Source organism: Spinacia oleracea, chromosome 6, assembly GCF_020520425.1.
Source record: "Spinacia oleracea cultivar Varoflay chromosome 6, BTI_SOV_V1, whole genome shotgun sequence".
Taxonomy (NCBI): domain Eukaryota; kingdom Viridiplantae; phylum Streptophyta; class Magnoliopsida; order Caryophyllales; family Amaranthaceae; genus Spinacia; species Spinacia oleracea.
The window spans coordinates 78,069,549-78,141,637 of NC_079492.1; the positions used below are offsets into that span (position 1 = coordinate 78,069,549).

At 37.3% G+C, this 72,089-nt stretch overlaps 1 protein-coding gene and 1 long non-coding RNA gene across 2 annotated transcripts; one reads left to right on the forward strand and one right to left on the reverse strand.

Annotated features, from left to right (window-relative positions):
• The first annotated feature begins 35,982 nt into the window (after positions 1-35,982).
• LOC130462853 (uncharacterized) lies at positions 35,983-39,611 on the forward strand. Its single transcript, XR_008923684.1, has 3 exons — positions 35,983-36,269; positions 37,017-37,127; positions 39,525-39,611. It is a non-coding gene; the product is annotated as an uncharacterized lncRNA (long non-coding RNA).
• A 5,002-nt stretch (positions 39,612-44,613) lies between these two features.
• Positions 44,614-47,081, reverse strand: LOC110778273 (thaumatin-like protein 1). The gene is made up of 2 exons (XM_021982844.2): positions 46,155-47,081; positions 44,614-44,840 (listed from the first exon to the last, which is right to left on the reverse strand). Exons 1-2 carry the CDS (start codon positions 46,889-46,891, stop codon positions 44,633-44,635), a joined length of 945 nt encoding a protein of 314 aa, XP_021838536.1. The 5' UTR covers positions 46,892-47,081; the 3' UTR covers positions 44,614-44,632.
• Between the last annotated feature and the right edge of the window lie 25,008 nt (positions 47,082-72,089).

The window sequence follows — 72,089 nt, forward strand, 5'->3', positions numbered from 1 at the left end:
TACCAGCTCTCTAGTTTATAGGTCTGATCAGGCGAGAGAGAAAAAGAGAGAATCTTCACCCATTACATCAAACCTCTATACAAAAGAAAGTTAAAATTTGAAATCCATAGAATGGAGGAACAGGGAAACATAATTATTTAACGTCCAGTTAACAACCTAAAATCGCAGAATGAGTGACTGGGCTCTTCCACTGTAGGAGATTGCTTCTAAGTTATTAGACATAATATTGATTAAGAAGGCATGAAAGTATGCCCATGATGAAGGAAATATGTCCTTCACCCAAGGTGCATTAAGTCTAATACCAAGGTTCAGATTAATTGCGAACAATTAATTCAGTGAGATCAAGTGATCGGAACAGCTAGCTGGAGCAATGCTTCCGATCAGTGAGTTCTAATGGATATTGAACTCACAACTTACTCTTGACTGAACCTACAAGGTCACACCAATGACACGTAACAGATCACCGGATTAAATGAATCGGAAATTCATTTAATAGCTTTTCGGGAATTAGTTGGAAACGTATTATACGATACGACCTTTGTCGAAATCGTATATCGTATCGCGAATATTCGTAAGCTGGGCAACACGAATAAATCGTATCGTACGACGGTGATTCGTCGTATACGAAACGATAAATAATATATCGGAAATATATTAAATCGCGAATACGAAGGGCATCGGAGTTGCCGGCCCGTCGAGCCAAGCACATAAGCGTGCAAGGCCCAACGAGCCAGCAAGCTCGCGAGCAAAGGCGAGCAAGGCCAGCCCATTGGGCGCGAGCACGCAACAGCACGCAACAGTGCATCGCAGCGACGAGCGAGCAGGCCCACGACCCAGCTGCTCGGCGCGCGCGCTATGGGCTTCGGCCTGCAGTGTGTCGCTGAGCGCGGGCGTGCGGTCCGTGTGTGCTTGCGTGATGTGGCCGATCAAGGCCTTTGGTTCTTGGCCGGTTACATCATTAATACAATAGGCATATTGTATTTTCCAACAACACACAATTCATATTACTCAAACCCTAGAGACACAGAGAACCCTAATTCTCTCTGTGCCTCCAAAGTGAGTTCTTCCCAAAAGCAAAGTATCTTGATCAATTGTCTAAGCTACGATTATCAAGACGGATCTGATCGTGTCGGTGAACCAAGTAGAGGAACGACAAGTGGATATCTTTGTTCGTGTTCGTTGACAGATTATTGTGGAAAACACGCTTCGAATGTGAGTTTGCTTAATCTGTGCTTTATACATGTTTCATGGCTTTGAGGATTGTTCCGCACATGTTATTATGTTTAACTGTATTCCCCTACAGTGGTATCATGAGCCTTATGTATTCAAAGAACGAATTAGCATGATTATTATTGTTTTTGCATCTGTCGAAAATTTGGATTTTTTGTTGATTTTTCGGAATTTTTTACGAATTATTGGATGAATTGCGTATAATCAGGTCCGAAATAAAAAATATCGCTTTTTCGATTTTTTAAACCCTAATCTGATGGAAACCTATTTTCTAAGATCAACTCATGAGAATAGAATTGCGAAAACAGGCCTCGAAGTATCGTTTTTTGGGCGTTTTTGTTAATTTTTCACTAAAATTAAAAGTGTCGGACAGTAATTCAATTAAAAGGTCGACCTAAACTAATCGGAATTGCTTGACATTTTGACACAATGTTGCTGGGTACATGCTTGATCTATGGTAAAAATTTCAGATTTTTCCGATAAGTATAAACCCTAATTTTGCCTTTCCCCAATTCGTAAAATTTGAAACCCTAATTGAATTTTAATTAATTTTGGTTTAATAATTAGGTTAATTGGGAAAGAGGATATAATTTCATGGGTCAGTGGATAATTTTAAAAACTATTGGATTAAAAATTTGAATGGTTTCGTTAATTTTAATCGCACTTAAACCAAATTATTAAAAATCTGAAATTTAATTGTTTATGAACTATTTAAAGCTTCGGATTTTATTAATTTAAAGTTCAAACTTTAATGTTGATTCGATCGTTCTTAAAAGTTTGAATATTGTTAGCCCTTGATTTAATACTTTTACGAAATTGGATTGTCGTTAAAGTTTATTGAATCGTTAAAAATCGTTGTTTTTCAAAAATAAAATCGTAACTTTTTTTTTTGAAAAATAAAATTAATGCAAGTTCGTGAATTAAATTTAATTTTAATTAAGTTGGTCCGTATTACGAACCAAAGGCACGAACATGAGCATGGTGGAAGTAAGGCTCGTCGAGCCATACGAGGCCATCGTGCTTAGGCCGAGCCATGCGACACGGGCAGCAGCAGCTATGCTGCGTGCCTCGTGCGCGCTAAGCGAGGAAGGGGCAGGTGAGGGAGCTTGCGGGGCTGCGACGAAGCGAGGCGCAAGCCTTGCGACGTCCAGCACACACACGATGCACAACACGCAGCGCAGGGGCAGCATGGCTGCGGGGACGCGGTGCGCGCGCGCGATGGGGCTGGGGGTGTGCGAGCTTTGCTCGTGTGCTCTTGGGCCTCACGCAAGGCACGGGGCTGGGCGCAGGCCTAGCCCGACTAAGTAATTGGACCTTTTTTTGTTAAAAATCGTTTAATTCGTTGGGCTTCGTATATTTGCATTAATTTGGGCTAACGGGATATTTGATTTAATATTTTATTAGCTTGGGTCGGGCCGCGAGTTTTAATTTAATATTTCATAATTAATTATCCGGAATAATTATTGGTTTGAGTGGGAGCCACTAAATGAAATTAAAATGAAATAATTATTTTTTAATTATTTTCGTAGGTCGCATTATTTTAATTAAATTCAATTTTAATTAGAATAAAGTCTTAGGATTAATAATTTGGAAATTGATTAATCTTTTAGGACGCGTTTATGTGAACGTGAATTTTAATTAATTCACGTAAATACTTGCATATTAATATGGGCCATTCGTTTTAGCATACGAATGGGTGAATGCATAGAATATATATATTTTATGCAATGCAGGTACTCCAAGTGACTAGTATAGCCAATTTAGGATAGTTAAATACGGTCTGCGTACCGTTCTGTCTTTGAATGTAAAATTTTAAATATGGTCTGCGTACCATGGAAATTTTGATGTAATTTATTATTTTCAAGTATTTCTAAGTTTAGAACTTTAAGTTAGCATTTGAACGAAGATTCAAGACGATGCCAAGCTAACAAGGAGGTGATGAAGATTGGATGCTTCAAGACAAGATGTTTTGGGCCATACTAGATCACCATTTATTTATGCACTTATATATATATATATATATTATGCGTGAATGTATGAATGTATGTATGTGTGAGGGGGTCGAAAAAGCACGAGGCTAATGCGTGACCTTGTCCCTCGTGGGTGTGACGTTTCTTTTTGTCAAATCAAGTGTAATTGGATTTCCTGTGAGTTTACACCCAATTGACTAAAAATATAGGAGTCGCCATTCAGTTTTTAACGACAATGAGAAAAACTGACAAAACCCGGTTATCGTGACATAAAGGGAGTGCAATTATGTTTGACCACGACGGCCGTAGGTTCCCTTGTGATCCCTGGTGTGGGGATCTCTCAACATACACCCGCAAGGTAGAGATTGAGGGTTCGGGGGACTGTAACTACCGAGAGGAGTACTCGCCCTTCGATAACTCCAGAGGCAGGATATCCTTACTAGCTCAGCATAAATAATTGAAGGGACATGCGTTAACTTTTAAACTAATCTGAGTTGATTTTAACAATATGCAACATATAGTACTAGATCGAACGCGATTATCTGATTTAGATTGTTTTAAGGGACCTAGCATGATAATCCAATTTCCCAACATATTATCTTTATTAGGCGTGATAGAACAATCAGTTTTAATTAGTTTAACAGTTCATAAAAGGGCGAGGAAAGCAATTAAATCATTGAAAAGGGACATATTACGACGCACCCTTGAGAGGTGCGTCACGGTTCTCAAAAAACTAACCACTTTGACTTTGCTATTTCTCCTTTTATTTAACGAATCTCAAGTTATGGGACAGGATACGTTCTGTTCGATTTATGGATCGATTGCGACAGAACGTGTGATCAGTTTTGCTGTGTGAGGCTTAGGCTTTAGGGTTTAGAGTTAATACTCAGAATAATAATTGTGTGTTGTGTTTTTTTCACGTCGAACTTAGGGCCCTATTTATAGAAAAGAGTTCGTGGAAAGATAGAATTGTAGAACTCTAATCCACGAGGAATTAGGAAAGAATACGTCCCAGGTAATTTCAGCGCCCAGGGCTGGGCGTCAAAGATTTCGGCGCCCAGCTCTGGGCGTTGGAAATAGGATCCAGGCAATTTCAGCGCCCAAGGCTGGGCGTTGAAATTGATGTTTGGGCCGTTTCTTTGTCAGATTCGGACTCTTAGAATCCGGAGTGTATGAGACTTAATCGAGTCTTTTAGTGCGTATTAATTTTATGATGGAATGCATCTGGGCCCGTTACGAACTCTAGGCTAGTTAGGATTTTAATTAATACGTAACTCTTATTTTCGAATCGTATTAGGAATAGGATTCTCTCGCAATTTCTATCTCATTTGATTTATGTTGGAGTGCAACACCTAATTCTGACAGGTTTCTATCTTTTATGACTTGCCACTTTTAACAACTACCCATTACGGCAGTTACTATTTTTAGCAGGTTTCCATAAATAGCAGGTTTCTATAAATAGCAGGTTTCGGGTGAAATGAAAAGGGGAATTGAGATTCGTTATTTTATAGGAGATGCGTTGTCAAGTGGAGATTTATGTTCTTATCATCGAACCTTCCCTTTCGGGAATGGGGACAAAAGTAGGTGTCTACAGTATGCATTGCATGAACACGTTGTTTCCTATGAATCGATTAGTTTTAAGTTCACTTAATAATCAAACCAACATAGAAACAACTAGGTCCAAGTAATATTGAGTTTAAAAAATAGGCTTCCAAATCAACACTTACAAAAATCTAGGGATCTAAGATAGTAGGTTTACGCTAAAGCGAGGTGCTATTTTAGTTGACTTAGGTGGTAAGGCGTCCTAAAGGAGCACGTTGATTGTGGTTACAACTCAAACAACAATGGCATTAAGTTGTGGCAATGGGATAAATTATGGCATTAATTTATTAACCAAGAGTAATTTGGAGATTACTAGCAATAGGTTTTGCTTACCTAAAATCTTAAACTACTTAAGACAAGCTAAAGCAGCTTAAGGATTTAGGACTTTTGGGGTCTTGGAATCGTTTCATTCATTTTTGGACCATGTTTTTGCTTTTTGCATGAATGAAATGTTTTAATAGCTTTAATGATTGCATGTTTTGCTTTTATTTCAAAGTTATTGAATTGTAAGAATGGTTATTTATTGCAAATTCTTTTCGATTGTAGCAATCAAAATGGTCGCAAACATAACAACAATCATATCATCTGAAATTCTGGATGTCGAGTTAGACTTGACTAATTTTCTTGAATGGAAAGAGAAACTTGTCGAAGTTTTAAAAGTTAATGGCATACACTATGTCATTGAACAACCTTTCCCTAGCTATGATGCGCGAGGCATGACTCCTGAAAGGTACAGAAGTTGGGCACTTCACAAGTACCTTGTCACGGAATTCATCCTTAAGTCTATCCCTGAGAGTTGGAGAGGAAGGTTCATTACTTTTGAACCTCAAGCTCTCCTAAGTAGCCTCGAGGATAAGTGTGCGGGTTTTCGACCCTTGTGCCAAACTGGTGGCAATGGGGTTGACGAATTGGCTAATTCGATGAGCGATCTCAAGCTCGTAACCCCACGCAAGTCGTGCCTAGAAATCGAACTTCTAGAGGCACAAAGGCGCATTTACTCTGTCAAGATGGACAAAAACACATCAATTCGGTCTCATGTGGATATGATGTCTGGATTATTTTTCACAATTGTGAGACTTGGTGGTTCCATCAAAGAGTCGGTGGCTATTGCACTACTGCTGAATTCTCTTCATAAGGATTATGAGGGTTTTAAGATGCACTATCACTTTCATCAGAAAGAGAGCACATTCTGTGAACTTGTGGAATTACTCATGAAATGCGAGAAAATCCTTAAGTTCAATCAAGACCCTTTGAATGTGAGGTGCACTAAATTCAAGAAAGTAGGCAAGGGGAAGAAAAGCAAGGTTGCATCTTCGTCCACTCCCGGAGGGCATCTGGCGCCTTCCAAGAGCAAGATGAAGAGGAATTCTTCTCCTTCTACATCGCAATGCTTCAATTGTAATGAGATTGGTCATTACAAGCGAGATTGCCCCAAACTAAAGGAAGAGAAGAAGGACGGAAACGTTGCTTCTCCTTCAGGTATGTATGTTATACATTGTAATCTTGCTAATTCTACTTCTTGGGTATTAGATACTGGTTGTGGCTCACACTTATGTTCCAATTCACAGGGACTAAGGAGAAGTAGAAGGCTTGATAAAGGCGAGATGGATCTACGTGTGGGAAATGGAGCACGGATTGCTGCATTAGCCGTAGGATCTTATTTTATTTCTTTGCCTAGTGGGTTTGTTTTGGAACTAGAAAACTATTACTACGTTCCTAGTATCACCAGAAACATTATTTGCGTTTCAAGTTTGGATTCTAAAGGTTTTAGTTTTCAATTTAAAGACAATAGTTATTCTTTTTCTTTGAATGGAATGTTTTATGGTTCAGCACAACAAGAAAACGGTCTTTATGTGCTAGATACGAGCAAACACATTTATAACATAAATACCAAAAAGGCTAAAACTGGTGATTCGGATCTCACATTTCTGTGGCATTGTCGATTAGGCCATATAAACATAAAGCGCATGGAATTACTTCAACGGAAAGGAATTCTAGAATCATTCGACTTAGAGAAGATTGATCAATGCGAATCTTGTTTACTTGGCAAAATGACAAAGCAACCTTTCTCAAAGGTGGGAGAAAGAGCAAGCGAACTACTAGGGCTAATACATACGGACGTTTGGGGGCCTATGAGTACGAAAGCTAGAGGTGAGTTCAGCTATTTCATAACGTTTAGGGACGACTTCAGTAGATATGGCTATATTTACTTAATGAAGCACAAGTCTGAATCGTTTGAGAAATTCAGAGAATTTCAAAATGAAGTAGAGAATCAACATGGCAAGAAAATCAAAGCTCTAAGATCGGATCGAGGAGGTGAATATCTTAGCCACGAGTTTGATGACCATCTAAAAGAATGCGGTATTCTTTCTGAATTGATTGCTCCGGGGACACCTCAATGGAATGGAGTATCGGAACGGAGAAATAGGACCTTAGTCGATATGGTCAGGTCAATGATGGGTCAGGCCGAACTTTCTTTACAGTTCTGGGGACATGCGTTGCAAACTGCAGCACTCACACTGAATCGTGCTCCGTTAAAAGCTGTTGAAAAGACTCCATACGAATTATGGACTGGGAAACTTCCAAAGTTGTCTTTTCTGAAGATTTGGGGTTGCGAAGCATATGTCAAGCGATTAATTTCGGACAAGCTACAACCTAAATCTGACAAATGTTTCTTCGTTGGGTATCCAAAAGAAACTATGGGGTATTATTTCTACAACAAGTCAGACAACAAGGTATTCGTTGCTCGTGAATGTGTCTTTTTGAAAAGAAATCATATTTCCAAATTGACAAGTGGGAGAATAATAGACCTCGAAGAGATTCGAGACGAACAACGAACTCAGAACTCTTTAGAAGAAGTTCAGGTTGATGAACATCCAGGGTCTTTAAAAGAGCCAGTGGGAGTAGTTCCTCGAAACGTTGTTGCCCCTCGTAGGTCAAATAGAACTATTTTTCAGCCGGACAGATGGACAGGCGTCCTCTTGACTGAAAACTTAGACGTTCTCATATTGGATAGTGATGAACCTTTGATTTACAAGCAAGCTATGACGAGCCCAAGCTCCATTAAATGGTTAGAGACCATGCAATCTGAAATAGACTCCATGTCTGAAAATCAAGTCTGGGATTTGGTTGATTTGCCAGATGGGTTCACACCTATCGGATGCAAATGGGTCTTCAAGTTAAAGAAAGACAAAGATGAGATTGTATACATATACAAGGCTAGATTGGTAGCAAAAGGTTACAGGAAAGTTCACGGTGTTGACTACGATGAAACATTTTCTCCAGTCGCGATGCTTAAGTCTATTCGGATAATCCTTGCGATTGCCGCTTTTCATGACTATGAAATATGGCAAATGGATATCAAACCTGCCTTCTTGAACGGCGTTCTTGAAGAGACTGTGTTCATGAGACAGCCGGAGGGTTTTGTCGATCAAAAGAACCAAGGAAAGGTATGCAAGCTTAAGAATTCCATCTACGGACTAAAGCAGGCATCAAGGAGTTGGAATAAACGATTTGATGAAGCAGTCAATAAGTTTGGCTTCATCAAGAATCAGGACAAATCTTGTGTATACAAGAAGGTCAGTGGGAGTAAAATTGCATTCCTAGTCTTGTATGTTGACGACATACTACTTATTGGAAACGACATTCCTATGTTGGAGTCTGTAAAGACTTGGCTCTGGAAGTGTTTCTCAATGAAGGACTTAGGAGAGGCATAGTACATATTGGGCATCAAGATCTATAGGGATAGATCTAAGAGGATGATTGGACTAAGCAAAAGCACTTACATTGACAAAGTGCTAGCTAGGTTCAATATGATGGAAGCCAAGAGAGGCCATCTACCCATGTCACATGGCGTATATCTAAGCAAGAATCAGTTTCCCAAAACATCTGATGAGCGTAGAAAGATGAGTGGAATTCCATATGCTTCGGCTATTGGATCCATCATGTATGCTATGATTTGTACAAGGCCGGATGTTTCGTTTGCACTCAGTGCAACGAGCAGGTACCAGTCAGAACCAGGTGAGGCGCATTGGACTGCTGCCAAGAACATCCTAAAGTACCTGAAAAGGACTAAGGATCAGTTTCTGGTTTATGGTGGTACAGATGAGTTGATTGTTAAGGGCTATACGGATGCAAGCTTTCAAACCGACAGAGATGATTTCAGATCACAGTCTGGGTTTGTGTTCTGCCTCAACGGCGGAGCAGTAAGCTGGAAAAGTGCTAAGAAAAGCACTATTGCGGATTCTACAACTGAAGCCGAGTACATTGCTGCCTAAGAAGAAGCAAAGGAAGCAGTTTGGATTCGGAAGTTCATCGAAGAACTTGGTGTTGTCCCCTCCATTAAAGGACCAGTGGCTTTATATTGCGACAATAGCGGAGCCATTGCCCAGGCAAAGGAGCCTAGGAACCACCAGAAGTCCAAGCACGTACTGCGGCGATTTCATATACTTCGAGAGATCGTTGAAAGAAAGGAAATCGAGATTTGCAAGGTTGGAACTGACGACAACGTCGCGGATCCATTGACTAAACCGTTGCCACAAGTGAAACACAACGCACATGTAGCAACCATGGGAATCAAGCATGTTGGAGGATGGCTTTGGTTTTCTAAGTATTGTTTTAGAAAATCTGTTAGATCTATGTTTAAAACAATTGGTTTAACCATTTCATATTTATGAAATTTATTTATTTCATATTCATTTAATTGTGGTTTAGAATTAAATGATAAGTCCATGTGATTCAAATCATTCAAATTGGATATCAAGATGGATTCTTCGACAAAGAAACACCCATAAGTGAACTTAAATATTGAAGTCACAAAGGATCCCTAATCCAGGTCATTGAAAGGTGGACGACCAATGACTAATGAAGATTAGATTGCAAGTAGATTACTTAGTTCTGTTTCTTGAACTAGAGTGACTGGATGTCAGAATCTTTTGCATAGATACTTATTGGATCTTGTATCGGATTGACCATGAGAACACTTTAAGAGATTAAAGTCATGTCATAGTTAGTTCTCATTAATGGTGATTAGAAACCGTTCCTCAGAACATGAGCGATTATGTCTTCTCGTTTGAGAATTGGTTCGCTTTGATACTAGCTAAACGTCGCACCGTAAAAGGAGGCTATAAAAGCAGTTATTGGGCGTACTATGAATCAAAGTGAGTGTTCATAGATTGCAAGAATGGATTGTCCTCCTATCTTTGATAGGATATGGTGTTGTTGTGTAACAAGGCCTCTCGGAGAGTTAGATACTGTAAAATGCATGGCCGTGCTCAGAATGGTTAGGCTTAACCTTCTGCAAAAGTTTGACAGTTGAACTTTGTAATCCGAGAAACACTTCTGGACCTAATAAGGATGGCTTGGATCTTACCTTATGTTCAGTAAGTAACACTAAGTGACAAAGGAATGTGGATGCACACTTGTCTGAATGACAAGTGGGAGATTGAAGGAAATATGTCCTTCACCCAAGGTGCATTAAGTCTAATACCAAGGTTCAGATTAATTGCGAACAATTAATTCAGTGAGATCAAGTGATCGGAACAGCTAGCTGGAGTAATGCTTCCGATCAGTGAGTTCTAATGGATATTGAACTCACAACTTACTCTTGACTGAACCTACAAGGTCACACCAATGACACGTAACAGATCACCGGAATAAATGAATCAGAAATTCATTTAGTAGCTTTTCGGGAATTAGTTGGAAAAGTATTATACGATACGACCTTTGTCGAAATCGTATATCGTATCGCGAATATTCGTAAGCTGGGCGACACGAATAAATCGTATCGTACGACGGTGATTCGTCGTATACGAAACGATAAATAATATATCGGAAATTTATTAAATCGCGAATACGAAGGGCATCGGAGTTGCCGGCCCGTCAAGCCAAGCACGTAAGCGTGCAAGGCCCAACGAGCCAGCAAGCTCGCGAGCAAAGGCGAGCAAGGCCAGCCCATTGGGCGCGAGCACGCAACAGTGCATCGCAGCGACGAGCGAGCAGGCCCACGGCCCAGCTGCTCGGCGCGCGCGTTGTGGGCTTCGGCCTGCAGTGTGTCGCTGGGCGCGGGCGTGCGGTCCGTGTGTGCTTGCATGATGTGGACGGTCAAGGCCTTTGGTTCTTGGCCGGTTACATCATTAATACAATAGGCATATTGTATTTTCCAACAACACACAATTCATATTACTCAAACCCTAGAGACACAGAGAACCCTAATTCTCTCTGTGCCTCCAAAGTGAGTTCTTCCCAAAAGCAAAGTATCTTGATCAATTGTCTAAGCTACGATTATCAAGACGGATCTGATCGAGTCGGTGAACCAAGTAGAGGAACGACAAGTGAAGTTCTTTGTTCGTGTTCGTTGACAGATTATTGTGGAAAACACGCTTCGAATGTAAGTTTGCTTAATCTGTGCTTTATACATGTTTCCTGGCTTTGGGGATTGTTCTGCACATGTTATTATGTTTAACTGTATTCCCCTACACATGATGCTCAACATCCATGAGATTGAGAATTAATAACACTGTTTCATATCATGAACATTTTCACAATCCAACAGAGAAAGCGAAATTTCAATTGTGCCCGGGAGATAATCTTAAATGACTGGAAAAAATATGTTCATAGTCATGAAAACTTAAGCTAAACCTCACGCTAATCAGAACAAGCAATAGTTCCTTGATCCGATGCAGATTCTGACACAAAGATACAATCAAAACCTCACGCTAATCATCAATTACATCAACCTTATTATTCAAAGATAGGTCATCCCTGCATACCCATAAACCGTATTCAATTTCTACAACTTAAAAATCAAACATTAACCAGAAGTTTGAGCCTCTGAGGCTAATTAGTACATAATATCACCTCCAAGCATCCTGTCAAATGAATATGAAATTTGATTGGGTTCCACGGTACCATTTCCATCAGTCGTTTCCCCACCTTCTTTAATTAGAATCTCAATATTGTTCCGAAATTGCAGAAATCGAAACAAAAAACTGAGAAGGTAAGAATCTGATTCTCTGAACATAAAAAAAAGCCTAAAAATTTGATGATGCCTAGGAACGATAGTAAACCCCTAAAATTAGATGATGCCTATGAACGATAGTAAAACCCTTTGGAAATCAAAATTTAAATACCTAGACTTAGAAGTTTCAGAAATTGAGAGAAGATACGAATCTGAACACCAAAAAACCCTAAATTACTAGACCTAGAAATTTAACGAAATATGAAAAAGGGAAAAACTAAGTGGCCAAAAGGAAATCAAAAATTGAGAAAAGATAATAGAAGAGGGAAGTTACCTGAATGTCCATTATCATCTCCATTGTGCTTCTGCTCTAAGGGTGTCATGGATGAGAGTGCGGTTGAGAAAATGAGGAGAGAGAAAAGAGCCAAGTATTACAGAGTAGAAGAAGAGGGGAAGAGCGGGGGAGAAAGAAAAGGAAATATGAAAAAGGGCAAAACAATTATTATACTGACTATAAGAATAAAGGCAAAATAAATAAGGACGAAAATGGGGGAAAATTCGAGTATTAATTATTGCATGAATAGTAGAAGCAACCCTTGCTTTTTAAAGGGTGTAGGATTTTCAGTTTTTGTTTATGGGAAATCTAGCTTTTAGAGAAAATTTGTCCCGTAATTTTTTAATTTTTTATCTGTGGGATAAGTGTCGCCTGATTTAATGTCGACACCAATAATTTAGAGTCCCATATTTTGTATTAAAGACGACACTAAAATTATTTCATTTGATTTAAAAAATAAATTGAAATAAAAATTAAGAAAGAATAGATGTCTGTGAGGGGGTTGAAAAAGCACGAGGCTAATGCGTGACCTCGTCCCTCGTGGGTGTGACGCTTCTTTTTGTCAAATCAAGTGTAATTGGATTTCCTGTGAGTTTACACTCAATTGACTAGTAATATAGGAGTCGCCATTCAGTTTTTAACGACAATGAGAAAAACTGACAAAACCCGGTTATCGTGACATAAAGGGAGTGCAATTATGTTTGACCACGACGGCCGTAGGTTCCCTTGTGATCCCTGGTGGTGGGGATCGCTCAACGTACACCCGCAGGGTAGAGATTGAGGGTTCGGGGGACTGTAACTACCGAGAGGAGTACTCGCTCTTCGATAACTCCAGAGGCAGGATATCCTTACTAGCTCAGCATAAATAATTGAAGGGACATGTGTTAACTATTAAACTAATCTGAGTTGATTTTAACAATATGCAACATATAGCACTAGATCGAGCGCGATTATCTGATTTAGATTGTTTTAAGGGACCTAGCATGATAATCCAATTTCCCAAAAATATCATATTTATTAGGCGTGATCGAACAATCAGATTTAGTTAGTTTAACAGTTCATAAAAGGGCGAGGAAAGCAATTAAACCATGGAAAAGGGACACATTACGGCGCACCCTTGAGAGGTGCGTCACGGTTCTCAGAAAACTAACCACTTTGACTTTGCTATTTCTCCTTTTATTTAACGAATCTCAAATTATGGGACGGGATACGTTCTGTTCGATTTATGGATCGATTGCGACAGAACGTGTGATCAGTTTTGCAGCGTGAGGCTTAGGCTTAGGGGTTTAGAGTCAATACTCAGAATAATAATTGTGTGTTGTTGTTTTCACGTCGAACTTAAGGCCCTATTTATAGAAAAGAGTTCGTGGAAAGATAGAATTGCAGAACTCTAATCCACGAGGAATTAGGAAAAAACACGTACCAGGTATTTTCAGCGCCCAGAGCCATGCGTTGAAAATAGGATCTAGGCTGTTTTTCTTAGTCAGCTTGGGATTCCTAGAATCCGGAGTATTTGAGATTTAATTGAGTCTTTTAGTGCGCATTAACCTTATCACAGAATGCATCTGGGCCCGTTACGAACTCTAGGCTCGTTAGGATTTTAATTAATACGTAACTCTTATTTTCGAATCGTATTAGGAATAGGATTCTCTCGCAATTTCTATCTCATTTAGGATTTATGTTGGAGTGCAACACCTAATTCTGACAGGTTTCTATCTTTTATGACTTGCCACTTTTAACAACTACCATTACGGCAGTTACTATTTTTAGCAGGTTTCCATAAATAGCATGTTTCAGGTGAAATGAAAAGGGGAATTGAGATTCGTTATTTTATAGGAGATGCGTTGTTAAGTGGAGATTTATGTTTTCATCATTGAACCTTCCCTTTCGGGAATGGGGACTAAAGTAGGTGTCTACAGTTAGCCCGCACTTTGACTGAGTCTTGGAGTAAGACGATGGTCAAAGTATTAGACGGAGTGCGTCGCACAAGCCATGGTGACCTGTTTTGGCGAGGGTCTCACGAGCCCCCGAGTGATAACATTTGACTTAAGGGTCATCACTTGAAGTGTCGACATATCCCTCACGTGTCATTGGGATTTGTCAACGGATAGTATAGAAACTTCCTCACTTTGTCATTGGAAGGATCTAAAGGTGCGTAGAAACTCCCTCACTTTGTCATTGGGAGTAGCTACAGATGTTTTCGAAATCAAAGCTATAAAGTGTAATTGGGCCTGGCCAAGCCCAATCACGAGGTAAAAAATGTTTTTAAAGATTCTCATTTTCAGGGCTAGCTAAACGAGAAAACCCCCTTGTTTTTATGGGACGTAAAACGAAGGAAAATCCAGCACATCGTTCTTTTTTGGAAAAAACGGAAAACCATTTTGGAAAAAGGGAAAGCTACTCACATTGTTCTTTTTTGGAAAAACGGAAAACCATAAAAGTTATCGCTGCAGCGACTAAGGACCTGCGCGGTTAGTGACGCAGAACCCGCCAAGATGGCGAGCCTGTCCGCTAAGGGTGGACACCCCGTCCGATAGAAGTGGACGAATCTATTTTTTGAAATTTTGAAAATAAGGACCTACGCGGCTTGTGACGTAGACCCCGCCGGCTAAAGATGGCGAACCTGTCCGCTAAGGGTGGACACCCCGTCCGATAGAAGTGGACGAATCTATTTTTTGAAATTTTGAAAATAAGGACCTACGCGGCTTGTGACGTAGACCCCGCCGGCTAAAGATGGCGAACCTGTCCGCTAAGGGTGGACACCCCGTCCGATAGAAGTGGACGAATCTATTTTGAAATTTGTTTTGTGTTCATTTTTTGGAAAATGAGGACTTACGTGGTTTGTGACGTAGACCCCGCCGGCTGAAGATGGCGAGCCTGTTTTTGTTTTGAAGATTTTATATTTTTTTTCATTTTCGAAAACTGAGGACCTGCGCGGCTAGTGACGCAGGCCCCGCCCGCTGAAGGTGGGCGAGCCCTGTCCGCTGAGGGTGGACGTCCCTGAATTCGTTTTTTCAATTTGGAACTCGCGTGGTTCGTGACGCGATCTTGCCCGCTGAAGATGGGCAAGTTCCTATTTCTTTTGTTCATCGTGATTTCTTTTGAGAATTTCTTTTGTTATTCATTCTCGCAGAAGAGAATTATTTCGAGGGATGCTCGGATTTAGTTACAACCTGAATGTGGGCTGACAACGTGCTTAGACGGACCATTGTCTTGTGGTCATCATCTTTCATGGTTTTGAGCTAGTTTTTACGGCTCAATTTTGCCACTACTTGGGTCCTTGATTAGGGGACTATGTATAAGTGTCAATGGCGACCTTTGTCTTGAGGTCGTAAACCGGTTTTATTTTTTTGAGACATCCAAACACGGGACTTCGTACAGCGTAGTCTGGGAATATTGTTTTAACTTTGCATAATATATATTTTCTTTCGAGCCCCCAAGCATTCGTGCTTGGCGGTCAGTTTTTGTCAAAGAGGTTCTTTGGGGATATGCATTTTGTAATGTCCTTGATTGTGTTTGGGATCGTGCTCGTAAGTGCGAGCGATTTTCGTAGTGGTGTGCTACTCTACAAAGCCGTGAGGTGCGACTTTCAGTAAAGGAATCGGCAATTTTCAAGTCGAATAAATATGGCAGGGCCCTATAGAAGTCAGAGCTATTTTTTTTTTGGGTCTGGGATCATTTTCGGCGCCCAAGCCTGGGCGTTAAAGATTTCGGCGCCCAACGCTGGGCGCTAATACTAATTTCTGGCGAGGTTTCTTGATGACACAGTTGGCCTCTTGTTCGTTCGTGAATGTTCGAGCGTTCATAGATTGGCCGTTGTGTGCAGTCCATTAATCAGTTTGCTTGAATCATCATTTTTTTGAGCAATGACTGATTTTGAATAGTTTGCTTAGAAGCTTGATAGGGTTCAGGCCCATTCATGAAGTGGGCTCAAGCATCGTGCCCTTCTTGATCGTTCAAACATTTGCTTCGAGATTTTTATCTTGCTATGGTCATTTCGTAGCTTGGAGCCCCCAAGTATGCATGTTGGGATGCTCCTTTTGGCGTACGATTTTTGTAGGTTCTTTCGAAAAAGATGCCTTGGGGTTCCTGCTCGTGTAGGTGCGAGCTATCCCTTCCGTGGTAGGTAATATTTTGCTACCTTAATCCTTAATGTAGAAGTCGTGTGGCTTGCATTTTGAATTTGGGCGATAAGTAGTCTTTGCCTCTTTTACACATGCTCTTTGGTCGTGCCCGCATTAGTGCGATATGCCTTACTCTTTTTTTAGACTTGTACCGTGGGACGGTTGAACTTATGGTACAACGTAGGCTCGTGTGGCCTAACGGCGTGTTTTAGAACATTCCTCCATGTGTTGGGATATCGTCATTATTTTTTGCATTGGAGTACTTCACCACGCCTCGTTCAGGTGTTCGAATAAGTGTGGCACCTTCTGCATGGGTTTGCATACTTCGTTCGATGCGAGGATTCATAGATGTTTATTTCTTGTTTTTATATCTGGACAAAATTTGACAAGCAGAAAGATTCAGCGCCCAGGCTGGGGCGTTAAAGATATCGGCGCCCAGCTCTGGGCGTTGAAAATGATTTCTGGGTATATTTTGACAGTTCTTATCCTTGATTTTTTTTCTTTCGCTTTTGCTTTGGAACGATGTAGACTGTGTAACGGGCGCTTTATAGGGCGAGCGTTATGTGCAGTGGTTTGGTCGGAGTTTTGGTGACTCGCGAATTTCAGTTACCCTTGATAGTGGGGTGACTTTACATATTCTAAGTAGTGCTTTAGAATTTGGGAGGGGTTGTAGCCATTCTAAGGTTCGTTTTACACGATTAAAGCTTAAGATTGTGCCCCTATGACGTGTGTATAGCATTAGCGTCGAGAATTTGCGATAAAATTATCTTCTCGAGCATTTTTAGAGTGTTTTTCTCAAGCCCCCAATTGTAGCTACGGGGTTGGCCTGGTGCTATAATCCTTTGCATACGTCTTTATGCATTTATGGTGACATGGATCATGAATAGGTTGAACCAGACTCGTTTAGTGCGAGGTACGTTCGCGTAGTGATTTGCTACTTCTCTTGTAAATGTCGTATTGTGCGACATTGCCATGGTCAAGGTAGTCACATGTTGAAATGTGCCTTGACTAAAAGCTAGGTGCCTTTCTTTACCCATAATCATATTTAGAAATCTTTTTTTGACTCACTTGCAACATCGAAGATAAACACATACTTAGCTTAAACCAACGACACTTTATTATGTTCGAAAAAGTCTTTGAAAATTATTTGAAGATTATTTGAAATCCGAGTCCTACTATGTACAATCCGAGGTGTCCTAAGTAAGTTGACTTATAGAAAGGTTCGTACAGGATTATATGAGTGAATCAAAATACTGTTACGATTTTTGGAATGCTGTCTATGGTTTTGCTGAAAGCCAGGGTGCAGGCGTCAAGATATACTTGTGCCCGTTTGGCATATGCTTTAGGCTTTTAGGGCCATCTTTTCCAGAATTGCGGGAATATAAACCGTTTTCAAATTGACTTAGATTTACTTGGTGTATGTCTGCACAAAAAGTCAATGTATACCTAGTTCTTTCCCTAGCTCTTTCATTTCAATTTTTAGCCCCCAGTTGCTGTTATGTCTTCCCATTAATGATGCTTTTAGATTTCGATTTTAGATGCCCGTGTCATATGTCTAAGTAGGGTGAGCCTTGGTTAAGTGCCAAGTCCTATTGACAATGTCTGTTTTTTTTCAAAGGGGATTCGCAAGCATTCGAATTACCATGAACGGGTGCCCTGAGTTCGAATGAACGATGGGGCGATGCCGTAGAACAACGCTCTTTATTGCAAGCTTACTGCCTTTACTACTTGTTGGCGATTATGACTGTGTCTAGTGGTGAAAGAAGGTCTTTAAGCGAGCGACTATGTCTAGTGGTGAAAGGAGATTTTTAAGTGAGTTAGTTCGCTTTAGGGAGGGTCAAGTTGAGTACTTTAGAGGTCATGGACGCTTGCGCTAGCCCCCATTCAATTGAGGCACAACGATCTTTTGAGTCTTGGCTAAGTGCCTAGGAGTGTGAGTGCTCCTTCTGGCAAGGGTACGTGCCCTTATTATTTTTCGATGTATGCTCGTTTTGGCATCTTGGTGACTTGGATTCTTCCTTTGATTTAAATTTTTCTTTCGACTTGGATTGCAAGTAATTAAATTTTAATAAGGGACTTCTATTTTTTATTCTTGTTTTTCTATAGGCTTTAATATTTTTGCAAATTGGTTGGACCGAATCATGGATTGCCTACGTATCCGCCTTAAATAGATTTAATTTGGAATCAGGTCTTGCGTAGTTCTTAGCCAGAAAATGGTTTCTTAGAATGCCGAATTCGATAAGTATGTTCTGAGATGGAAACATATTATTTGGAACGGTAGAATAAGTGAGGTTTATTATTATTTTAATCTGCTCCTTTGCCGTAAGCCAAAAATTTGTTTTATATATTTTTTGAGTACATGTATTTTTTGGTGGTACGTATGTCTGAATACGTGTTGTACCCCCCAAGTGTTCGTTATTGTTCCGTGTATGTGCGGATAAAATGACGAGCACTTCTGGACAAATTTTAGCAAGCAGAGAGATTCAGCGCCCCGGCTGGGGCGCTAAAGATTTCGGCGCCCAGCTGTGGGCGCTGGAAATGACTTCTGGTCGGATCTTTTTTGGTGCGCTAGATGCTTCTTTTCCTTTTTAGACTAACTTTAGAGGCGCTTTGCAAAGCTTGCTTTTGTATTATTTACATTTTTTGTACTTTTCATTTGTCTTCTTTTTTTTATATTCGTGACTCAAGACGGTTTGAAAGATGGGTTGAATGAGATAGGATAATTTAGGTATTGGTCAAGCATGAGGATTATATTTGCTAGGGCTCACAATTTGCAGCCTCGAACTAGTGTCATGAGTTTACATCAACCAAGGCCAATGAGTAGCATGGGGACGGCTCAAGGGAATATCAACAGGATGCATTCAAACTAGTTATATGGTCATTATGCTAACGGTGGTGTAATAATGGGTTTGGGCTTTGGAAATAACGGGTATGACGCACGTGTCAATGGCCGTGCGTGGTTTGCGGTTGACAACAAGTTCAAGAACAAGAGTCGAGGTAATGGTTTCTTGGGTTATGGCAATGAGAACATGGATGGGTTAAATGAGCTGAACAGGGACCCGAGAGCGAAGGCGTCTAAGAGCATAAGGATTGGAAAGGGTAGATATCGTAGAATCTTATGATTTGGATTGGTTGACCCGATTCTTTTCCTTCGTTTACTTGGGTAAATGTTGCACTTTGGGAGGTACGGGATAAGTATTCCATGGCTCGCTCTTTTCGCTCTCCCTTTTCTCTTTCTCTTTTTTCTTTCTTTGCTTGGGATTTCTCCCCAACATAAATCCTTCAAATTTTTTATTTAGGCTAAAAGGTAGATGGTTGTGGTCTTTGAGTCACGAGGCGAGACTGAGTGAGCCTCGTTTGGTAGGCCTATAGTGGACCTTTAATTTTAGCGGGCCTAGGGTGGACCTTTAGCTTTAGTAGGCCTAGGGTGGACTTTTAAATTGTCTTACTTTGCAAGCGTATTTAGTCGTTTCTTAAAATGTGCAAATAGCGTAGATTCAAAATGTTGTTTTTACCTTATTGAAATTTAACGAAAGAATTACATCGAGAATAATTTTTTTGTTTCTTTTCAGATTCCGGTTTTACGGGATTTAATTGAAAGTTGTGATTTAGACTCAAACTTTCATTAATCTTTCCGGGTATGAATATAAGGAGGTGGCCTAGACTCAAAATAATGACGTGGCGTAAGCCTATAATACTTGACCCAACGACTCTAAGACTTAGGCTAATTGGATCATAACTTTCGCTGGTTGACACTGAAGGAAATAATGCCCTTGGTCCAAGTATGCATTCAATGTTAAGTCTAATAAATGCGGTTCAGTATTAATTAACAAGTTAATAAATCAGTGAGATCAAGTGAGCTGAATGCCTAGCTAGAGGCCGCTTCAGTTCAAGTGGAATTAATGATATTAATCCACAGCTTACTCTTGACTGAACCCGTAGGGTCACACAAATAGTACGTAAACGGATCAAGTATTTAATGGCATTAAATGCTCTATCTATGGATATTCAGAATCGACGGATCTTGGTTTCAGTGGGAGCTGAGATCGTCATAAGCAAGAAATGAATACTCCGGAAACGATGATATTGCCGGAAACGGAAATATGGATCGTATCGGAAATATAAATATTATCCAAGTCGTAGATGTTGCCGGAAACGGAAACATGGTACGTATCGGAAAATATTATCGGAAATAGAAATATTGCCGGAATCGGAAATATTGCCGGAAACGGAAATATTGTCAGTATCGGAAATATTATCGGAATCGGAAAATAATTCCGGAAACGGAAATATTAAATATTTGTTCGAAACGGAAATTAATTCCGGAATCGGAAATATTAAATATTGTTCGTATCGGAAATGAATTCCGAAACCGGGAATTTTATCGGAAGCGTATCGTACGAATAAGCATCGGACGAGGCCTGCCGGACGAAGGCCCAGCACGAAGCCAGGCCATCGCCCAGCAAGCAATGGCGCGCCACAACACAGCCCAAGGCTGCGGCAGGCCTACCGCAAGGCAGGCCCAGCGCGCAGCAAAGGCCATGGCAGCCTCGTGGGCTGCGGTAGCTCGCATGGGCTTCGTGGGCGTGTGGGCTGTGCGCGGGCATGGCCTGCATGCTTGCGGGTCATGCTCGCTCGTGTGTGTGTTTGTGTCCATCCATAATTCCTAAAACTATTAGGATTTGATGTATGATTAAATTCCTATTCCTATTAGGATTATTTAATTAATTAGAGTCCTTGTAGGATTCTAAGTTTAATTAAATCGTATCCTACTAGGATTCCAATTCCCTTTCCAAACCTCTATAAATAAGGGCCTAGGGTCATAATTTATGGGCACGATTGAAGTATTCAAAGGGTAAGGTTTTGAAAGAAAATTCAGCCACACTCTTGCACTAATAGCCGAAAATTCCTAAGCACCTTAAGGGCGATTCTAGTTGGTCAATCTTGAGGCGGATCCGGACGTACTGTGGACTATCTACGGAGGGACGACACTTGGAGTCCTAAAGACTTGTTCTTGTTCGGTTCGGGCGCAGCTAGGGAAGGCACGCTACAAAGTGTATGCATCTATACTATGCTAAATGATTATGTGTAAATAATATTCTTTCCTGGCTTTATGGTTTTTCCGCATGATTTATGTATTGTCATATGTATTATAACCTAACAGTGGTATCACGAGCCTCTTATTATTTTCATAATCTAAATTGCATAAATATGGTTAAATATTACAAATTTGCAAGAATTAAAAGGGGTGATTAATTTTCGTAATTGTTAATTAATTGCAAATTGCGTTTATTTAATTATATGTACGCAGTTTTTCGGCAGTTTCTTCGTTACTCATCCAAATCGAGTGATTTTTGTATCAATTCTGCATGTAAAAGGCATTCTAAAATTTTGACAAGAAGAGAATTTTTCGGCCGAACCCAGAATTCTCAAATTCGAAGCCTAACTATGACTTTTTGGAGGTTTTAGTTTTTCGAACGCAAAATTTCGTAAATTTAAGATGTTAAATTAAATATTTGCGATTCTTGTTGATAAATCTTGAATTTTTGATTGACCTACTGTATATGTTTAACAAGTTTGAATGCCTAGCCTTGTTAATTATGCAATCTAATTTGTAATTATGATTAATTTGTTGAAAATTGGAATAATTTAGAATTAATTTGATTTTCATAATTAGTTAATAATTTAATTAGATACCTATGATTAAAAACCACCATAAAAATTGTAAATTTGTGTTAAATTTTAAATTTTTATGACCTAGACTTGAATCCATGTTAATCGGAAATCAATTAATTAATAAATTTTCGATTTTTCGCCCTAAAATTATGAAATTAATATGATTTATTAATTTGTCAATAATTTTGAAAATAAAATTTTTTATTTTTTATTCAATCGCTCGTAAAACTTGCACGCACAAAGCAATGGACGCTACGTGTTACCCTTAAGGTGTGTTGTATAGTGCGGGCGTGCGACAACGAGCAAGGGAGCTCGTCGCCCACGCGGTACGAATGCAGCGAGCAAGGCGATGGCGCGCGAGCACAAGGCAGCGCCCTGCCTTGTATCGAGCGCTGTGCGCGATGGGCGATGGGCGAAGCAATGGCACGCTATGGGCGCGCGAGCGAGCGAGAGCTGGTCGCCCAGCGATCGCTGCTCTGCGCACCACAACGCGTGACCTCGAGCGAGCGAGCGATGCGAGGAGCATCGTAGCTGCTGCGATGCTATGGGCAGGCAGGCTGCGCGCAAGCGTGGCTTGCCTTGCTGCCTTGCGCGTGGCTGCTGCGACGTTGTGCCATGGACATCGATGGGTCGTGCACTCGACGGGGCTTGGGCGCAAGCCCAAGTGCTCGTCATGTCACGATTGTCGAGTTTTAAAATTTTAATTTGAAATTTTCAGTTTACGTAATTTTAATTAATTTTAAAATTAATAATTTAAATTGTTTTCTTGGATTTTAATTTTGAATATTATAATTATAATAAATTTTATTTATTCTAATTATTTTACTAAAATTAAAATCATGAATTAATTTAAATACGACTGAAAAATAAATTAAATAAGCGGATTCAATTATAAATTTATATGAGCTTTAAATTTTAATTAAATTTGTATGTTTCCGGTTAGATTAGAAATACATTTTTATGTTTAAAATTAGTAAAGCATATGAATTTATTGGTTTAAGTGGGAGCCCTTTTAGTCATAAACTCTTGATTAGGTCTACAAATCCTTAAGGTTAAAACAACTTGATTAGAATTAATAAGGACTGAATAATTAGTAGATTATTGGTGCCCTTGATTAATTGCTGCAAATGTTTATGTGATGCATAATGTGTTTTACTAACCAGCTATGTGGGTCATTCATGATAATGAATGGGTGAATGGTATATATTGTATATGTACTGTTTTGCAGGTTATGAAGTGACTAATATGGCCCAAATAGGATAGAAAATATGGTCTGCGTACCATTAATTTGAATGTAATTGGTCTAAAGTACCAAAATTGTTTTTCAATTCAAATATGGTCTGCGTACCATCAAATAGTTGTAATTAGTTTAATTATAGCTTATCCTATTTGAAGAAAATGATGCCTCCCACGGAGATTTTCGAGACGGACTTTGAAATTGAAGCTTCAAGATGAAGTCGGGCCATACTAGATCACATTTATCTTATGCATGCTTTAAGTTATTTATTGCTTTAAATATGTCTTAATTATGCATGAGATTACGGCTTGATTATGTTGCATGATTAAGGATTTTAGTTCACTTAAAATCTAACCAACATAGTAAGAGCCTTAAGTTCCAAACTTAAAAATTGAGTTAAAAGGTGCCATGCCAAAATATACACTTGCTTGGATATCCTTTACATCAATCTAGTAATAGGTTTCGCTCAGCGAGATGTTACTTATTGGTCCTAAAGGGGCAAGGTACACAAATAATTATGAGTACATGTTAGTTTTGGTGAAACTCAACGATATAAGTAAGGAGTCCTTTTATGTCGTGGCAAAATCGATAGGTTTACCTAATAAGTTCTTAGACGTGCCTATCAACCAAGAATAGTTTCTAGACTATTAGCAAAAGGTTTTTGCTTACCTAAGATGTTTTAGGATTAAGTCGACAAACTGTGCTTAATTCTTCAATGATTTTAGGATCTTGGAATCATTTTATTCACACCTGCCGGAACACATAACTTGAATAAAATGCTTAATGAACATTGAATTATGCATGTATGCTAGAATTTAAGTTTATTAAGAGAAACTGTGAATGGTTATTTATTTGTTTATTTTTTCAATTGTAGTTTTAATTATGGCAAACAACGATCAAGACGTCATCATGGGTTCTGAGCTTATGGTCAAGATGAACCTATCGAATTTTCTTGAATGGGAAGCTAAGCTAGGTGAAATAGTCAGACTCAATGGACTTGAGTATGTACTGTTACATCCCATGCCAAGCTACTATGCCAGAGACATGACCCCTGAAAGATTTTTCGCTTGGGATGCGGATCTCAAAAAGGTTATGAGTCTCATGCTGAACAATATCCCTGATGAATGGGCTAGAAGGTTTGTAGCTTATGAACCTTTTACGCTCATCAAAAATCTGAGGGATATCTGTCGTGGAAACACGGAGGACAGGGACCTGAACGTCCATGAGTTGATTGAATCAATGTCTGGTCTAAAGGTTAGTTCTCCCAACAGGTGTTATAGGATGGAAGTCCAAGAAACACATGTTCAGCTCCTTCGCACTAAACAGAGGGTAGGTGTCCCACTGAGGTTCCATGTGGATCTTATGCGTTCATACTTTGATCGCCTAATTCTACTAGGAACACCAATAAGAGAAAGGATGGCAGTCTCTATCTTGCTCAATTCACTACACAGTGGGTTTGGTCGCTTCAAGCAACCATACCTCTGTGAACCAAGAGAAGAAACAGTTGCAAAATTTGTTCACCTTGTCAGAAAGGCTGAGATAATACTGGACTGTGAAGCCAAAGATTTACTCAAGGCTAGAAGGAGACCGTTCAAGAAAAGTGGAAAGTCCAAGGGCAATGCTAAATCAAAGCAGGACAAGTCCACATCAAGCTGTCTTTATTGTGATGGAATAGGCCATTACAAAAGAGAATGTCCAAAGCTAAAGAAAGATCAGAAGAACGGAACAGTCGTTCCATCTTCAGGTATTTTCGTTATAGACTGTATACTTGCTAATTCAACTTCTTGGGTATTAGATACAGGTTGTGGCTCACACTTATGTTCCAATCCACAGGGACTAAGAAGAAGTAGAAAGTTAAGCAAGGGAGAAGTCGACCTACGAGTGGGAAATGGAGCACGGATTGTTGCATTAGCTGTAGGAACTTATTATTTATCGTTGCCCTCTGGGCTAGGTTTGGAACTGGAAGAATGTTTCCATGTTCCAAGTCTAACTAAAAACATCATTTCAGTTTCTTCCTTAGATGCTAAGGGATTTTCCTTTTTAATAAAAGACAATAGTTGTTCGTTTTATTTTAAAGAGATGTTTTATGGATCTGCTAGATTAGTCAATGGACTTTATTTATTAGATCACGAGAAACAAGTTTATAACATAAATACCAAAAAGGCCAAAAAGGATGATTCAGATCTCACCTATCTTTGGCATTGTCGATTAGGCCATATAAACTTGAAACGCTTAGAAAGACTTCAAAAGGAAGGAATTCTAGAACCATTTGACTTAGAGGATTATGGTAAATGCGAATCATGTTTACTTGGCAAAATGACAAAGCAACCTTTCTCTAAAGTTGGAGAAAGAGCAACTGAACTATTGGGTTTAATCCATACAGATGTATGTGGACCAATGAGTACAAATGCTAGAGGTGGTTTCAGCTACTTTATCACTTTCACTGATGACTTCAGTAGATATGGTTATGTCTACCTAATGAAGCATAAGTCTGAATCCTTTGACAAATTCAAGGAATTTCAGAGTGAAGTAGAGAATCAATTAGGCAAGAAGATTAAGGCACTGCGGTCTGATAGAGGCGGTGAATATCTGAGCTATGAATTTGATGACCATCTGAAAAAATGTGGAATTCTGTCAGAATTGACTCCTCATGGAACACCACAATGGAATGGTGTGTCGGAACGGAGGAACAGAACCTTGCTAGACATGGTCAGGTCAATGATGGGTCAGGCCGAACTTCCAATAGAATTTTGGGGACATGCACTAAATACAGTTGTACTCACTATAAATAGAGCTCCGTCTAAACCTGTCGAAAAGACTCCATATGAGTTATGGTTTAGAAAGCCTCCAAATGTGTCTTTTCTTAAGATTTGGGGATGTGAAGTATACGTCAAACGATAAATTTCAGACAAACTTCATCCGAAATCTGACAAATGTATCCTTGTGGGCTATCCAAAGGAAACAAAGGGGTATTACTTCTACAATACATCTGAGAACAAGGTGTTTGTTGCTCGAGATTGTGTCTTTTTAGAGAAGGATCACATTTCCAAAATGACAAGTGGGAGAAAATTAGACCTCGAAGAAATTCGAGTCGAACAACAAACTCTAGAGAATACTCAAGATGACATTCAGAATGAAACTCAGAGATCTTTAGAAGAATCTGGTGAGAATCATGGTCAATCTAGAAATGTTACCCCGCGTAGATCGCAAAGATATAGATTTCAACCGGAAAGGTACTTAGGTATTTTGACGAACGAGAGCTATGACGTTCTATTACTTGAAAGTGATGAACCTGCGACTTACAAACAAGCTATGACGAGCCCTAGCTCCAAGCAATGGCAAGAAGCCATGCAATCTGAATTAGACTCCATGTCAGAAAACCAAGTATGGGATTTGGTCGATTTGCCAGATGGCTACCAAGCCATTGGAAGCAAATGGGTTTTCAAACTGAAAAAGGACAAGGATGGGAAACTTGAAGTTTTCAAAGCTAGATTGGTTGCAAAAGGTTACAGGCAAGTCCACGGTGTGGATTACGATGAAACCTTTTCACCAGTTGCAATGCTAAAATCTATTCGGATAATGTTAGCAATCGCTGCATATTACGATTACGAAATATGGCAGATGGATGTCAAAACCGCTTTCTTAAACTGCGTTTTAACAGAAACTGTGTTTATGACACAACCTGAAGGTTTTGAGGATCCAAAGAATGCTAAAAAGGTATGCAAGCTAAAGAAATCAATCTACGGATTGAAGCAGGCATCCAGGAGCTGGAATATACGTTTTGATGAAGCAGTCAGTGACTTTGGTTTCATCAAGAACGCAGACGAATCTTGTGTATACAAGAAGGTCAGTGGGAGCAAAATTGCTTTTCTAGTATTATATGTCGACGACATATTACTTATCGGAAATGACATTCCTATGTTGAACTCTGTCAAGATTTGGCTTGGGAAATGTTTTTCGATGAAGGATCTAGGAGAAGCACAGTACATATTGGGCATCAAGATTTACAGAGATAGATCTAAAAAGATGATTGGACTTAGTCAAAGCACTTATATCAATAAGGTGCTTGATAGGTTCAAGATGGCAGACTCCAAGCGAGGCTACCTACCCATGTCTCATGGAATGACTCTAAGCAAGACTCAGTGCCCAAAAACACTTGATGAGCGTAGACGAATGAATGGGATTCCATATGCATCATTGATTGGTTCAATAATGTATGCTATGATATGTACACGCCCGGATGTTGCGTACGCACTCAGTGCTACGAGCAGAAACCAGTCAGACCCAGGAGAGGGACATTGGACTGCTGCCAAGAATATTCTGAAGTGCCTGAAAAGGCACAAAGATGACTTCCTGGTCTATGGTGGAAATGATGAATTAATTGTTAAAGGCTATACGAACGCAAGTTTCCAAACCGACAAAGATGATTTCAGATCACAGTCTGGGTTTGTCTTCTGCCTCAACGGAGGTGCAGTAAGCTGGAAAAGTGCTAAGCAAAGCACCATTGCGGATTCTACAACTGAAGCGGAGTACATTGTTGCACATGAAGCAGCAAAGGAAGCTATATGGCTAAGGAAGATCATAGGTGAACTAGGTGTAGTCCCCTCCATTAAAGGACCAATAGCCCTGTATTGTGATAATAACGGAGCTATTGCACAGGCAAAGGAGCCTAGACACCACCAAAGAGTCAAGCATGTACTTCGTAGATTTCATCTTCTACGAGAGTTCGTTGAAAGAAAAGAAGTCGAGATAAGCAAGATTGGAACTGATGACAACATATCAGATCCATTGACTAAACCTCTGCCGCAGGCGAAGCACAACTCGCATACTGCAGCTATGGGAATCAAGCATATTGGAGAATGGCTTTGATGTCCTTATTTAATGTTTTAAAGTTTTAGAGTTTAAATCTTTGTAAAAAAATTATTGGTTAATCATTCACAATAAATGAATAGAATTCATTTTTCCATTTAATTTGTGGTTTATTAAATGATGAGTCCCTTCAATTTTACGATATATTCAAGATAGACTATCAGGACCAGTCCTGTGACTAAGAAATGTCTATCAAGTGAACTTGAATGTCAAAAGTTGAAAATGGTCCCTGGTCGGAGTTTTCTATAAAATTGGACGCATAGAAAACGTTAGACGACTAGAATGCAAGATGACTAGTAGTTCTGTTTCTTGAACTATGTGGACATGGCAATGTCATAATCATTTGCATAGATACTTACTTTGGGAAGACTAGTATCGGTCAGACCTATGAAACTTTACTGTACGAGATGAAAATTTGTCATAAGTAAATTTCATTAAAATTATTAGACACTAAATCCTCAATACCTGAGTGATTTGAGATTACTTGTTTGAGAACTGGTTGCTTTGACGTTGACCAACCGTCGCACCGTAAAAGGAGGCTATAAAGGCAACGCTCAGGTAATCACCTATCAAACGAAGTCTAATCTCAAGATCGCAAGATTGGGATTGTCCTCCCATAAATCGGGATGAGATGCTTAAAAGTTGTACAAGGCCACTCGGAGAGCTAGAAACTGTGAAATGCATGGTCATGCTCGGATGAATCATAGGCTATGATTATCTGTTTATTTGATCAGTTGAACTCTGAAACCGAGAAACACCTCTGGACATAATAAGGATGACAACTCTTACCTTATGTTCAAGAGCAAGCATCGAGCGACAAAGGAATTAGGAAATGCACACTTGTCCCTAAGGACAAGTGGGAGACTGAAGGAAATAATGCACACTTGTCCCAAGGAAAACGGAAATATGGATCGTATCGGAAATATAAATATTATCCAAGTCGTAGATGTTGCCGGAAACGGAAACATGGTACGTATCGGAAAATATTATCGGAAATAGAAATATTGCCGGAATCGGAAATATTGCCGGAAACGGAAATATTGTCAGAATCGGAAATATTATCGGAATCGGAAAATAATTCCGGAAACGGAAATATTAAATATTTGTTCGAAACGGAAATTAATTCCGGAATCGGAAATATTAAATATTGTTCGTATCGGAAATGAATTCCGAAACCGGGAATTTTATCGGAAGCGTATCGTACGAATAAGCATCGGACGAGGCCTGCCGGACGAAGGCCCAGCACGAAGCCAGGCCATCGCCCAGCAAGCAATGGCGCGCCACAACACAGCCCAAGGCTGCGGCAGGCCTACCGCAAGGCAGGCCCAGCGCGCAGCAAAGGCCATGGCAGCCTCGTGGGCTGCGGTAGCTCGCATGGGCTTCGTCGGCGTGTGGGCTGTGCGCGGGCATGGCATGCATGCTTGCGGGTCATGCTCGTGTGTGTGTTTTTGTCCATGCATAATTCCTAAAACTATTAGGATTTGATGTATGATTAAATTCCTATTCTTATTAGGATTATTTAATTAATTAGAGTCCTTGTAGGATTCTAAGTTTAATTAAATCGTATCCTACTAGGATTCCAATTCCCTTTCCAAACCTCTATAAATAAGGGCCTAGGGTCATAATTTATGGGCACGATTGAAGTATTCAAAGGGTAAGTTTTTGAAAGAAAATTCAGCCACACTCTTGCACTAATAGCCGAAAATTCCTAAGCACCTTAAGGGCGATTCTAGTTGGTCAATCTTGAGGCGGATCCGGACGTACTGTGGACTATCTACGGAGGGACGACACTTGGAGTCCTAAAGACTTGTTCTTGTTCGGTTCGGGCGCAGCTAGGGAAGGCACGCTACAAAGTGTATGCATCTATACTATGCTAAATGATTATGTGTAAATAATATGCTTTCCTGGCTTTATGGTTTTTCCGCATGATTTATGTATTGTCATATGTATCATAACCTAACAGACACTTTAGATTTTAACCCTTGGAAATTCATTTGTCATGCGCCATTTTGCTTAATGTTGGCAAGGTAGTTAGTTGGGGAGATCGAATTTTCATTTTTGCAAGACTAGAATCATTAGTGCGGCTTCCCTCTTAGTGTGTATTGCTTTACCCCCATGGTAGCTTTATGGCATGCCGATTTGGGTATTTTCATGGTTCGTCATGTTGTATTCATGGAAAATCTTTTTAGTCCGTATTTAGGGGTACTTCAAGGAGCGAGTGGCTCGAGAGGACTATGATAGTCGTGACCCAATGTGATCTTGAGCCTTGAGGCCATTAATTTTTTTGCTAATGGTATTGACACCTTAGGTTCACTTTGGGGGTTGTGCTACCATGAGGAATGATTTTCAGAATATGACTGTTTCCATTTTGCAAATACTATAATATATTCTTTTTATTGGTGAGAGAGCGTATTGGGGCCGTGGATTCTTAGCAAGGGATGACAATTACATATGGGTGCTTATTGATTTAAATGTTAGGAAGGGAGACTCAATATGGTTTAACCTTTTAACTTGCAGAACGAAACCAAGTATTAGGACCGATTCTATGGATAAGACAACTAAGACTTAGGATTTAGATTGTACTTCGGCATAACCTAGTCTAGACTCGGATTTTTTTTTTTTATTCGAACATTATTTTTCCTTGAAGACTCCATTTGAACATTATTTTTTGAATACTTTGCCCATGTGACATTCAAGGTCGTTTAATTAGCATGCTCGGTTTTGGTGCCGAGAATTGTCGTCGTAGGAGGCCTAACAACGACACAAAGAGTTATTTATTTTTATTTTTTAGTCGCTTTTAGAATCGAGTGCCTTTTCATACGCCATCGAAGCAAATTTTTTCGAAAAGTTTTTTTTTTTTTTGCTACGTATTTTCTTCACGCGTAGGCACCGAGGCTGCTGTGCCTGACCAAAAGGCCAGGCAGCAACTTCAGCGCCCAGGGTAGGGCGTGAGAAATTTCGGCGCCCAGCCAGGGGTGTTTAAAATGCGTCCCTGGCTGGTTCTCGTTTTCTGTTTTCGTCTACTGTTGTTTATGCGACTTCGATTTTGCGTGCTTGCCTAATAACGTCCTTTACGCGTTATGCAGCGTTTGTGGGAGTCGTTACGGGCCATCCCGAATGTCGCTTATTTTCGTGGCGATCGTTCGGGTTTGCGGAACACGTATTTCGGTATAACTCTTTGGCCAATTGATTTATGAATGTTTGGGCAATTTTTTTAAGGTCGTTGGTTTTCTAACATTGTTTTTCACACACAATCATATATTTCGCTACACATAACTAACATTCCATCATGAGGCAATAATAATATGCCATGTAGTTTATGATAGGCTTCTATGGGTAGTATTTGCGCCTGGCTTGGTACCGCTTCTATCGCAGATCCAACACATGCCCCGGTCGAGGTAGTGTCTTCAACAGACGAATTTCGTCCCAGAAGGCCAACCCGCAAGTGCAAGCCAAGGGGGCATGCAGGCGAGAGGGACCTAATGAGCGAGCGATTGGGTTCGGGATAGGTGTACTACTAGCGAAAGTGCCGAGTGGACAACATTCGAAGCGTATGCACCCCTCGGTTGGCGATGGGTATCATTAGTCCCAACTCCCGAGATGAAACATCAAGGGAGCCAAGATTCGTTATGCGGTTCTGCCCGTTCACATTAATATGCTGATTTTCAGGTCGTCCCAACTTGATGGGGAAATAAACGCGGGGTAGGATCGTTTCACCCTTCGGCTATTTTGATTACCTACGAGCACGAGTATTTCCTTCACTATCCCCAGCGGAGTCGCCACTGTGAGCGGGTCGAAAAAGCACGAGGCTAATGCGTGACCTCGTCCCTCGTGGGTGTGACGCTTCTTTTTGTCAAATCAAGTGTAATTGGATTTCCTGTGAGTTTACACCCAATTGACTAGTAATATAGGAGTCGCCATTCAGTTTTTAACGACAATGAGAAAAACTGACAAAACCCGGTTATCGTGACATAAAGGGAGTGCAATTATGTTTGACCACGACGGCCGTAGGTTCCCTTGTGATCCCTGGTGGTGGGGATCGCTCAACGTACACCCGCAGGGTAGAGATTGAGGGTTCGGGGGACTGTAACTACCGAGAGGAGTACTCGCTCTTCGATAACTCCAGAGGCAGGATATCCTTACTAGCTCAGCATAAATAATTGAAGGGACATGGGTTAACTATTAAACTAATCTGAGTTGATTTTAACAATATGCAACATATAGTACTAGATCGAGCGCGATTATCTGATTTAGATTGTTTTAAGGGACCTAGCATGATAATCCAATTTCCCAAAAATATCATAGTTATAAGGCGTGATCGAACAATCAGATTTAGTTAGTTTAACAGTTCATAAAAGGGCGAGGAAAGCAATTAAACCATGGAAAAGGGACACATTACGACGCACCCTTGAGAGGTGCGTCACGGTTCTCAGAAAACTAACCACTTTGACTTTGCTATTTCTCCTTTTATTTAACAAATCTCAAATTATGGGACGGGATACGTTCTGTTCGATTTATGGATCGATTGCGACAGAACGTGTGATCAGTTTTGCAGCGTGAGGCTTAGGCTTAGGGGTTTAGAGTCAATACTCAGAATATTAATTGTGTATTGTTGTTTTCACGTCGAACTTAAGGCCCTATTTATAGAAAAGAGTTCGTGGAAAGATAGAATTGCAGAACTCTAATCCACGAGGAATTAGGAAAAAACACGTACCAGGTATTTTCAGCGCCCAGGCCTGGGCGCCGAAATCTTCGGCGCCCAGAGCCAGGCGTTGAAAATAGGATCTGGGCTGTTTTTCTTAGTCAGATTCGGATTCCTAGAATCCGGAGTATTTGAGATTTAATTGAGTCTTTTAGTGCGTATTAACCTTATGACGGAATGCGTCTGGGCCCGTTACGAACTCTAGGCTCGTTAGGATTTTAATTAATACGTAACTCTCATTTTCGAATCGTATTAGGAATAGGATTCTCTCGCAATTTCTATCTCATTTAGGATTTATGTTGGAGTGCAACACCTAATTCTGACAGGTTTCTATCTTTTATGACTTGCCACTTTTAACAACTACCATTACGGCAGTTACTATTTTTAGCAGGTTTCCATAAATAGCAGGTTTCAGGTGAATTTAAAAGGGGAATTGAGATTCGTTATTTTATAGGAGATGCGTTGTCAAGTGGAGATTTATGTTTTCATCATTGAACCTTCCCTTTCGGGAATGGGGACAAAAGTAGGTGTCTACAATGTCGGCATGCTAAAATGTGGGACACCAAAACCTTTAGAGTCTAATTTTTTTTTTTTGTGTATTTTTTTTTTGTTATCATGGGCGGCATTAAAAGTGTTTAATTTGATTTTAGAAAAAAAATATTGAAATGAAAATTAAGAATAAATAGGTGTCACCTGTTAGTAACGCGAGACACCAAAACTTGTAGAGTCCCATTTTAAAACAGGCGCACACTAGCCTCTTTGAAATATTTGCTATCAACTTTATGTGTCACCTGTTTTATAAAATGATCGAACTCTAAATGTTTTGTTGTCGCACATTAATTTGAGGCGACTCTGAAAGAGCTACTTATAAAGGTGTTTTTGTAGTAGTGATAAATGTGTAAAAAGATGGGTGTATGTAAGAAAAAAAAAATATTAAAGTAAGAGAAAGTGAGTGGAAAATTGTAGATATTGTGGGGTAAGAAGGGTAAGGTAGTGAATTTTAATGTCAAAAATAGAATAAAAAAGTGTAAAATATTTTATGAACCGGATTAAAACGGAAAGTGTAAATATCATTTTGAAACGGAACCCACTTTTTACACACTAATTTTTATTTTTATTTTTTTATTTATGTAAATAGTAAACGTATTAAAGAACATTACGAAATGAAGGTAATATAGTACACAAGCCTTAAATATTTGGAAAAATTGGTAATATTAATCTAACCTTTGGCAGATTTTCTTTTATTAAGCCCACCTATGACATATTCACTAGTGGAAAAAGGGTCATTTGCATCGCACTTTTAAGCACATTTGCGTCGCACATTGTGCGTGGCAAAAGATCTCGATGCAAATGACTAAAAGTCATTTGCATCGCACAAAAGTGCGATGCAAATGACCCTTATTTGCGTCGCACATTAAGCAAATGTGCGTGGCAAATAACTTTTCAGGCACCATGTTGAAAAGTCATTTGCCACGCACATTAGCTTAAAGTGCGTGGCAAATGACTTTCAGGCGCCAAAAAAAAAAAGTCATTTGCCACGCACAATAGCTTAATGTGCGACGCAAATGACTATTTGAGCGCCAAAAAATTAAGTCATTTGCCACGCACAATAGCTTAATGTGCGACGCAAATGACATTTTTGGCGCAAAAAAATTAAGTCATTTGCCTCGCACATTAAGCTAACGTGCGTGGCAAATGACTTATTTTTTGTTTTTTTTAAAAATTGGTTTTTTAATATTTTATTGGAAATTCCGACATGATCGTCTTTGAAAGTAGACGCTTCCCAATACCGGGAATACATTTATAAATAATACCTGTCACAATAGTTTACAACGTAATTAACGTTCCCAATAAAAGGCAATTAAATTCGTCATAGATCAACCAACATGTTACAGAAGATGAATAATTGCAAAGATGAATCGAACATGTTGCAGAAGATGAAGAAGCTTCATCTTGTAGAGCTCTACCAACAACTTGGTATTGATGAAACTGTACCAAATATAAAATCCAGAAAATTAATCGATTAATTTGTAGAAGTTTGAGAAATTTAAATCAGAACTTTTAAAGTATAAACAATACCCATAACATCTTCATCGTATGGCCTTTGAGCCTCTGCATATGCAGATCAGCAAGTGAACATCAGAACAAATTAACCAAGTTTTGTTTGTTTTTTTACCATGTTAACAGTAGTCAACAACTCACAGATTTAGATATTAAAGCTAGAAAATCATAATAGCTTGCAAGCATTACCAATTCAAAACAACCTAAACAATGTGAAAGTGACACATTTTAGAATATAAACAAGAAGATTTGTTGGATTTTGACCATAAAAGCAGAACTCTGGAAATCATAAAACGGGACAGGATTCACCATAAAAGCAGAACTCTGAAAACCATAAAACACTAGTAGAATAAACCCCTGTTGCAACCCCCTTGTTGCAGCGTACATGTAATAATACGCTTCAACAACCAGTAGGTCAACGCGGGTCAAACTTTATAAAGGGTTGTTGCAGCGTACAAATTAATTGCCCGCAGCAAGAGAGTTTTTTGCAGCGTACAAAGTAAAAGCCCCCTGCAATAGCCCATTTATTTTGCAGCGTACAGATAAAAGCCCGCTGCAATAAAAAAATTTCGCTGCAAAACTAATTAAGAAAAACATTTCGGATCTCAAACCTAAGGACGCTCATACTCCCTCTTCTTCCCTCAGCTTTCCCTGCGTACTCTCTCACCTCCTCATTCTTCTTCTTCTTCATCTGCTCTCTTTCTCTCTCCTAAATCCCTTCTTTCTCCGCCTGAACCACCACCTTGAATTCTGTCGCTGCCCTACCCCCTCCCATCGTCATCCCCGCAGTTCCTTCACTCCACCACACTCAATTTTACATCTTATCTTTCGCTTCAAGAAATTTGAAAGGGGAGACGTAAAAAATGGGAACCCGAGAAGTGTACGAGGAGAAGCTTCGAACTGGAAATGTGTATCACCATGATCCCACCATTAATCCTGGCCTCGGCGCCCCTCGCTGCCCCCGTTGTCTCTCTCTCCTCGACTCCGATTCTGTATATTCTCTTTGACCCTTGTTAATTTTTTATTGTTTTATTGTTTTTCTCTGCCTTTTTCTATGCACATAAACTGTTCGATGATTTGTCTCTCAGAAATTTCTTGCATTTCTGACGATTTCCCTTTTTGGGTTTCTTTTTGATTTAGAAAAATGGTGAATGGACAATTACTTCTGTCTTGCACGATGCTACAGCTGTGGTATGCTCTCTCTCTTTTTATACCCAGATAAGCCAGACTTCCCCCAATTCTGAGGTCCTTTTCGTGAATTCTCCCCCGTTTTCTCGCCGCGGTTTCTTCCCCAGGTAACTCCCATTTCGACGCTTTTTTCTGAATCCCCCCTTTTTTGTTCTAAGTTTTCTCTAATTCGTGGTTTTTTTGGGTTTTTTGCAAGTAATTGTTGAAATTGGGTGACAATTCGTCTTGGTTTTTGTGAAAATTTGCTCGACTCTTTCTCTCCAAGCATCTGGCCTTCGACCTCAGCCTTCGAACTCAGCCGCCTTCGAAATTGAGGAGGTATAGTTTTCTAACTTTTTGTATTTGTTTTTCCCTAATTTCGTATTTTTAGGGTTTGCTTTCAGTCAATTCTTGATTTTTCCCCTAATTTCGTATTTTTAGGGTTTGATAATATAAATTATTCTTATTCTTATTTTTTGTGTTACTTGATCTTTTGGTGATACCACATTACAACTATGGGTTGGTTCTGTTTGTTTGTGCTATATTTTCTCTTGCAGTAAGACTTGTATGATGAAATTTCTATCTGTGCTATATTCTTCAATTTGCTAGAAGTTTCCTGTTTCTGTTAATTTGGTATCTTGTTAGGCTCTTTTTTGTTGCAGTCTTCTTGCTCCTATTCCCTTGTGTATTTAATTATTGTTTATATTTTTGGGTATGATGACCAGTGTGGGCAGTTGGATGGAAATAGGATTATAGGCTACTTGAAACTTGAAAGGGTTTTCAGTTTCATGGATTAACAAGTTCTGGTTGTTCATGTTGATGAGGTATTGTAAAGCTGTTGATGATATTGTGCTCCACCATTTGATATATCCCGAGTTCATAGAGGCTAAAATATAATAAAAGTTTTTGGTCTTTTTAAGTTTAACCAAGTATTTGCATAGGCCGTTGCTTGGTGCTTAGAGGCATAAGGGTAATATTTTAGTAATGGTATATTAGTATATATGGTGCTGTAAGTATATGTATTTTTTAAAATATTAGTTAATTATTTTACGAAAAATACCACAACCTCTGTATTTCTCTCCACAGTTGTAAACTTGTAATAGGGCTATGAGGATCCAGGTCTGTTTCGCCAGCCTTGGACTGCTGTTTTCCGAACACATCTTATTACTGGTGTAACCGAACGCCTCACTCCCAAAGGTTACTTTTTTTTACTCTACCAATTTTACATTTCTTTCTTCACATTTTTATTACTTTTTCTTATGTTTTGCCAAACTCGTTTCTGAAATTTCATTTAACTTTATTGTACCAATAAATTCATTGTCAATCTTTCGAATGAATAATAATAATGTATAATTGCTTACATACTAATTATTTTTTGGGAAATTTGTTAAAAAGGACCTTTTATAACCCAAATTTTGTGAGAAAGGACCTTATATAATTTTTTTTGCGAAATTACACCTTAATGTAATTTTTTTTGCGAGAAAGGACCTTACATAATTTTATTTTGTGAAATCACACCTTAATGTAATTTTTTTTTGCGAAAGACAACCAAAAGTAAATTTTCGGCATTGACTGAGCTTTTTCGGCCATTGACTTGCACGTGAGAAGAAAGTGTGACTTTATATTGCTAATCACACCCAATTTTCCTCCAAAATTCAAGCTTTAAAACCTAAAGTTGGAAAAAAAAAATCGAAATAAAATCAAGTTTGAAAATTCAAGACTCGGGAAAATCAATGTCTTTAGCCAACGTAAGCCACACGTGCTGCTCACGTGCAAGTCAATGGCCGGAAAAGCTCAGTCAATGCCCAAAACTTCCCTTAGGTCCTTTCTCGCAAAAAAAAATAATTACTTTAAGGTGTGTTCTCACAAAAAAAATTATATAAGATCCTTTCTCGCAAAATTTGAGTTATAAAAGGTCCTTTTTGGCAAATTTGCGTTATTTTTTTGTAAGATATGCCTCGGCTAGTAGCTTAGTCGGCCACTCGGAGTGGGTATAAGTTTCTTTTGGGGTAAAAATTAAAAATTAAAAATTAAAAATTACAAATAGAGGAAGGAGCATTCAAACATGTGGCCTACTAAGTATATTTTACACAAGTCCACGTTTTTTACCTTTAGTTCAAGACCTTATTGGTAGAGCGAGTATACTACTAACGAACCTAAGAACTCATATCGAACTAACTACATGATTCATATGATTAGTTTTAAATTTCCAAGACTCAATCCAATCTATTTATGCACATTTGAGACTTGTTTGGCCATTATAGGTCATATTTAGGCTAATATGACATTTTCGCTCCCAACTTTGAACTAACAAACCTAAAAAATAATTTCAAACTTATTACATGATTCATATGATTATTTTTAACTTTTCAAAACTCAATCCGATCTATTATGCACATTTGAGACTTGTTTGGTCGTTATAGGTCATATTTAGGCTAAAATGAGACATTTTCGCTCCTAATCTTAAACTAAAGAACCTAAAGACTCATTTTAAACCCTTTACATGATTAATATGCTTAGTTTTAAGTTTCCAAGACTCCTTCCAATCTATTTATGCACATTTAAAGCTCATTGGGTCGTTATAGGTCATATTTAGCATAAAATGACATTTTCGCTCCCAACTTTGAACTAAAGAGCTTAATGACTTATTTTAAACTTATTACATTATTAGTATGTTTAGTTTTAAGTTTCCAAGACTTATTCCAATCTACTTATGCACATTTAAGGATTGTTTGGTCGTTATAGGTCTATTTAGGCCTAAATGAGACATTTTCACTCCCAAATTTGAACTAAAGAACCTAAGAACTCATTTTATACTTATTATACATTTAATATGCATAGTTTTAACTTTCTAAGACTCATTCGAATCTATTAATGCACATTTAAGGCTCATTGGTTCGTTATAGGTCATATTTAGGCTAAAATGATATTTTCACTCCCAAATTTGAACTCAAGAACCTAAGGACTTATTTTAAACTTTGTACATGATTAATATGCTTAGTTTGAAGTTTCCAAGACTTATTCCAATCTATTTATGCACATTTAAGGTTTGTTTGGTCGTTATTGGCCATATTTAGGCTAAAATGAGCATTTTCTCTCCCAAATTTGAAATAAAGAACCTAAGGACTCATTTTAAACCTTTTAAATGATTAATATACTTAGCTTTAAGTTTCCAAGACTCGTTCCAATCTATTTATGCACATTTAAGGTTCATTGGGTCGTTATAGGTCTTATTTAGGCTGGATTGACATTTTCGCTCCCAACTTTGAACTAAAGAACCTAATGACTCATTTTAAACTTTTTACATGTTTAATATGCATAGTTTTAACTTTCTAAGACTCATTCCAATCTATTTACGCACATTTAAGGCTCATTGGGTCGTTATAGGTTTTATTTAGGCTAAAATGACATTTTCGCTCCCAAATTTGAGCTACATAACCTAAGAATTCATTTTATACCTTTTACATGATTAATATGCTTAGCTTTAAGTTTCCAAGACTATTAGGACATTGTTATTAGTTGCTTGAATGTTAAAGTGTGATATTTAATTTGAATTTAATCTAATGCTTAGTTGAAATTTCTGTTTTTGTAAAGGTCTACACTCCGAGGAATGCGCCTATACTAGTGAGGAAATTGATGTGGTTCGTGAGCAACGGGCTAAGTTTTTTACCCGCAAGTATTTACTATTGGCTTGAGCGCGCTTGATCAAGGTGGTTTAGTTGTTATAGAACAATCGTTTACATTAAAATGTATGCGTACATTGAAATTGGAACGTATATTTGAATGTAGTACGTGCACTTTGGTTTTGGGATATATATATATGTATACAAAACACCAGTTATTATTTTTTATATTTGTTGATCTACAGGTTGCGATATTTTATTTATTGTTGTTGACAGGTTCCTATATTTGGTGTAAGACACCCTAGGTATAGATAAATAAAACTAAAATTTTCCCGCCAAAAGCACAGCTTTGTTGCAGGGGGCATATACTTGTTCGCTGCAACAAGTGTGTAAAATTAGGCAAAAATCAAGACTTGTTGCAGCGTACAAAATGATGTACGCTGCAACAGACTGGTTTGTTGCAGCGGGCTTTTATTTGTACGCTGCAACAGACTGGTTTGTTGCAGCGTACAAATAAAAGCCCGCTGCAACAAACCAGTCTGTTCCAGCGTACATCATTTTGTACGCTGCAACAAGTCTTGATTTTTGCCTAATTTTACACACTTGTTGCAGCGTACATGCAAATGTACGCTGCAAAAAAGTACTTTTCGCAGCGTACATTGTACGCTGCAACAAGTCAATACTTGTTGCAGGCCCCCCAGTTGCAGCATACGATGTACGCTGCAACAGGGGTCTAAAAGCCCGCTGCAACAAGGGTTTTTTCTACTAGTGATTAAACGGGACAGGATTCACATGAAATATGGTTAACATTATATACAGGTACATATCCAGGTGACATCCTCAGCCATTTTATGGAAATTATGTGCATGTACTTGGTACAAACTGAAGTGTTAATGCACATACCACTGTCATAAAGAAAAGGATCCAACATAGGTACCACTGTTGAAATAAAAAGTTTAAATAACATGGTGGGTAGGCTTATAAATTAGAATAGTGGCATAATTACATTTAGATTCAGTTTATCTGATGCTTACACATCTAGAGGAAAAAGCTAGCAGTTTAGGACATATATGTACACCTGTTCTACCAGAAGGATATCTATCATGATATCTGGTGAAAGAAAAACTAAATCAACAATCTTCTCGGTGGTTTGATTGCTTCTAGGCATGCAGAAGTAAAAACTTCACGAAAGTGAAAAGGCATAACAGAAATATTGCATGCATCAATACAGGGAAAATATCAGTTATATAATCCAAAGAAAACAAAGAGTTGTATGCTGGTTTATGGACTGATTCCTATCAGTTATATAATCCAAAGAAAACAAATAGATGACGATAATAACAAATTAGCAATTATGACGATGTCTGCAACTATAATGGGGATTCACTAATACATTAGCGTGGACACTTGGAGACTAACAGTCTAGTCAATGTATCAAGATCGGAGTATTGAATCAGGAAGTCTAATAATTACTAGTCACTATTATCCATCTTGTGAACTTGTGTTCTATACAAAAAATAATTGTCAAACTTTGCAGAAGAGAGCCCCTATTGGGGCATGGTTGAAATTCGGAGACTGTAAGAATTAAGAAACATAAGGGAAATGCACAAGCATGTACGAATAGTCTAATACTACTACATATTAGACTTAGTTGCAAGCAGCTAGAATCTAGACCTGGAGTGAACCAGGGTTTGGTAATGACTAATCCATTGAAATTCAAAAGTAAAAGAACTCAAACCCCACTAAACACGGTTAAGTACTAGGGGTAATTAGTCCTTATTATAATAGGCATTTAAAGTCACAAAATCCACTTGTGTTGTACTCCATCACATAAATGCAGGTAAAGCGGAGGACATTCCAGAATAAAATATAATTCAACCGTGGAGAAACCATGGAGACAAGAAAAAACATGATACCCTACGCTGAAGTTGGCTTAAAAAAAATTTCCCTCAAAAAAAGAAAAAAAGTACTTCCATCACAATACAATCAGAGTTAGATCCAACAAGAGTTAATGTTTTTCCTATTCCAGATCTTCTAGGAACACAAAAGACGATAATGAAAAGAGAGATAAAAAGACAGATAATGCAATGAATTGAACTGACCTATTTTACTGGTTTCCATGTAAGCATCAGTAACTTTACTTATGATCTCTTGTCTTGAGAAGACTTCCATCAAGCACCATGGCCGAGCCACCAAACTGGATATTTATGTCATATTATCCTTGCTTCTCACCAGTTGGATCCTCAATGTGAAATTTTCGCTGCGAAATAAATAGATGTTAAACTTCAAATAGATAAAGAAAAAAAAAGACTACGCAACCAGATACAAGGAGCTCCTAATAAAACATAACACTCTGCAACTAGATTCATAATACTAAACCAAAGCAATATATATTTTGGTGGGGGTAACAGGAGAAGAGAAGAGGAGAACATTGGTTGGATGCAGGGTGTTGGTTTGATGCTTGACTGCAGTAGTATCCGAGGGTTTCAACCAGAAATCCCTAAAACAAAACTCACATATGAACTTTAATGGGGTTAGAGTTTCCGCTAATAAATAGATGGGGAATGACAGAGAATAATGGCTAACAACCATACCACCCCTTCATACCACCCCTTATTTAAACCACAAAAATGGCTAACAAACCCCAATTCACCATCCTAAAATAGTATTAATGATTAAAACTAAGTGATTGCGAATCCAGAAACAGATCTACGGCACCTCAAGGAGTAGTTCATCACATCTTGATGAACCCAACTGCCGTTTTTACACCAAATTATCATTATTCAATAATTTGTTGGACATCAATACCAACAGATCTCTTCTCAATTACAGTTTAAAGAAAGAAAAGAAAAACAAACACACAACATTTGAAGAATCCCCAGCAAAATTAAAACCCATAAAAAACAAACCTAGAAATAGAAATTAAAATCAACAAAAACATGACAAAAGAAAACTAAAAATACAATAACATACCTTGCACCTCAAAGCAGATGAGTTGAAGTCAGCCTTAACACAGTCCGGCAGAGATTCCAAACAAGCTAGAGTCCTTGAGGGAAGTAGATGACTTTCCCTATACAAATTAAACGTTCATAAACATTTGTGTAAGATTAGCCTATGTTCCTTCTGTTGTGTATACAAATGTGTATGCATTTTGGTTGTCCTTAATTGCCACAATAGCTGTCCAACTTATTTTACATTTCAGGTAATCCATGATTTCAAATTCTAGTTACTAACTACTAAGTAGTAACAAATCTAGCAATTCAACATCAATAAAAAAAAGGTCACATTACATCAAATTCAATTCAACACTTAATTTATCATCAAATTCAAATCAATCACTTAATTTATCATCAAATTCAAAGCGAAACTCATAAAAAATTGAAAAAAAATACTTGAATTCACAAACTAACCAACATAACTAAACCCTAAATTCAAATGAAAAAAACTAGAGAAAATTAATTGAACATGGAAATCAAGATACTCAAATTAACAATCCAAACAATCGGGCAAAAAGATACTCAAATTCACACATTAACCAAAATAATTAAACCCTAGATTCATAAGATTTTTTTTAAAATGTGCAAAACTAATTGAATTTGGAAATCAAGCAATATGACCCAGCGTGTTTCTTACCCTTCAAAAACCAAGCAATATGACCCGCCGGAAAATGCAAACCAATCGTATTGACATTTTCGCGGCGCCGACACCTAGGGTTTGCCTCTTCGCGGTAGTTTAGCATGTTTCTTAGAGGCAGTTCGGCGTATTCGGCGTTTCTTAGCCTTCTTCGCGGCAGTTCGGCATGTTTCTTAGCCTTCTTCGCGGCGCCGACACCTAGGGTTTGCCTCTTCTTGACATCGCAGATCTTGAATTTTCAGAGAAACCCAATTGACTATATTTGTGACAGCTTTGGTGAGAGGAGATGTCCAAAAATAAGGTTGATATTGTGTTGTTGGAGGAGAGATGAAGAGGTGTTGGAGTACCAACAATGGAGATTCTAAAAGAATAGATGAGAGAGAAAGATAGAGGAGGCGGAAAGTTTGCGGTGTTGGTGTGGTGTGCTGGGTCAAAGCGAGAAAGTACATTCCTAGGTGGACACGCATTGCATCGCAGATTTACAAATCTGCGTGGCAAAGGACTCTAGGATGCTCCTAGAGTCATTTGCCACGCAGATTTGTAAATCTGCGATGCACTTGATTGAGTCATTTGCCTCGCAGCTTTGTTAATCTGCGATGCAAATGACTCTGGGGGGTATCCTAGAGTCATTTGCCTCGCAGTTTAACAAAGCTGCGACGCAAATGAGTAAATTTTATGCTAAAATTTGTTATTTGCATCACATGTTCAGAATGGCGTGGCAAATGCGGGGATGCAAATAAGCCTTTTTCCACTAGTGATTTTTTTAATAATCCCACCTTTACTACCTAACGACTTTTATTGGGCCCAACACGTCATAAACCTATTATAGGTGGTAATATGTCCCTACGTGACAGTACTCTTTCTCGATATATTCAGTCATCATCATCAATTCATCACCATCTCGATGACTTTTTACCGATTACCGGCCGGTCACTTAAGCCTAATAAAAGTCGTTGGGTGGTAAAGGTGTGATTATTAAAAAATATGTCGTAGGTGGGATTAATAAAAGAAAACCGGCCAAAGGTTGAATTAATATTACCAAATTATCCATATATATTTACAAGTTACAACTAGGTTAAGATATTATCGTTTACCATAGCAAAACTACCAATCTTGCAAATTCGGCAAAGGTTAGTTTTCTTTTTGCACCCACTAGACTTCTCCTATAATGCTCGATCTTTTTGGAGCATAAAAGTAGAATAAATTCAATTTTTGTAATCACACACATCACTTTACACATAAAATTGACGTACACGAATCTTTTGCGACATATCATATGAATATCCTGTGCAAAAAAGTATGTCTCGTCGCTTTTTTTTACACTATTAGGTCGCTCCTTTACATTGCAAACACTGGTCAAAAGAATTCAATAATTGGAGAGAAAAAAATAAAAAGAAAAAGTATTGACGTTGCATGTATCATGTATGTGCATGGAAAGAAAAAGGTTTATAGACAAAAAATTTGGGAAGATAGTATTGAAGTAACAAGGAAAATAATTATGCATTGGCAAGCAAAATCAAAGTGGTTTATTATTTTGCCTGCATTACACGGTAAAGATTGACCACCTCCTATGCTGATTTTTTTTTGACATTTAGATTTCTCTCCAGATCCGGTTTCTGATTCAGTTATTGACGATTGAGACGATTTTTGCTGGCTGCATGTTGGAAAATGTACCCCACGTCAGATTTTCATGACCATAAAATATATACAAGCTAAAACAGTATCTTACACACAGTAATAAAGATATTCATCAAAATTATGTATGTACATAGTAGCGTTTAATTGTCTTGTAAAGTATACCAAACTTAATTTATACGAGTATCTTACACACCCAACTGTACGCGCGTTTACAAGAGTAAATTAGTACTGCGTTAAGAATTAGCTTGTGCTAATATTTCGTATTATTATTGTTATCGCATATTCTATTCTTCAAAAAATACAAAATACAGTCAACTTTCAAAATACAAATTCGAAAGTGTCAAAGGAAGCAACTCAAAGAGGATATCAATGGAATAAAGGATGCCCACGCACAAGTCCACAACTCAAAAATTAAATAAATGAAATATATGCAATGGACTAAAAAAAAGGGTAAAAATTTAAATATAATATTTTTTAACATAACTACCGAGATTATATTAAAAGATTAGAACGAGTTTGTTACAACATAACCTAGTCTACCAAACACTAGAAGGTGTAGGAAACTTTGCCCACCAAAAACCAACTAAGTTCGAAGCCCTACAATTATATTAAACCCTAGACAAACAAACATAAACCAACAAACATAAACCAATAAACTTAACCCAGTTTTCAAAATATAAAAAGCCCATTTTGAACAACCACAAATTAAAAGAATAGGTATTTGCGGATGAAGCTGAAACAAAATCCTTGCATCACTCCTTGGATGATAACGTTGTTAACGTAGAAAATTATATTTACATACATAATATCATCCACTATTATATTATATTACGTAAAAATATAATAGTGGATGATAACGTTGTATAAAGTAGAACATTTTTTCAATACTTACTACAAAAATATGTATCTTTAATGATGATCTAATAACGACGGGTTAAAATTTTTGTCGCAAAAGCCTTTTGCGACGGGGCTAACAACCAAACAAAGATGGGAACAACCGTCGCAAATGTCTTTTACGACGGGTTAACGATAACCCCTTTTATGACGGGTTCGCGACATGATATTCCGTCGTCAATCAACGATTATTGGTCTTTAAAAACAAAATTTTCCGTCGTTAATGGTACAATTTCTTGTAGTAACTACGTTAAATACATCACTCTTTGGGAAAGCTCGTTTAAAATATTTAATTTGCGGTGGTATTTGCGAAATTGTTTCAATTCTTCTTATCTATCTCTATACTATTTCCGTTACTTAAATAGAGCGTTTTAAAAAATAACCTAATTATTTAGGAAATTTGTTTGGTATTAGCGAGGTACGTGGTAGTACTAACCTTGTTAAAGTGGGGCAAAACGTAATAGTATAATCCGCTCCTACACAAGTATATGTACTCGTTGGATCATCAAATGCATAAGTATATGCACGTGGGCACAATAACTTAAATATCTTCGAGTATTCAGAAGGCCTACATGTATTTGGTGATGCATATGTGCCACTACAACAATACTCCGGTGTCCCGAACGCTCCACACGCACTGTTACATGCATCCCCTTCACCGACCCGCAGCTCATTCGGGCATTGTTGGTTCAAGTCGGATGCACAACCTGTGGGAAGACACAACCCGGATCCACCTACGCTCTCGATGACCATTGGAATGTTAAACCCGTCCACAAGGCTTACATCGTAAAAATCGTTATTCGTGGGTCCCTGTCCGATAGTGAACTCGGCAAGGGTTGCGGGCGGGGTTGCCCCCGACCCTGTGCACTCAACTTGACCCGACCCACAATCACCAGTCAAGCACACAAATTGGCCCGAGATTGGGTCTTGACCACAACGGGTTCGGGCCCACATACGACCCGACCATCCCGCGGCGGGTAGAAAGGATCTTGACTCGCCCGAGGAGAGCTCGAATCCGGTGGATCCTAAATCAGGGCTACCGGCATTTGGTAGTACACCGGGCCAAACTGTATAATCACACTTGTTTAATAATGTGATTGTTGCACCAAAAGCTCCCTTGAAGAACAAGAGGTATAAGAAGAGCAAAATGGAAAAGGGTGATTGATAATACATAGAAGATTATACTTGCTTTATGATGAAAGTGAAGAAATTAAAATACATGAAATTAAGTTTATTTATGATGCAAAGTGATCGATTAGAGATAAATGAGGATGCTTACATAATACCAAGTACGTTGACAAAGAAATATGAAGAATAGGGAGAAGAAAGAAAGTTGGTAAGTGAGGAAAAAATGGGAGGGGGAAAGTAAAGTAAGTACGCGTTGCTCTATTTATAAGGCATGATAATTGCGTTAAATTTTTAATGGTAATAATAATAGTAATAATAAAACCTTAACAATAATTGTAGTAGTACTTCCTTGGTTTTGAAATAACAGTTACATTTGCTTTTTGATAGATCCACATATAACACTACAAAAAATTGTACCATTAACGACGGAAAATCTCGTCGCTAATGGCAAATAATCGTTGATTAATGACGGAATTTCTGTTGCGAACTCGTCATAAAAGGGGTCGTCGTTAATGGAAAATCACGTCATTAACCCGTCATAAAAAACATTTTGAACGAAAATGATAAAGGTCGCAACACGCGACCTTTAAGCCGTGTCACAATGATGACATGGCATGCTTATGTGTCATGATTTAAATTGGAAACTAAAATATTTAACTTATATAATCTATTATACATATTTCAAAAAAGGTAAGAAAATTTTAATATTCTAATTTGTTTCCTTTTTTATATCAATTAATCTATTTACATATTTTCATAGTAAAAATATTGAATTGATAGTAAAAATATCCTGATGACACATAGCCTACGTGGCGCCTATATGTACCAATTAAACTGCGACACGTAAGATTGTGACAACTAAATGTTGTCGTAACTTGCGACCTTTATCATCACCCCATTTTAAAATATATAAGTATTATACTCGTATAGGTATTTTTATTGTCCAGCTAATCAAGATGGTGTTTATTTGTTGTTAATGGAAAAAGAGTTGGAAAAGAAGAAGAGATTACTAGATTAGGGAGGAACTGACAATTGGAAGTGGAAATCTAGTTGTTAGAAGTTGTGATTTATTGATACTTTAAGTGAGGATTCGGCATGCTTAAGGAAGTTGTATGAATGTATTCCAAGTTGGACTCACTTTAACTAGGTAACGAACATATCCTTTCATTCTCAAATATATATATAAAATAAAAGTAATACGTAGACTTGTACAGTTGTATCGTGTAAGTCTGGTCAGAGGGTCGATTCCCATCAGGCTGCAAAATATTTTGCAGTGGCTCAAGCGAAAATCTGCGTAGTTGGACTGACTAACATGTGATACAATAGTGTTGACGTTGTACGCAAACAAGCAATAATACCTTATTCTGTAGGACGAATAAAGGTATCTAGGGGTACTGTACTTAAACGACGGCTTCCTTATTATGTAAAGACCTCGCTCGTGAACGAGTAATTTGTAAGAAATCACCAATCGCAAGAACTTTTTATGACAAAGTTAATGCATAATGAAAGACTTTAAGTGAAAAAGCACGCAAAGTTTAAGCAAATATCATTGTTTGATATATAATAAAAACTTCACAAACATCAAATCATGAAGAAATGTACCTCCATGGTAGAATGCTTGAAAAATTCACAACTTCAACTGCCGGAAATGCTTCAATACGTACATGAGGGATACCGCTACGAACTATTGCTATGCTACTGCTAGGCTACTAATTAAGCCCATGACTGCGCTAAGTGCTAGGGCTAAAAGCTATAAAAATCTAAGAAATTAAGAAATGCTTGTTTGTGTGTTGATTGTTGACATTTGATTGTTGTTTCTGAACTTCGGTTTGCAGGAGAGAGGAAGATTAAACTTGTAACAACAATCAAATGTCAACAATCAACACACAAACAAGCATTTCTTAATTTCGTGGCCTTGAATCTTCTTCCTTCCATAACTTCTTTGTAACAACAATCAAATGTCAACAATCAGAAACAACAATCAAATGTCAACAATCAGAAACAACAATCAAATGTCAACAATCAAATGCCCAGGAGACGGTTAACATCGGTTTGTAGGAGAGAGGAAGATTAAACTTGTAACTGCTTGAACGGCGAGAGAGAGAGGGAGGTTACTTAGTCGTGGCCATGCCAGCCTTGAATCTTCTTCCTTCCATAACTTCTTTGTAACAGGCGTTGGCGTTCTTATTCTCCTGGGCTTCGCGCTTCCATTGGGCTTTCTCCTTATTGGGCCGCTTCTCTCTTGATCTTGGACATGCGCCTTGACTAAGTTGGGATTAAACGATGACCCTTTGTTACTTTAGGGCCTTTAATCCACCATATACCCTTCTTAAGGGTTGGTCTAAAAATGTGAACAACAAATGCCCCCCTAATTTGATAAGGAGTATAGCGTACTTATCCTAATTACCCCCTTAGTGAATAAGGTAATTCGACTCAAACAGAATATGGGTTGTGTGACTCCCACACCTGACTCCGAGAATTTGTTTTAGAGTTACATCTTGGTTTGGGTGTATACCGACGATGACTCTTTGACTACGGTTAAGTTTTGCTAGATGATTGTGGGAGGAGCCTTATCATCTTCTTAGCAAATCCCCATAACATGTGACCTTGATAGACTTGTTGATTCTTCGTCCAAACTGATCGATTTCACTTTCTTCGTCGTCGATCAATTGCCACGGGATCATTTGTTTTGCTATGTACCGGTCCCATAGCTGGAAGGCGCATTCATAGTGCACGACATCGAGTTTGTATTTTTCGTTGCCGACGTAGGCGATGTTATAGATTGGGCGTCTTTCCACAGTGGTTCTCCTGATGAGCGCATGCACTGGGCGAGATGGCTATCTAATTTTGACCAACTCTCTACCCCAAGCTTTGCATACCTTGATGGATGTGTCTTTGTCGCATTCGTTCATTTACGTAAACATATGGGTGTTTAAAATATCAAGGTATTTCTCCAGTATTGCAAGCTTGGTCCGGCACCTTGATCGTCAGTTGATTCGACCGTTTGAACTTCCCCAAAATATTTTGGAAGGCAGAAAATCGAGCACTTTGGTAATCTCGCATGAATTCTGCTTCATATTCTTTTGGAATATCCATTGACACATGGATGTTGATACGTATGCCTGGGAACTTAAATATTTCTTTGATCTATACAAATTTTTTATCATTGGAAGTTCCAGGGATAAATACGATTCATTTGTCGCGTATCCCTTTAACTAACTCCATGTCACTGTGATCTAGAGGGGTTAATTCTTAGGAATGTCACTTATAAATTGGAGGGTTATTTATAAGTGTCCATCGGTAACATTCAACTTTTTAAGGATGGTAACTCCCATCTTTTATTTAGTGTGGTGGTTTTTTGGGATTGTTGGTAGTCCAATTAACCCACGTTTAGGTTAGCCTCTTACGTATCCATGTGATGGGATTTACAGTTAATCTAATCAACATATAAGCGGAATTAATCCCAAAATCAGGATCCATGTAAAAGTATATATTAAGCAATACATATGTTCGATGCCCGTACTCCCACTTGCCTCACAAACGCGAACAAGAACTCCATGTGTAGTTCCTCTACAATAGTCCACTGACATGTTCAAACCCGCCTTGGTTCCTTTAGCTTAGAACTTCCACAAGGTATTTGGCTTTTGGAAAATCTTACTCTTGGAGGCAAACTAAGAATTAGGGTTCTTTGAATCATCTAGGGTTAGATGTTGTGAATCACGTAGTTGGAAAAGACACGTAGGTTTATTGAACCCTTAAGAATTAAGAAACCAACCAACCACAAGGCTTTGGTCGGGCAGCTTGCTTGCAACGAAGCTCATATATAAGCAGCCAGCTGCGCGTGGGCTTGACGGCCATGGGCCTTGCATTGCCACGTTGTTGCTGCTGGCAAGCGCGCCCAAGCCATGGCCTCTGCTTCCTTGTGCAGCGTTGCAGCCTTATGGGCCTTGCGTGCTTGTGCGCTTTGCTCGTAGGTCGCGACGTTGCTCGTTTACTTTCTATGTTACATCTAATGCCTTACGGCTATTATTTATCGTAAAGTACTTGACGATCCAATGTCTTATTATACGATTATTCCTTTTGCCCAGCTTACAAATATATGAAATACAATATACGATTCCGATCTACCGTCATATCGTATATTTATGTTTTTACGAACTAAATTCCCGAATAGCCATTAAATCAATTTCCGATTCATTTAATGCGGCGATCTGTTTTATGTCATTGGTATCTATCTTGGTTGAATTCTATTCCTTATACGATTACCTAGGTATTGAACATCAAACATTAGTGTAGAAAAGGAAATTACTCAAGTCCTTTGAGTATTAGGATTCTGTTGAAGCGCTTCCAAATTCTTCTTGAATCTTTCAAAGACTTCACGTGTGGAGCTCATCTAAATGCTCCTAAGTAACCTACATTTGTTTGTTGCTTGACTTGAAGTGCTTTTGAGGTCACTTCGAGTTCATATTTCTCCCACTTGCCTTTTTGGAAATAAGATGGTTTCCTAAAAGACACTAGAGCAAAAACCATGTGTTCCCAGATTGGTGGTAGAATCAATACCTTTTGTTTCTATGAGTCGCTCATAAAGAAACATATATCTATTCTTGAGCTCGTTTGATGTAAACACCAACTCCCACTGGATTTGACAACCCTAGATATATATGCTGAAAATATATAATGAAACAAAGTTCAATCCTTATGATATCTTTTCTTTAACTTTGTCAAATTTAGTTTAATGTGATAATCGTTAGAGAGTATAATTTAGAAACTGTATAGGAAAATAGTCGTGATTATTATTAATCGAATAAATTTTGATTTCTCCAACTAGACATACCATATTCTTGTTGAGCTTTAATTGTAATAATTCCATATTACAATTAAAGCTCAACAAGAAGGTGGCGTTGAGTCATGTACGGGTGCTCCATGTTCCTTCCCGGTATCAATTTCCAGACATCTTCACGAAAGGCCTTCGGCGTCAATTATTTTTTGATTTTAGGAACAGTCTTAGCGTACGACCTCCTCACGCTATGACTGCAAGGGTGTGATAGAGATTTAATCTCTTAGGATATAATATGTACAATAGACTTCTAGTCACATTAGGTTTCCTAATCTAATTTGGACTAATGATTTTAACCCACTACATATTTTTGATCAATGACAACACACCAATTGACGGAATTTCACAATATCTAACCAAACTTTCAAATTCTCTCTCCTCCATTTTTTTTACCCATTCAATTCAGCAAACCCGCCAAATTCTCTCTCTCCTCCATCTTTTTTACCCACTTAATTCAGCAAACCTTCAAATTCTCTCTCCTATCACTCATCTGATGATCGAAGATGCCCACATAATCACTGACGAGAGGCCACCTCCGATCAGGCATTCGATCTGCCTTACTGATTATAGGCATCCCGAAACAAGTGTGTAAGGAATTTAAGCATGGATTATGCGGGAAGAGAGAGAAATACAATGTTTACAGTCCAACCCAGTTTTCCTTGCTTTTGCTACTCCTAACTAGATAACTCCCGTAGTCTATTAGCTAGCTTGTTTTAATTTTTTTACCTCTTTTTGTGTGAAATTATTTATTTTGTTATAAGGTTAAAGTTAAAAGTATGTTTGTTTTCATTGTATAGAGTTAATATAAAATGTTTCTCAAGGAGATTTGGTTTAAAAGTTTATCTCTACCTAATTATATATAGTTAGCCACTTAGCTGATAATTTTACTAAGGGTGTCTGTAGTCAGTAGTTCGAGTTTTTGAAGCCTAATATGCACTTGAATTCTTATGCTGATGTTACAATGGTGTGACCGAGAGCAGATAGAGTAAAGAGATATTCCGAAAAATAGTTTATTTTGTGTAATGAGCAAAAACATTCCCTCATTATGTTCAAATGAGCTCATTTAGTGTAATCACGCAAATGAGCAAAAAAAATTATCAAATGCACAAATTACATCGCGATTCACGATACACCTCCAATGGCGGACCCACGTTGGGGCCGGGGGGGCACGTGCCTCCCCCGGAAAAAAAAAAAAAAAAAAAAGAACTGGATTTTTCTATTTATGACCATTTTCAAAACGGTTATTAATAAATCTTCCTAAATTGATTTAAATGTGTAGCTTGCTGTAGTGGTAATTGAAGATGTGGCTTTGTTTGAGTTGTTCCTCATTGTCCCGGGTTTGAAGCTTGATTAAGCACATTTGTATAATTTTTTCTCTTCAATTTATTTGTCTTTTTTTTTTTTTTACGGTAATTTATTTGTATTTTTGTTCTTCCTTTTTGTCGTTTTTTTCCCAATTTATTTTTTCTAATTAGTAAATAAGATTTTCCATCATCACTAAAAATCAATTGTAATTTTCTTTTTATAAATCAAACCACTTCCCCCCCCCCCCCCCCCTTTTTTACCAAATTAATTGGACTATATTTAAAATAAGATATATTTGGGCACTTTTTTCTCTCTCTCCTTCTATCTCATCTGGGAAGAAATTATACTTCTATTTTTGACCTATTTTCTTGTTTTTTCATTGTTTTTTCTTCATGTTTTGTCGTATTTGTTTCTTTTTTGTTGGTTTTTTTCCCAATTTATTCTTGAATTTTTCCTAGATTTTTTTAGGTTCTTGATTCTCTTCTATGGATGCGAATTTTACTTTTAGAGTTTCAATAAATGGAAAGGTGATTTGAATTCATACGGATTTTGGGTTTATCATCAACTCGTCGGCCGGATAATTCGTGGACAGATTGCGAAGATTTCTACTTAAAAATATGTGAAAACATCGAAAATCATTGTTCGCATCAAGCTAAAAGCGGTGGAGTACGAGTTGTGCTATAAAATGCAAAATAGTAATTGTTGTGATTGTAACAATTGATTGTAACAATTATGTGTTTTCTCTCATTTGTGGTATGCAAATCTAAATCGATGTCATATGGATGATCGTTAAAAAAATCTAAGAGTTACCCACTATTTATTTATTTTATACAAAAAATATATTAATATTTTTTATATACTAACAACTACTCGTATAACTTTCCCTCAAAAAAAACAAAAAACAACTATTCGTATAGCTTTTGTGCCACCCCCGACTTACAATCCTGGGTCCGCCACTGTACACCTCTATCTTTCTTTCTCCTCTATCTCACTTCCATGGATAATTTCTTTCCACCTTTCACTCCAAATGAACAAAAAATGAAGTTTTGATTTTGGATTTGGGTAGAATTACGGTGATAGTTACGGTGGTTCGGTGGCTGTTTAGGAGGAGAGGAGAGAGAAAATAAGTATGGAATATTTTAACCCCAAATTCTTATATGAGACTGTCCTCACCATCAACTGATGGTGATACCAGTTCACACTTGCGAATTTAGGCAGGTTACTTCTATAGTTTAGACATGTTACTTTTTTTTTTATATAATTTTAGAGTAGGTACTTTTTTTAGTTTAGGTATGTTACTTCTATAGTTTATACATGTTACTTTTTTTATACGGAGTAGTTTTAGGGGAGATACCTTCTTAGTTTAGGTATGTTACTTCTATAGTTTAGACATGTTATTTTTTTTATATAATTTTGGAGGAAGTACTTTTTTTAGTTTAGGTATGTTACTTCTATAGTTTATACATGTTACTTTTTTTATACGGAGTAGTTTTAGGGGAGATACCTTCTTAGTTTAGGTATGTTACTTCTATAGTTAAGACATGTTACTTTTTTTTTTAATAATTTTAGAGGAGGTATTTTTTTTAGTTTAGTATGTTACTTCTATAGTTTAGACATGTTACTTTTTTTTATACGGAGTAGTTTTAGGAGAGGTACCTTTTTAGTTTAGGTATGTTACTTCTATAGTTTAGACATGTTACTTTTTTTATACCGATTAGTTTTAGGAGAGGTATCTTTTTAGTTTATGTATTACTTCTATAGTTTAGACATGTTACTTTTTTTTATAATTTTAGATGAGGTACTTTTTTAGTTTATGTATGTTACTTCTATAGTTTAGACATGTTACTTTTTTTTATACGGAATAGTTTTAGGGGAGGTACATTTTTAGTTTAGGTATGTTACTTCTATAGTTTAGACATGTTACTTTTTTTTTTTTTTTTAAAAAAAAAAATTTAGAGGAGGTACTTTTTTAGTTTAGGCATATTACTTCTATAGTTCAGATTTGTTACTTTTTTTTTTTGTAGTTTTAGGGGAGGTACGATATTGGTTTCGCGCTCGTCACACCATCAAGTTGATGGTGTGACTGGTCTCACAGGAGACACGCTGTATTTTAACATCCATGACAGATTTAATTTTATGAATAGGGAAGCAAGAGAGGGGGAGAGAAAGAGCAAAGAGAATACACGTGCAGGGTTATAGAAAAGATGGGTTTGAAATTTAGTTTCTAAAATTACTTGTACAGTGGACTCCGTATCAAACAGACAAACGAAGGAAATGATTTTCTCTGTCATATTTAATAGATCGCGCGCGTAACGGAAATTCATTATTATTCTTCTCATTATAAGGCTTCTTCTCATTTGAGCGTAAATTTTATATATATATCTATATTATTAAAGCGGAGTGGTGAGAAATGTGAAGGTTTTAAAACCTCAATCCTCACTTCTCATGCAAAGTTATTTAAGCAAATTCAGGTAATTAAAAAAACAAAAAAACATCTGCAAAAGTCATCACACGTTGATAGACTAAATTGGAAATAAGCACTTTTAAGATACTATGCAGGAAACAATAAGGAAACAATTTAAAAATACACGTTTAAATTTCGTCTAAATATTAGGTACAAAATGGAAACATTATTGTTATTAATTTGATCAAGTATTTTGTGATCAAGTATTTTGTTTTCAGCAACTTTTCGGTAGGACCGCCTCACGGCGCGTGTAGGAAAGACCAGGTGAGACAATCACGCGCGCGTATCTTCACGCGCGGTATAAATTGAGTTTTTTTTCTCTCTCCTCTCATTTTCTGTAAACTCCATCTTCTCTCCTCTCATCGTTCTCCCTGTAACTCAAAACCCTAAACTCCTCCTTCGCGATCTCTTCTTCTCCTCCGCCGCAAACCCTAGTTTCTTTCGCCGCGATTTCTACCACAAAACGAATTCCATGGATCTCTCACCGTCGTATCCACATGAAAACTTCAAGATTAATTATGGCTGGTGGTCGAGGTTGACGAATTCTCTTCTACGGCGGTCTATGAGTAGTTCTGGAAGGTGCTCTAAATTCGATGCTGGTGTCATTGGTGTTTTGCGAGGAGGGTTGATTGGAATCTGGGCATGGTTGTTGTGTTTGATTGGCGAGGGAGATGGTGTTGTGTTTGGGTGTGCTGAAATTAGGTTTTTTTATTATAGATTTTTTATCTGCCTTTGATTCGTTGCGGTGGTTGTGGTTTTTAATTTAGTTGAATTCAGTCACGCCACCCATCACCGGTGGATTCGATGATGGTGAATTAGGCGGCGGCAAGGAAGTCGGAGTGAGGAATGGAGTCACAAGAAAAACCACTGAATGCAGATGTATTTCAGTATATTGAAATTTCTCCTGTAGTTTTTTTTTTTTATAGAATTTTGTTTTAGTTATAATTTTTTTATATTTAGTTATGAAACAAAGTGTTTTAGTTATCTTTTTGCATTTTATTTTTGGTTATAAGCAACAAATCATCAATGTCTTTTGATGTTAATTTTCTGAATCTGAAAAAATCCACTAAAACTCAAAAAAAATTAACTAAAACACAAAATAAAGAAACTAAAACCGCATAAATCTTAACTAAAGCTCAAAAAAAAATAACTAATACTAAATTTTTTAAACTAAAAATATATATATAACTAGAACTCAATTTTTTTTTTTTTTAAATCCTAACTAAAACTTCAAAAGCCATAACTAAAGCTCGAAAATCCCTAACTAAAACTCAGAAAATCTTAATTGGTCTCATTGCTTTAACTAAATCGTTTCATTGCTTAACTAATTGGTTCTATTGCTTTAACTAAATCGTTTCGTTGCTTAACTAATATGTTTCATTACTTAACTAATTGAATTCAAACTTAACTGATTGGTTTCATTGCTTAACTAATTGAATTTCAAACTTAACTAATTGTTTCGATTGCTTAACTAATTGAATTTCAGGTTTACCTAATTGGTTTCGTTGCTTAACTAAATCGTTCCATTGTTTAACTAATTGGTTTCATTGCTTAACTAATACGTTACATTACTTGACTAATTAAATTTCATGTTTAACTAATTAGTTCCTTGCTTAACTAATTGGTTTCATTGCACAACTAATTAGTTCCATTGCATAACTAATTGGTTCAATTGTGTAACTAATTGGTTTCATTGATTAACTAATTGAATTTCAAACTTAACTAATTGGTTCAATTGCTTAACTAATTGAATTTCATGCTTAACTAATTGGTTCAATGCTTAACTAATTGGTTTCAATGCTTAACTAATTGGTTTCAATGCTTAACTAATAGGTTACATTACTTGACTAATTGAATTTCAGGTTTAACTAATTAGTTCAAATTCTTAACTAATTGGTTTCATTGCTTACCTAATTGAATTTCAAACTTAACTAATTGGTTCGATTGCCTAACTAATTGAATTTCAGGTTTACCTAATTGGTTTCGTTGCTTAACTAAATCGTTCCATTGTTTAACTAATTGGTTTCATTGCTTAACTAATACGTTACATTACTTGACTAATTAAATTTCATGTTTAACTAATTAGTTCCTTGCTTAACTAATTGGTTTCATTGCATAACTAATTAGTTCGATTGCATAACTAATTGGTTCAATTGTGTAACTAATTGGTTTCATTGATTAACTAATTGAATTTCAAACTTAACTAATTGGTTCAATTGCTTAACTAATTGAATTTCATGCTTAACTAATTGGTTCAATGTTTAACTAACAGGTTACATTACTTGACTAATTGAATTTCAGGTTAAACTAATTAGTTCCAATGCTTAACTAATTGGTTTCATTGCCTCACTAATTAGTTTCATTCCATCACTAATTAGTTCAATTGCTTACTAATTGAATTTCAAGCTCAACTAATTGATTCCATTGTTTAACTAAACGGTTTCATTGCTCAACTAATTGAATTTCCAGCTTAACAAATACTTTATTTATATCTGTAAACTTATAAATTTTATCGCTTAACTAATTGGTCTCGGTGCTTAAATAATTGACTTCAATACTTAACTAATTTACTCCATTGCTTAACTAATTGAATTTTATATTAACAAAAAAAATTTCACGAAATCATAACTAATTCTCAAAAACTCTTAACTAAAATCCAGAAATGTGTAACCAAAATAAACGTATTATTAACTAAAACATATAAATGAACCAAAATTGTTACAATCCAGGAATTAATTGCACTTCTTTGCAATTTTACCATAAAAATTATTACTAAACCATTTTATTTATTAACTAAATATAACCAAACTATGACTAAAACAAATCTGTAATGACAAAGCAGCTCCTTTAATTTAACAACAAGGAAGACCAACAACAACAATAGTTGTTACGACTTGCGAGGCCTCTGCAACATTGTTCCTTCACATTGCCGCCACCGCCACAGCCGCAACCAGGGAATTAGAGCCGCCAACACAACAACCACAAGATCTGTTCCACCACAGCAAGAGGAACTCATTCAACCAGCACATAACATCGAACAATGGCGATTGGCGACTCTCAATCTTCACGCCGACGCTTCTCCTTCCCTTCCTTCATCTCTCGCTGTTCGCCGACGATCTTTTTTCGCTGGAACCCTAATTTCTCGCCGGAATTTAATAAAAGGAATCACAAAAACAAAAACAGAAAATCAAATTCCAAATAAAAACTCAATCCTAATAATTTCAAGGAAATGAATCGTAATCTCCAGCATTCAAATACGAGTAATAAATTTAGATCGAACATCAAACCTATTTTGAACGCGGAGATCCAGTGGTGCGGACTTACGAGCGTCCTTTGTGGTGAGAGAAGACGAACACTACCGCCGGCGGCGCCGCAATCGACTACGCCACCAAAATTCGTCGTTGCTAAAACATCAAATTCGCAGAGAAACGATCAAATTCGCATAGAAACGAGCAACTTCGCATAGAAACGAGTAAATTCAATCGAATTTGGCGACAACGCCGCCACCTTCCTCACCGCTTCTTCGCCGGGAAACTTACAAAATCGTAGAAACGAAGATGAAGCAGATAGGTTGAGTCAGAGATCTGAAGAAATCGAGTTGAATGGAAGTAGAAGAAGGATCGACGAAGAATCACAGAGCTTTCTCTCTCCTCAAAGTTGGAAGGTGAACAGTGATAAGAAATGAGGAAAAAATCGTGTAAAAGGGGCTTTTATAAGACCCGAATAATGTGACCCGCGACCAGCCCAGCAAGACTTGACCCGCGAATACAACCCAACTATAAGGTGGTCTTACAGGAAAGACCGCCTTATACAAAAGTTTGTATTTTGTTTTTCATTTACGTAGTTTTATAACCGATCTAAAAAAACCTATACATCTCTTTTATGGTTAATGACAACCTACACATTATCCGACCTTTTATGGTTAATGTACTATCTATGATCAAATTTTGTCAGAGTACATGTATGATTATTATCATAAGACAATACGAAGTATTATTTTTTGTACTATTGTTGTTTTTTTTATGCTCACGTGTAGAAGATGAATATAAAGTATACACCATGTCACTATGTTACACTCGCTATACAAAAAGTCATATTGAGAGTTCGTTAATTTGTTGTGGTTGGTCAACGAGCATTCCAAAGATCATTAACGGTGGAAAAGTCCAACGTAGATGGAATTTGGTGTTCATGGTTAAATATATGACTAAAAACCTAATCTATATTCACATTTTTTAGGTCTTTCTTAGTTTTATAAATAAATATTTAACTTTCAACTTTTGTAGGGTGATGAGGTGCAAGTGACTTTGTAGTGGACATCATGAAAGAAGGAAAAGTGTATTAGCAAATTTGAAGATAATGCCATTAGATGCAAATTATAAATATGTTTCTGATAATTATAGATTGAAATTTGGTGAGAAAGTTGAGATCTAGCTTGGAGGTACTTGATGATGTTCAAGATATACTACGATACAATTTTAGATTCATAGACTTTGATAGCGTGCCACAATACTTTGGTATGTACTCTTTTTGAATTCAAATAAGATTATGATTAGCATCAAATTAATTAAAAAACATATCTACAATGTGGAACCTACTTTAAAATTTTTAAAAATTGTGTTTACGTTAGTGGGTTCATCCTCCCAAGCTGTCTAACAGAGACAATAAGTTAATTAAGTATGTGCATTTGCATAGGATTTTGTCTAATTATACTAATTACTAATCAGTAACTGGTGAACGAGTCGTAGGATAGTGGGTTCCATATTCATTGGTTTAGAAAATTACGAGCAGACCATTTAGTTAGTTTTAATAATATAGATGTGATATATTAGTACGAGCAATTATTATGACATTGTTGAGCATACTACTAGTGAACATTTTAGTATTGCCACACAATAAACGTTGTAGTCAGTGACGGATCTTGAACAATTTTATGAGGGGGGCCGGTTGAAAAAAATTAAGCAATATACTATGAAATTATACAATTATACACAAATTTTAGGGGGGGTGGCGTAACTAATTAAAAATACACTACAAAATTTTCCGACCGGATAGCCGGGCCCACCCCTAACATAATTAAGATTCGCCCCTAATTGTAGTTAACATTATCGATTAAGATATCTGTTATACTTTTTATAGGTACCCGTGCAATAGCACGGGCACATACTAGTATATATATATATACCTCCTCCGTTCAGGAAATATCACACCATGGTTGACTTTTACTCCTATAACCATTACTTTGACTCTTAATATCTCAAATCGTGTGCAAGTAAAAATATAAAAAATTAATATTTAGAAAATATATATCGATACTAGTCTAACATGACCCCACATGAATAAAATTTATTATGTACGAGTCACAAAAAACGGCCAAAGTCGTAGTGTGAATAGTGTAAAAAAAAAAATGGCGCGATATTTCCGGAACGGAGGAAGTATATATATTTCAAGAGCATTGGAACTGTCCACGTAGGCCGAATATTTATTATCTAAAGTATGGAAAATTTGCCAAATACAACCTAATAAAGTTCTTTATGTGCCAATTACAACCTCAAATTTCTTATTTGACAATTACACCTTAAACTTATACATCTATTTTAAATTACGTACAACCCGAAACCATTTTCCAGCAAAAATCACCGGAAGATGATGTCATAACGTTATTAAAAACAAATTACGAAGTACATAATATCTTTTGATTTTTTTTGTTTTAATTCTTATTTATCGATTTAATTTTTTTTATAGAAAATATGTAATTAATTTTTTTAATGACATCATATTCCGGTGATTTTTGCTGGAAAATAATTTCGGGTTGTAATTTAAAATGGGTGTACTCCCTCTGTTCTCGAATATTAGTCTCATTTGGAATCTTGACATTATTCACAATTTAAGAGAATCTTCTAATTTCTTTCCAATACGTACTTCAAAATATATTCATGTGAGATCTTATTTTGTTCGTCTTAATGTGTAGTATAACAATATCAAAATTTTATATTTTTTTGACATATGTATTTGGAGATATTTACGTTTAAATATTGAGTTGAAACGAGTTGAAAAATCAAAACATGACTAATATTTAAGAACGGAGGGAATATAAGTTTAAGGTTGTAATTGGAAAAAGTAGAAATTTGAGGGTGTAATTGGCAAATAGAGAACTTTATTAGGTTGTATTTGGAAAATTTTCCAAAAAATATAGTAAATATATAAATATGATAAAAAGATAAAAAGATAAAATCCACTTCCTATCATTTTAAGATAATATATTGGTTGATTATCACATGAAAAAAGAAAATTGTTGATAAGCGGCAGTGTTCGATTGAACTACTCCATATAGTTATATATAATGCCTTTGCCATAACTCCTCCTTAATCTTTATGCAACAAATTTTGTATTTTTGCGTCGTTTTTTCCCCTACTATACTGTTATCAAGCATATACTTGGGTAATGTAAAATTTAAGTTTTTTATTTTTCCATTCATGTCTCTTTTGGTAAATTTGTACACTATAACACAAGGTTGATGTATTAAATTTCATATTATTGTAAGTTATTTTTTTTATTTGTATTATGATCTAATCTATTGTATTTGATTTATTAATTATGATATGTGCGTGCCTAGGCCACAACGGGGAGGAGTAATAGATTTCGAGATTTGTTACTTCCTCATTTGATGAATGCTAGCAAGTCTCAAATAGACAAATAGGATGAAAAACGTATGTCATATAACTCTATTATGTACTACGCACTCCCCCTGTCCCTCAAAGATTACCCAAAATGCTTTTGGTCACTTTATTAAGAATAGGATATACTCAAAAGCAAAAGGCTTTCATTTATGGTATACAAGGCGGTCTTTTAAGGGTTAAAAGATAAATATTTTAGCGACAAGGGAAGTATAACTCTATGCGAATACCCATTTATTTCACATAGTGCAACAAATTGTACATATGTATTTAAGAAAATTGCAGAGCATATATCCTCTAATTATCAAAATAATTTATTGTTTTAGATTTTTGTTTTTTTTAGTGGTTAAACATTTTTTAAATTACAAAGGTCTCCCTCAAAAAAAAATATTACAATGGGAAAGGGTGGATTCAAACCCTTGACCTATCATACACGAGACCGTGATAATATCTTTACTGCAAAGCCAATACCTATCTTTCTCCATTTGTCAAAAACGGATAATTGAGTAATTTTCCAATTAATGTTTTCGCTATTGAGGTTCTTTTGCTACGATTATAAGATTGGTCACATAAGCATAATTGACAGAAGTAGATCAGAGGGTTCAAAAGATTAAAAAAACATTACACAGTACTTTGTATAATAAATGGTAGGTTTTAATAAGATATATACTCCTGCTTGGGATATAAAATGTTTGGGATAAGATACTCACGTTTCTGTTTTTCACAATACTAATTTACAATAAACTTCAATCATAATCCATTTTAATAAATATCCGTGCATCGCACGAGCTTAAATCTAATATAATAAAATAAAGATAAAGTAAGAGAAATTTGTAAAAATATGGGTGGAATAAATAAAAGAATGGATAAAGCAAGAAAAATAAGTGAAAAGTCGTAAATGTTGTGGAGTAAGAAGGATAACATAGTAAATTTTCATATCAATAGTTTAAAATCAATGTAAAAGAACATTATAAAACGGATTAAAACGAAAAGGGTAAAGATCATTTTGAAACTGACGTAGTACATTGTAATGTCACTTCATCAAATGCCAATCACAACTTCATGAACTCTTTTTCTTAAAAACCGCAGTATTCCATGTACTGTTTGGTTTGTTATAAAAAGTTTTTTGAAAAAACCATTTTTCGTGGAGAACTTTTTTTAAGAAAAAACACAATTTCCAAATAGTTTTCCTTTGTCTGATTACTTACAAGACAATCATAGAAAAAAGAAAATGAGAGAAGATGGATGAAGATTGATGGAAAAAAGGAGGGAAAGGGGTTTCCCTTTCTTTCAAATGGAAAAGGTCTCCTACCATTGAAAAAACAATCCCACTTGTATGGACCAGGTCCACGCTATTATTAGTGTGGACCAGGATATATATTTAGTTATTTTACAGCTTTTAAAGATGACATGTACAAGCAATATTCACGTGATCCAAAATATCCGCGGCCCATATAGTAACTCTTACTTTGATATAGTTTACTTATATGCAATATAGTTACTCTACTAGTCATAGAGTAAATTTTAACAATATGATTATTCATATATGCGACATAGTTACTGCAAAGATCATATAGTAACTGTTAAGTTGATATAGTAGTACTTGAATGTAATATAATTACTCTAATAGTCATACAATAACTTTTTGATGTCATTTTTAATAAGAATTCAATTACTTAATAATGTATACACAAAGATATTGACAGTTTTATATCATATAGTAAATCTTTCTATCGTATAGAAATAGTTACTCTTCTATATCACATAGTAACTCTTTCTATTATATAGATACTATTATATATCATATAGTTAATGTTATAAAAAAAGAGTAACTATATAAAAATTAAGAGTAATTATATATTTCTTCCTGCAGACAAAAGAGTAAATTATATAAATTATATGTTCAATAAAATAACTATATCTTCAGAATAGTAACTATGAAAATAATAATAATATAGCCCTTTCGATAAGAATAACTATTGGATCCAAAGAGTAACTATATCATATAAAAAAGTAATTTTAACTATAGAACAATTATCATATTATAAAATAAACAATATGATATAAATGCTTTAGAGGTCATATAGTAACTTTTTCTATTATATAGTTACTATATATATATCAAACATTAACTACATGGTTAGTTATTTTTAATTGCGACATTCTAATTATTTGCATCTATTAAATAAATCACATTAAACTTAAATGTTTTTTGAACTAAAAAATACTAATCGCCGCGTCCACGTCCATTCCTTCCACAAGCACGTCCTCTCCTTCCACATCCGGGTCCTCTCCTTCCTCTACCACGACCTTGGTTTTCATTGTTGTCAGAATTTTCTTCTTCTTCTTCTTCTTCTTCTTCTTCTTCGCCTGCTTTTGTTTTCCTTGCAGAAGTTACTCTTTGCACGACTTCAATTCTGGATGCATCATTTTTATATTTCTGAATCAATAATATATAAACTATGTTAATAATTTCACATTTAAATATGAAAAATAACATAGTAACTAGGTAAAAAATATAGTTTTTATTCTGCATCATATAGTAACACTTAGAATTAATGATGGTAAGATACACACATAATTGCAGATATAGTTATTGTTATAGTCATATAGTTACTGTCATAATAATATAGTAACTCTTATTACTAATAACATAGAGTACAAAAAAAAGAACATAAGAAGAACATAATGATAAAATAGTAACTATTAAAAACATATAGCTAATATTATGCATCATATAGTAAACTCTTAGCATTAATGATGGCAAGATACTCGCAGTATTGCAGATATAGTTATTGTTATAGTAATATAGTTACTGTCATAATAAAAAAAAGTAACTCTTATTACTAATAACATAGAGGATACCAAAGAACATAAAAGGAACATTATAATATTCATAATAACTATACCAAACATATAGTTACTATTATACAAGATATAATACCTACAAATATTATTGATGGTCATTTAGTCACAGAGTTGCAGACATAGTTGGTGTGATAATAATATAGTAACTCTATCCATAATATAGTAACTCTATCACTAAAAATATAGAATAACATCAAAAACATGCACGGAACATAATAAACTAACATAGTAACTATTTCAAACATATGATAACTATTTCTAACATATAGTAATTTAGCAACTGGAGAATTTGTAGGCTCAATCCTTTTTCCAAATTCTTGCATCGATTTGTAGAAGAGCACAAACCTTTTGGATAGTAGTCACATAATCATGAAATTTATAATCAAATATAGTCGATAAACCATTATAACATACAATAAGCAAATGTTATAGTTAAAATCGCATAGAAACTCTTAAACCACATAGTACCTCTTTAAACCATAAAGTTACTGTATAACTCATATAGTTACTATTTAAAATCGTGAAGTTACTGATCGAATTCCCGAAGTGAAAACGATATTTCGGCAAAACACGAACGTTAATTTCTCCAAAACAACAAATATTTTCAAATTTAAATAAAAATAGACTTAAAATACTTTAATGAACAACGTACCGAGATGTGATCTCTCAAATTTCTTGCGATGATTTGTAGACGAGCGCAAATTCTTTGCTCCGATTTCGTTAACGATGAACGTCCTTCTTGATCTACTACTTCCTCCACTTTTTCCTCATCTAATAGATCCAAATATGAGAATTATAAGATAATTACGAAAAAAATCGAACAAAATTGAACAAACCCTAGAAATTTGGGCAAACATAGAGAGAAAATAAAGAGAGAGAAATGAGAGAGAAATGAACAGAATGCAGATCTGAAATTTTAAAAAATAACAAAATTTAAAGCGTATATAAAGTGGGCTAGGCACAAATCTCATAGAAACTATATGAAACATATAGTAACTATTTAAAACACATAGTTACTGTCATACGCATATAGTTACTATTTAAAATTACAAAATAACTGTAACGTGACAGTTACACATGTTGCCCAATCAAATTACTCTGTTGCCCTGGTCCACGCTAAGTTAGCATGAACCAGATTTATATTAGTGTAAATATTGAAAAAGTTGTGAAAATTTGTTTTACATTTCTTTCGAAACCAAACAACGTAAACTTGTTAAAAAGGGAAAAATAGTTTTCAATGAAAACATTTTACACTAAACCAAACCACTGCTTAAACATTTTACACCAAACCAAACCAAACACTCCTTAAAACTAAGAAAGAGTTTTACAACCATGATTCTCATGAGTCCCATCTACCTTTGCATTACCAACAATGTATGTCTACTCCGACAATATTGATAAACCTATTTGACTATATATTCTGGGGGCTTGTCAAGGATAAAAAGCGGATTACTCTTCGTTGCGAAAGTGCAAAACATGTAAAGCTCAGACACATATTCTGAGCTTTACACGCTACACCTAAATATCATTACTTTATCTACTTTGCTGTTTTTTTTTTTTTTTTTGTTTAATTAATTTTACCCATTCCTGTACAATTCTACCACCCAAGTAAACAAAGTTTCTCCACAAGACTATATTGTAGGATCCCATTTTCTGTTTGAGCGTCATGTTCTCGTATCATATTCTTCATAATTGTCCATTAAAATCTATGGAATCCTTTTTCAATTCATAACCTTTTACTGCGTGGTATTCATGTTGCACTCTACAGGACTACAACTTGTCTACAGGTATACAATGCCGCAAGAAAAGATTTGCCGGTAAGAAAGTTAAGGTAGTAAATTTTCATGTATAAAATTAGTATAAAACACAATATAACATTATAAAATTAAACAGACTAAAATGATAAAGATAATTTTGAAAGGAAGGTAAGTAGTATTCGTGTTGCACTGTATAGGTGTCACGGACCGAATGTTTTGGGCTTCGGGACCGTGCGGCACGCTCCTACGTATCAGGCGGTAGGGGGGTAAGCATTGTGCGGAACGAATTCAAAGGGCTCGTGTAGCACGATCAAGCAAGGTTTCTGAGAATGAGCGCTCTTGTCTATTGGTGACAAGAAAGGGACGCGGGCGCCGATCGAGCACTTGTGTGCGCACAACAGTCACAAGTGGGGCCGACGACGCGAGTGTATTCGTTCGGGAGACTTTGTTGAATCAAGAAAGATTAAAAACGAGCGACATCACAATATCAATAAAGGCTTACAACAACGCTAGAGATTAAGCAAGACAACTTCTGGTGAGAGATATGGATTCATACCCCTCATAGAGGTTTATTTTGAATTAGCTAAAAACTGCTAGTGAACACTAGAATGACAATAACATAGTAATCTTATCTAAAGCCTATAAACTTCAAAAAAAAAAGTCCTAGACAGTTTAGATAAGACTAATACAAGGAAATATAAGAAAAGTAAAAGGTAAGGAAGATTAGATTCTTACATCCTCCCCCACGAAAGATGTCAATGTCCTCGACGACTTACAAAGTTACAAAAGAAACTAAAGAAAGCAATAAAAAGTGGAGCTGCTTCAGTCTTCAATTGAGGTGGTTGCGCGCTGTCGGAGCCTGATGTTGACGCGGGTGCTGATGTTGTGGTTAGAATCTTCTTCATCTGGATGGTAGGGTTTGAGCCTGCTAACATGGAACACTGGATGTATCTTCATCCATGTAGGAGGATCAACCTTGTAAGCACTCTTCCCAATCCGTTTAGTGATGTGGATGGGGCCTTCATATTTTCTGATGAGTCTGCGATATCTGCCTCTAAGGAACCTTAGTTATTCCGGTAACACCTTCACCATTACCATATCTCCCACATCAAACTCGACTGGCCTTCTATTTTGATCGATCCATTTCTTCATGCGCTTTGATGCTCGTTCCAGGTATGCACGAGCAATCTCAGTATTCTATTCCCATTCTTTTGTGAACTCTCGAGCTTGACGGCTTCTTCCATCTTCAGTTCCCGCTACCGTGTGTGGTAGAAGGGGTTATTGGCCTGTCACCAGCTCAGAGGGGCTTGTGTTGGACGCCGAATTTTTCTGAGCATTGAAGCAGAGTTGTGCCACATCAAGGAGCCTGACCCAATCTTTTTGATTGGCACTCACAAAGTGGCGCAGATATTCTTCAAAGAGTCCGTTGAATCTCTCAGTTTGCCCATCGGATTGGGGATGGTGACTTGACGACATATTCAGTGCCGACCCCATCATTTGGAACAACTCTGACCAAAAGATGCTTGTGAATCTAGGATCTCTGTCGCTGACAATGTTTTTCGGCAACCCCCCAATACTTCACTATGTGCTTGAAGAATAGAGCAGCAGTTTCTTCAGCACCACATGTCCTATGTATCGGCACAAAGGTGGCATACTTGGAAAAGCGATCAACTACTACCATTTTAGAGCATAATTGGTCCACTTTCGGCAATCAACTGATGAAGTCCACTGAGACACTCTCCCCATGGCCGAGTGGGGACGGGAAATGGCTCTAGTTGGCCTCCGAGTTTCTATTTATCAATATTGTCTTGTTGGCACATGAGACAAGTATTTGCATAGCCCATCACATCTTCTTTCATCCCGGGCCAATAATAGCCCAAAGAGAGCAAGCTGAGAGTTCTCTGCCATCCTGGGTGACCTGCCCACAAGGTATCATGACATTCTTTCAAGAACATTCGGCGAAGGCCTCATTTTGTAGTCTTTGGTGTAGTGTCTTCCCCTCTTCTATTATTTTATTTATGGTATCCGTCATAGGATCCCCCGCTAGATGCTGCTTGACTTGATCTTTGACAGATGTGGCTACGTTGCTTGCGGACAACGAAGCAAGTCTGCGGAAAGGAGCTAAGTCGGCACGTCGACTTAGGGCATCTGCAACCTTGTTTCTCATTCCCGTTCGATAGGTGAACTCTACATCGAACTCTGCAAGTAACTCCTGCCAACGAGCCTGCCTTCCTGTCAACTTGGGCTGGGTAAGGAAGTGGTTGGCTGATTGTTGTTCGAGCGGACGATGAACTTAGAGCCTAACAAATAATGTCTCCATCCTCTCAAACAATGAACAATGGTCAGAAGTTCCTTCTCTTGTGCATCATACTTTCTCTCAGCCCCATTCAACTTTCGACTCTCAAAAGCAACTAGATGCCCTTCTTGCGGGAGCACTCCCCCTAGAGAAAAATCTGATGCATCTGTTTCTACCACGAAGGGTTTGTTGATGTCGGGGAGAGCCAATACTGGTTCCTTTATCACTGCGTGTTTCAACTTGTGAAATGGCACTTGATGGGTCTCCGCCCATTGCCAGGATTTATCTTTTCGCAACAATTCTGTGAGGGAGCTAGCTATCTCTGAGTACCCCTTTATGAATCTTCGGTAGTAATTTGCTAGTCCCAAGAACGACCATAATTCTGAGGCGTTCTTTGGAGCTTACCAATCACGTATAGCTTCAATTTTCTTCGGATCCATTCTGATACGGCCAGCCCCTACAAAGTGACCAAGGAAACCAATCGCTGCTTGCACGAAGGCTTGCTTCACAAACAAGTGATGTTCTCTCAGCTTCTCGAAAACCTTTCTCAGATGCTCAATGTGTTCTTCAAGTGTCTTGCTATAGAACACAATGTCGTCCAAGTACACCACTACAAACTTGTCGAGGTATTCATGGAAGACTTGATTCATGAGTGTGCAGAGCGTGGTCGGGGAATTAGTTAGGCCGAAGGGCATGACAAGCCATTCGAATTCTCCTTGCCTCGTCACATAGGCGGTCTTTGGTTCGTCGCCTTGAGCGATCCGAACTTGATGGTAACCCGGTCTCAAGTCTAACTTAGTGAAGTAGACTGCATCCCCCAACTGATCAAACAAGTCTGCCACTAGCAGAATTGGATAGTGGTTTCTCACAATCACCTTGTTCAGCGCCCTATAATCGATGCAGAAGCGGAGACTACCGTCCTGTTTCTTCTGGAAGAGTACCAGAGCACCATAGGGAGACTTAGAAGAGCGAACGAATCCACTTTTTAGCAAATCATCTAACTGTCTTCTTAATTCGGCAAGCTTTGGAGGAGCCATTCGATACGGACCTCGTGCAGAAGGTTTGGCTCCGGACACTAGCTCAATCTCGTGATCAATGGCCCTCCTCGGCGGGAGGACTTTTGGAAGTTCCTCTGGAAGGATATTGTTAGGTTATGATACATATGACAAAACATAAATCATGCGGAAAACCCTTAATGCCAGGAAACATATTATTTACACATAATCATTTAGCATAATTCAGATGCATACACTTTGTAGCGTGCCCTCCCTAGCTGCGCCCGAACCGAACAAGAACAAGTCTTTAGGACTCCAAGTGTCGTCCCTCCGTAGATAGTCCACAGCACGTCCGAATCCGCCTTAAGCTTGACCAACTAGAATCGCCCTTAAGGTTCTAAGAATTTTCGGCTAATAGGCTACAAGTGTTTTGGCTGATTTTGTTCCAAAATCTTACCTTTGAATACTTCAATCCTCGATCTAAATATGTGACCCTAGGCACCTATTTATAGAGTTTATAGAAAGGAATTATAATCCTATTAGAATAAAAATCTATTTAATTATAATCCTACTAGGACTCTAATTAAACAAATTTTATCTATTAGGATTAGATTTAATCATATTACGAATCTCGGTAGCCTTAGGATTCTGAGTAACACACACGAGTGGCACAATGCACCGCACGCAGGCCTTACGGCCCACGCACAGCGCACGGCCCAGCTCGCCGCTGCCTTTGATGCGCGCGCGCCCAAGGCCTTGGCTGGGCCTGGCCTTTGCGTTGGGCCTGGTCTTGGCTTTGGCGTGTGTTTGCGCTTTGGCTTGCTGGGCGATGGCCCGGCTTTATGCTGGGCCTTCGTCTGGCAGGCCTCGTCCGATGCTAATTCGTACGATACGCTTCCGATTAAATTCTCGATTCCGGAATTCATTTCCGATACGAACAATATTTAATATTTCCGATTCCGGAATTAATTTCCGTTTCGAACAAATATTTAATATTTCCGTTTCTGGAATTATTTTTCGATTTCGATAATATTTCTGATTCTGACAATATTTCCGCTTCCGGCAATATTTCCGATTCCGGCAATATTTCCATTTCCAATAATATTTTCCGATACGTACCATGTTTTCGTTTCCGGCAACATCTACGACTTGGATAATATTTATATTTCCGATACGATCCATATTTCCGTTTCCGGCAATATCATCATTTCCGGAGTATTCATTTCTTGCCTTTGACGATCTTAGCTCCCACTGAAACCAAGATCCGTCGATTCCGAATATCCATAGATGGAGTATTTAATGCCATTAAATACTTGATCCGTTTACGTACTATTTGTGTGACCCTACGGGTTCAGTCAAGAGTAAGCTGTGGATTAATATCATTAATTCCACTTGAACTGAAGCGACCTCTAGCTAGGCATTCAGCTCACTTGATCTCACTGAATTTATTAACTTGTTTAATTAATACTGAACCGCATTTATTAGACTTAACATTAAATGCATACTTGGACCAAGGGCATTATTTCCTTTAGTCTCCCACTTATCCTTAGGGACAAGTGTGCATTTCCTAATTCCTTTGTCGCTCGATGCTTGCTCTTGAACATAAGGTAAGAGTTGTCATCCTTATTATGTCCAGAGGTGTTTCTCAGTTTTAGAGTTCAACTGATCAAATAAACAGATAATCATAGCCTATGATTTATCTGAGCATGGCCATGCATTTTAAAGTTTCTAGCTCTCCGAGTGGCCTTGTACAACTTTCAGCATCTCGTCCTGATTTATGGGAGGACAATCCCAATCTTGCGATCTTGAGATTAGACTTCGTTTGATAGGTGATTACCTGAGCGTTGCCTTTATAGCCTCCTTTTACGGTGCGAAGGTTGACAACGTCAAAGTAAGCAGTTCTCAAACAAGTAATCTCAAATTACTCAGGTATTGAGGATTAGTGTCTAATAATTTTAATGAAATTTACTTATGACAGATTTTTTTCTCTTACAGTAAAGTTTCATAGGTCTGTCCGATACTAGTCTTCCCAAAGTAAGTATCTATG

Excerpts from the sequence above, each read along its gene's own strand:
- LOC110778273 (XM_021982844.2), bottom strand. The coding sequence starts at position 46,891 with ATGTATTATCAATCACCCTTTTCCATTTTGCTCTTCTTATACCTCTTG. Across the intron at positions 44,841-46,154 it reads TTTTGCCCCACTTTAACAAG|CCAGCAAAAATCGTCTCAAT; the intron begins GTTAGTACTACC and ends TCCAACATGCAG.